The sequence below is a fragment of the Schistocerca serialis genome, chromosome 5, assembly GCF_023864345.2.
Source record: "Schistocerca serialis cubense isolate TAMUIC-IGC-003099 chromosome 5, iqSchSeri2.2, whole genome shotgun sequence".
NCBI classification, from domain to species: domain Eukaryota; kingdom Metazoa; phylum Arthropoda; class Insecta; order Orthoptera; family Acrididae; genus Schistocerca; species Schistocerca serialis.
In genome coordinates this window covers 658,703,146-658,775,234 of record NC_064642.1, presented here as the reverse complement: position 1 = coordinate 658,775,234, position 72,089 = coordinate 658,703,146, and positions in this window count along the sequence as shown.

The window sequence follows — 72,089 nt, the reverse complement described above, 5'->3', positions numbered from 1 at the left end:
GAGTAAACATTTGAATGAAGTGCTTCAATCATAAACTATGCAAGAACACATTTGCCAATATCTAGGAGAAACAATTATGAAAAATGTAGCTCAACATAAAAACGTTTTACATTTAGAAAACATGTTATGATAAACTGACAGGTGAAAAATGAAGCGGGCGAAGATTTACACATGGTTCCAACTGAGTTCAGGAGAATGCAGAGCTAAGAGACCAGGAGGTCAGCTTTAGGGAGAAAATCCAGTTTCAGGCAATTTCCTCTACATTCCGCTTATGCTCAGCATGTGGCTGAACTGAAGTATTTCATTATTTTCTTGAATATGCTTGTCAGAATGATTATGATCTGCAACTTTCAAGATTTAAAACTTTCTATTTTCTGTGTCTCATTGTCTTTTTAATATTTTTACATTACGTGGAATTCAATGAGAAGTTACTAATTGCATGCCACCAGTCAACATTTAATGGTAATAAGTACCTCTTGATGTACCTGCATATGTCTTCTAACATTTTACTAGTAGCTTTTTCAGTAAGATGAATGGTCAACGTATTTTCCTGAACGTGCATCATCTACGAAAAGGAAAAACGGCTTGCATGTTCCGACTATGAAAGATGAAGATCATTAGACGAGTAATTCGTCCAGTCACGCTTGTAAACAGCTGCCAGAGACACATAACAGTTGTCGTCACAGAGTTTGAGTTATCAACTTGCAAAAATATAACAACACGTTTAGGTTTCTTTTCAGGAGACTTAGGAAAGTAGCGCCGCGTTCGGCGACTGCTACTTCCGGATTATGGCTCGGAGAAACCCTGACATCCAGGCCACCATGTGGAATAATGCTTTTCGTGCAGCCACAGGACGTCGTGTTACGACTCAAACTGTGCGCAATAGGCTGCATGATGTGTAACTTCACTCCTGACGTCCATGGCTAGGTGCATCATTGCAACCAAGATCCATGTAGCGCGGTACAGATGGGCCCAACAACATTCAGAATGGGCCGCTCAGTGTTGGTATCACGTTCTCTTTACCGCTGAGTGTCGCATTTGCCTTCAACCAGACAATCGTCGAAGACGTGTTTGGAGGCAACGCGGTCTGCCTGAACGCTCAAGACACATCGTCGAGCGAGTGCAGCAAGGTGGAGGTTTCCCTGCTGTTTTGGGATGACATTATGTGGGGCCGACGTACGCCGCTAGTGGCTAAGTAAGACGCCGTAACAGCTGCACGATACGTGGATATGCCATCCTCCGATTGATACTGCAACTATATTGGCTGCATATTGGCGAGGCATTCCTCTTCATGGACTACTAATTGTGCCCCCATCGTGCACATCTTGTGAATGACTTGTTTCAGGATAACGACATCGCTCGACTAGAATGGCCAGCGTGTTCTCCAGACATGAACCCTATCGAATACACCTGGGATAGATTGAAAGGGGCTGTTTATGGACGACGTGACCCACCAACCACTCTGAGGGATCTACGCCGAATTGCCGTTGAGAAATTGGACAATCTGAACCAACAGTGTCTTTATAAACTTGTGGATAGCATGCCGCGACGAATACGGGCATGCATCAATGCGAGAGGACGTGGTACTGCGTATTGGGGTACCGGTGTTTACAGCAGTCCGGACTACCACCTCTGAAGGTCTCGTTGTACGATGGTACAGCATGCAATGTTTGATTTTCATGAGCAATATAAAGGGAGAAATGATGTCTATGTTGATCTCTATTCCATTTTTCTGTACAGGTTCCAGAACCGTCGTAACCGAGGTGATGCAAAACTATTTTTGATGTATGTATATAAGAACTGACACCTAAGCCAAGTTTCATGGTTGCAGGCTGATTTTTCCGAGATAATAAATAAATCTTCATGGGTACACCTCACTAAAACAACATAAAACAAAGATAAAGACGTACTGGAAGAAGGGAAAACGATCGAGGAGAAATGAATTTGATATTGTGCTTAGTATGGAAGGCAGACTGTAGAAGGATCATAGCACCTTTGAAACGCGCAGACGTATGGAGGGCACATAATGTGCATGGCGCAGACAAAACTATCCTCGCCAGCCTCAGTAACAAAGAAAGGGAGCCATATTAAAATGATTTCTTAATTCCAACAACATATTCGTGGCTTGCAACTCTCAATGCCTTGTTTCGTTTCAGTTAATCGTTCCTGGCTCTTTCTAGGGAGGGGACAGATTCTCGTTCAGTTTTTAACTGAAGTTCATTTTTTTTTTTTTTTTTTTTTAGTCTGATTCCCTCTCCTACAGCAAGACGACATCTCGATAGCCATCCAGAATTGTGGATGCCTCCGCAATACTCAGTGACATATTATCCCGCATTTGTGTGTCTTCAATGCAACATAATTATTTAAATTTAGTCGCTTTTCCCGTCTGTAATTATTCTGTAACTTTCCCTCTCCCTTTTCCTTGAAAGTAAACAATTATGTGATGAAAAACCTGTCAGTTGAAAAAAAAATGGTTCAAATTGCTCTGAGCACTATGGGACTTAACATCTGTGGTCATCAGTCCCCTAGAACTTAGAACTACTTAAACCTAACTAGCCTAAGGACATCACACACATCCATGCCCGAGGCAGGATTCGAACCTGCGACCGTAGCAGTCTCGCGGTTCCGGACTGAGCGCCTAGAACCGCTAGACCACCGCGGCCGGCCTGTCAGTTGAAGAAGCCTCCACAGTCTCGGGACAGTAGATTGGCTGGTGGGTGATACTACGTGTCTCTCAGGGAACCGGTGACAGGCGATGATTTCCCCTGGTATTTACATCACTTATCGCCTACAGACCAATCGCTATACCTTTGTAGCATTAGCGGATTTAGCAAAAGACTTCGACAATGTATGAAGAACAGCAATGACCCATTGAAATAATAACCAGCTTTCCTACACAGGAATTAATTTCGTTAATCATTAACGACCTTTGCGTAAAGCCTAACATTGTGTCAATAATGTTTTAAGCAACAAAATTTATTGTTTAAATCGTAACATGTCTTAAGGACTAATCAATGAAATTTGACGTCTTAGAGCTTGAGAGCAATATTTGAAATACACACTTCTATTCACATATTTTTTGATCCTCTTTAGCTAACTGGTTTCCGCTCTAATGAATTATCATAAGAACAAATATCTCATTACGAAAGTAAAGCGTCGTCATTTAGAGCTCGTCACGGTCACTAAAAGTTAACTTCCCAGTGTACAATATATCTTTCCTGTCAGTTGCTGGTCGGATGGGCAGTTGAGATCCTGCACGACGTTGAGTAACGCCCTCCGAAATACTTAGATTCCTTAATGGCATGACAGGATCCCAAGCAATGGGAGCAGCAGTATCGTGACACGATAAAGTGTCGTCTCGAAACGCCACGATTAGGATACTGTGGATGCTAGATGGTGGAATTACCTTCTTATACGAAACACCATATTGCCTTCCAACAAACAAATAACGTTGTCATTGATTCAGGAACGCTTATATACGTACTGTAGGTAGCGTAACTCCTACTTACTTTCTATCCTTGCGCTGAAATGCAGATTATTTGCTTATCTTACCACTGTGTTCAGGTCGAAATTCGTTGCATGCCGCCTTCATAAAAATGGCTCTGAGCACTATGGGACTTCTGTGGTCATCAGTCCCCTAGAACTTAGAACTACTTAAACCTAACTAACCTAAGGACATCACACACATCCATGCCCGAGGCAGGATTCGAACCTGCGACCGTAGCGGTCACGCGGTTCGAAACTGAAACGCCGCCTTCATAGTGTTACAATTTAATGAACAGCAGTGTATATGGTAAAACGTCACAGGAAGAAGAGACAAGTTCAAGAGACTCCTTTCATTCCATCCAGGAGCAGCGGAAGTTAAGGCGGAAAGTACCAGCGCAGACAAAGGCCAGATTATACAAAAAAAATTAAGGATGTTGATTCTAGTAGTAACTTAGATATAAAAAAATAAGCCCGAGACAGGAAAAAATTGAAAACAATCAAATTAATCAACAGTATAATGATATTTAAAATAAAAAAGTGTTTAAGGATTCTACTTTGACGTTTTAGTGCAAGTCGTTCTGTTGAAAAATCGAGCTATTGTTCTGTGTGGAAAATATGGGTTGAACGTACATTAGCCATGGTACAGTTTGCCGAACAAATGCATTTAATACATTAGTTATACTGCATAACACACACAAAACGAAAATAGAATAAATATTTATGTTACATTCATCACATCATATAATAATGTCACCGAAATGAAATTATTATCCCATTTCAGGTTCAAATTAACATCTGCATTCTAATGTTTGAAAACGAAAAGTGGACTACGCAACTTACTCTGTATTTCCAAAATCAAGTCGTGATCCATACATCAGGCACTTGCTTCTAGTTTCGTCAATGCAGTGGCGCTTCATACGTGTTATCTGAGAGAGAGAGAGAGAAAAAAAAGGAGTTCGGAACGAAGTGGAGTATATATTTGTATAAATACACTCTAATTTGTTATTGATGTTGCTTTAAAATTCATGTGATTGTTAGCAATGTGAAGTAAGGCAGTAGAAGAAGGTGGCGTGACACGAAGAATAGTGTCGCAGTTGCACACATTCGCACCCTTCTCTCGGCTTCATGGTCTTTCCGCCGATTCCATTACAGCCGGACTGTTAGTGTTTTCATTTGTTTGTGACTGTTCAAAATGCTTAAGACAGTCTCTGACACCAGAAATTGTGGTGTGCTTTTTGTAGTACGGTTTCTGAACGTAAACAATGGTAAGCCAGCTGAAACTCTTTGGCAATTTGTATAGAGATATGGTAAAAACATAATGGCGGATGGAATGGTGAGAAAGTGGGTGACACAACCCGTTGATTCACTAACCAATGTCCATAAAGGTGCACGGAGTGTGCGGCCTCCTGTTGTCAGTAAGGGTCTGGTTGAGAACGTGAATGAGAAAACTCATCAACACAGACGGTTCATATTAATAATTATAAAGGCCAATGAAATAATTTTTGAACATATTTTTACTTTGATAGCTGACCTTTATAGATTTTCATGAGCTGAATCCAAATCTAGCCTTAATTTTTTTGTATCATCCATAGCTTTCGAGCAATATGCTTTTTATTACATATGCTATACCATAAATGGTGAAATTAGTGAATCGATTCGTTACAACATAAGCATGGTTTTTATTTACAGTAAGCTACTTAAAGCAATGATACGTGTTAATAGAGCTTTCACCTGTCAGCTGGAATTGGTTTGTATTTTCTGTCTCTTTTTTCTTTAATGCTTCTTGTGTAGCTTTTCTACGATGAGTCGTTTGCTGAATTTCTCGGTGAAGTGTCCACCACTATTCCCCCATCATGTTGGTGTTCCAGTGGCCTTGGTAGCTGTTTTTCACCATTTCCATGTCCTGGTGAAAACGCTCTCCTTGTACCTCACTAACAACTCCCATGTAGTCCGGGAAGTAATCAAGGTGAATGATCAACAAGTGAACCTTAAGACTCATTAAACATCCTAAAGTTTTAAGCGTCTTTAACATTGTAGCTATAATAGAAACGTATTCTGACTCCTAAAAACGTGGTAACGACTTGTTTGAATGATGCCAATGTTTCTTTCTCATTTTAGGTCATTGTGGATTCAAAGTTAACATGAATCATTAATTTTCTAATGTCATGTCCGACAAAGACCCCTTCTTTTAGTTTAGCTACCGGAAGGTGTGGAAAATTTAGGCAGGGATACTTAAACCATGGTCCATCTTTAGGCGAAGCCTTTACAAACTATTTCATTAGGCCTAGCTTTGTATGTAGAGGTGATAGGAGTACATTTTTTGGATCTACGAGGGTTTTCCTTAGAATATTCTTCTCACCAGGTTTTAAAGATTCCCTCACAGGCCAATTCTTTCTGCACCAGAGTTGATCCCTAGCCCTACTATCTCATTCACACAAGCAACACGCAAATTTGGTAAAGCCACCTTTCTGACTGAGGAGCATGCATGTTACTTTTAGATCACCACAAATCATCCAACCATGAGCAGAATAGCCTATTTTATTTAGCACTATTTCTAGGTTTTCATAGCTTTCTTTCATATGTACAGAATGTCCAACAGGTATAGATGTATACATATTACCTTTGTGTAATAAAACAGCCTTTAAATTAGTTTTGGATGAATCAATAAACAGCCTCCCGTCTTCCTTTTTGTATTCAATACCAAACTCATTCATCAGACTGGGAATGTCTGAGCAGTACACTAAATCAGCTTCTTGTTGAAGAAACTTGTAAAATTGCTGCTCTATCCTTCTATGCATGTATATGCTGGTTCCAACTGCCAATAAGTTCTTTTCTTTCAATCTAGAGCCAAGTAATTCAGCATTTTCTTTCGTTAAGCCCAGATCCCTAACCAAATCGTTAAGCTCGGTCTGAGTAATCAATTGCGGCTCTAGAATTTTTGTATTACAATGGAATTCATCATCATCTGGTTCAGATTGTATATCAGAAAATGCTTCTGTTGGAATATAATTTAAAACATCTGGTGGTTCAGGAACAGGCAAATCTACACCAGGCCCTACTGGTCGGATGGCAGACGGAAGGTTCTTGTTTTTCGAATTATGACCAGTAATATCAACACTGCAAAAGTAGCTATCATTTCAATGATTTCTTAGCTCCCTCCATATCATAGGAACAGAATACATAAAGGCTTTTTTTTCCCTTTTTGGACCATTTTCTCAGATCTTCAGCACACACGTAACATACCTTATGTGGCACCCAAGATTTATCTTTATCACCAAGATTAGATCCAAAGTACGATAGATAAACCTTGTTCAGTAAGTCTGTAATGTTTCTTTGGTGTTTTTTAATCACAAATTCACCACAATTGTAACAAAAACTGTCAGCAGAGTTTTTACAACCACGATTGGAGATTGTGCTAAGCACATGTACAGGAAGCAGGAAAGTGAGGTTAGGTTGACAGTAAACAAAACACCATCTGTAAACACAAAAATAGAAACTACCTTTTTTCCCAGAAAAATGTTGTTCAGCAGTGCTAACAACGTAATCTACATTCATTATACGTCCTTTTTAAATTATTTTAACTGTATAAAAGCTGTTAAATTCTTTAAAAATTCGCTTAATTTAATAAATTTATTGTAAAATGTAAAGAAATGGTGGGTGATACAGTTTTTTAAGTATCACATTTGGATTTACCACACTAAAAAACATAAGAATAAGGTATTTTCAGTAAAAAAGTTTTTCCGTCGTTGACCTGTGTAATGCTTCCATAAATTTTAGAAACTGTTTTATGTGAAACTGTCACAATTCGCTTAAATTTTCACATATTGTATTCCCGTTAGGTTCCGAAAATGCTTAAGGATCTCCACAAAACGAAACCACTTTTCAGTGTTTTAGCATGTCTTACCCGTACAGATGAAATGGGATATACAGTACTAAGAGAAGAATTTGACAGAGTTCTGAAAGATCTAAGTCGAAACAAGGCCGCAGGAGAAGACGACATTCCGTCAGAACTACAGACAGCCGTGGGAGAGCCAAACAGGGAAAATCTGTTCCATCTGGTGTGCAAGATGTATGCGACAGGCCACATACTGTCAGACTTCAAGAAAAATGTAATAACTGCAATTCCAAAGAAAGCAGTTGCTGGCATGTGTGAAAATTACCGAACTATAAGTTTAATAAGTCATGGTTGCAAAAGTGCAGTTTGGACGCCGGAGAAACGTAGGAATACGCGAGACTACACAGGCTCTACGACTTACCATAGAAGATAGGTGAAGGAAAGGCAAACCTGGGTTTATGACATTTGTCGACTTGGAGAAGGCTATTGACAGTGGTGACTGGAATATTCTCTTTGAAATTCTGAAGGCAGCAGGGGTAAAATACAGGGAGCGAAAGGCTATTTACAACTTGTACAGAAACCAGATGACAGATATAAGAGCCAAAGGGCTTGGAAGCAGTGGTTGAGAAGGGAGTGTACAGGGTTGTCACCAGTCACCGATTTTATTCAATCTGTACACTGAACCAATAGTAAAGGAAACAAAAGGAAAGTTGGGAATAGGAATCGACGTTCAGGGAAAAGAGGTAGGTAATTCTGTCAGAGACAGCAAAGGACTTCGAAGAGCAGTTCAAAGGAATGGATGTTGTCTTGAGAGGAGGATATGAGAGGATGATATGAGATCAACGAAAGCAAAACTAGAATAATGGAATGTAGCAGAATTAAATTAGGTGATGCTGATGGAAACTTAAAGAACTATATGAGTTTTGGGCCGAAAAATAGTTGATGATGTTCGAAGTGGAGAGAGTATAAAATGTAAACTGGCAATGGCAAGAGAAGCATTTCTGAAGAAGAGAAGTTTTTAACATCTAATGAAGATGTAAGTCTTTGGAAGTATTTCCTGAAAGTAGTTGTCCAGAGTAGAGCCATGCATGGGGATGAAACATGGACCGTAAACAATTTAGCCACGAAGAGAACAGAAGCTTTTGAAATGTGGTGCAACAGAAGATTGTTGAAGATTAGATGGGTAGATCACGTAACTAATAAGGAGGTACAGAACAGATTTGGGGAGACAAGAAATTTGTGACAACTTGACCAAAAGGGCACATTCGGAAATATCAAGGGATTACCAGTTTAGTATTGGCTGGAAGTGTGGAGGGTAAAAATCGTGAAGAGAGACCAAGAAATTAATACAGTAAGCAGCTTCAGAATGATGTAAGTAACAGTAGTTTATTCGAACATGAAGAGGCTCGCACAGGATAGATTAGCATGGAGAGTTGCATCAAACCAGTCTCCAGAGTGAAGACCACAACTATAACAACCCTATACTTTAATAAGGAGAGATATGAATTCGTAGCAGTAATTGAGACCAGTAATGAAACGTGTGTGTGTTATGTCAATCCAGAATCAAAACAACAATGAATGGACTGGAGGCACTCACGATCCCACTTGAAACGTCAGTTATAAGCAACGTTGTCAGTACAAAAATCTATGTGGACTGTATTCGGCGACTGACAAGCTACTTTTTTTTTTTCAAGCAGCACTACTATGGCCTGCCATCTTATTACTTTACACATGCCATAATGGTCCACATAGACCTCTTAGCCAGCACCCAATGGCACCACCACGCAGCTAAACTGTGCCACGCAAATGAGGCCACGGACACTGTTTAAAGAAAAATATAAGAATTTGGAAACAGGAAATTATAAATTTATGTTACAATGTAAGAAGAGAATAAAAGAAGACAGAAAAGATTAGATATCGATGTGCTTTCAACAACGCTCCCTGGGGAAGGTAACCTGCGTTGAACTTCAATTCCAGCGTTTACATGTAGTGCTACCCATTTTAGTATTATCCGCGTGAACATACACTCCTGGAAATTGAAATAAGAACACCGTGAATTCATTGTCCCAGGAAGGGGAAACTTTATTGACACATTCCTGGGGTCAGATACATCACATGATCACACTGACAGAACCACAGGCACATAGACACAGGCAACAGAGCATGCACAATGTCGGCACTAGTACAGTGTATATCCACCTTTCGCAGCAATGCAGGCTGCTATTCTCCCATGGAGACGATCGTAGAGATGCTGGATGTAGTCCTGTGGAACGGCTTGCCATGCCTTTTCCACCTGGCGCCTCAGTTGGACCAGCGTTCGTGCTGGACGTGCAGACCGCGTGAGACGACGCTTCATCCAGTCCCAAACATGCTCAATGGGGGACAGATCCGGAGATCTTGCTGGCCAGGGTAGTTGACTTACACCTTCTAGAGCACGTTGGGTGGCACGGGATACATGCGGACGTGCATTGTCCTGTAGGAACAGCAAGTTCCCTTGCCGGTCTAGGAATGGTAGAACGATGGGTTCGATGACGGTTTGGATGTACCGTGCACTATTCAGTGTCTCCTCGACGATCACCAGTGGTGTACGGCCAGTGTAGGAGATCGCTCCCCACACCATGATGCCGGGTGTTGGCCCTGTGTGCCTCGGTCGTATGCAGTCCTGATTGTGGCGCTCACCTGCACGGCGCAAAACACGCATACGACCATTATTGGCACCAAGGCAGAAGCGACTCTCATCGCTGAAGACGACACGTCTCCATTCGTCCCTCCATTCACGCCTGTCGCGACGCCATTGGAGGCGGGCTGCACGATGTTGGGGCGTGAGCGGAAGACGGCCTATCGGTGTGCGGGACCGTAGCCCAGCTTCATGGAGACGGTTGCGAATGGTCCTCGCCGATACCCCAGGAGCAACAGTGTCCCTAATTTGCTGGGAAGTGGCGGTGCGGTCCCCTACGGCACTGCGTAGGATCCTACGGTCTTGGCGTACATCCGTGCGTCGCTGTGGTCCGGTCCCAGGTCGACGGGCACGTGCACCTTCCGCCGACCACTGGCGACAACATCGATGTACTGTGGAGACCTCACGCCCCACGTGTTGAGCAATTCGGCGGTACGTCCACCCGGCCTCCCGCATGCCCACTATACGCCCTCGCTCAAAGTCCGTCAACTGCACATACGGTTCACGTCCACGCTGTCGCGGCATGCTACCAGTGTTAAAGACTGCGATGGAGCTCCGTATGCCACGGCAAACTGGCTGACACTGACGGCGGCGGTGCACAAATGCTGCGCAGCTAGCGCCATTCGACGGCCAACACCGCGGTTCCTGGTGTGTCCGCTGTGCCGTGCATGTGATCATTGCTTGTACAGCCCTCTCGCAGTGTCCGGAGCAAGTATGGTGGGTCTGACACACCGGTGTCAATGTGTTCTTTTTTCCATTTCCAGGAGTGTACTTATTCGGGAAAACTCGATTTGTTCAGTCTATGAGAATCTAATCTTGTGTGTGTACTTTACGTCAGTGTTGTCACTGTCACTTGCATCAGCGATAGTACTGGGGCTACTCGATCCCTCTATGTCGGCCTGTCTTCGTCTTCAGCGCCTTCTGTAGTGATCAGTCTGTCTGTACATGTAATGTTCTGCTTTTGAGATGTTGTTGGCGATTGTGTTCAACTGTGTTCAATGTATGTAGCTTACTTTGTGCACCGTATAGTGTTGTTTCCATTATATGTTCTATGTAATTATGTAAGTGGTTGTATCTAAGCATTTCAAAGGGAGTGTTCTGGGGAACCAATTTCCCCACATGTGCAACGATTGCTTCTGAAAGTGACATGCGCTGCAAGTGCGTGGGATAAGGGGCTTGTCCAGTCACAAAATGAACCATGCTTCGGCTGGGGTTGATATGGCGCCATCATAACCGCTCCCCGACTTTGGGGAAAATTGAATAGACTCGACGGATCTTACCACTCTCGTCCCACTCATTTTGCGAAGTGTCCATACGCCAATTTTTTTAGTTGGCGCTTGTCTTCTATGTGCTGCCAGTGATCTGCAACACTCTTTCAGGTCTGCCCAACTTCAGCCAGTATGTTGCAGTCCGATATCTGATGGTCATATCGATCGAGTATGTTGCAATCCTCACATACAGCGAACCGACTGATGTGGTACCGAACGCCGCAGACAGTCTAAGTAGCACACTCCTCTGGCCCCGCCTAACAGTGATCCTGTTCATGACGAGAGCGAGTCAATGTTCCCACGTACTAGCTGCAAAACTCAACGCCAACTCGAAAAGTCCACAGTGGTGCATTCTGTGTGTGAGTGGTACTCTGTATCGCGTCGTATTTAACGTCGCTAGTTTCTAAAGTATAATTTCGCCTTTGTTTTCGATTAGTCGTAAATGTTCGTTGAAGCTATGTAGTTTGCCAATGTGTACACCAAGATATCTAATTAGAACTTCATGTTTTATGTTAGTGTCGTATACGACTATTTTAATTGCCGGGTGTCTTTTTAATGATCCTTTAAGCATTAAGTACACTGTTTTTTGTGTAGCTAAGGATAATTTGATTTGGTTCAACCGTTGCTGTATTGTGTGTAGCGTACCAATTCCCTTGTTTCCCAGCATTACTCTTGTGTTGCGTGATATCACAACTGACAGATCGTTAGCGTACGTAACGATTCCGTCTCAACGTTCATCTCCCTCCATTAAATACAAGAGCGGTTCAGTTGTGACTGACCTGCTTATAGAGTCTCCTTTGGTAATTCCTTTTACAACCTCATGATTGCCCTCTTGCCACTCAGCCACTCTGTTCCTACAATAGTCGCGACGACTAGATTCTGGGATGGACAGCGTATTCTGCTTTTTGAGCTCCTTCCCAGAGACGAAACTCTCAGTCATATACGATACCGTGAAAATTTTCTCGCGCCATTCAAAACAAAGGGCTTGAAACGCTCAGTCAAGCTTCATGACAACCCCTAGCCTCATTCTGGTGGTGCCACTCAAACCCTCATTCAACAAGTTGTTTGGGAACAGTGCGACGCCGTAGAGCTCCCACCTCGCATTTAATGACTACCACTTGATCTTAAACTTGAAGCTTGATTTTGGCGTAATTCGCTTTGGCTGTGACGACGGCGCAGAAAACAATGTTCAGCGGTGGCTGTCTACAATGGCGGCATCCTTCTGTGAAGAGGGACTAAACAAGTTGGTTTCCTACCAGGACAAATTTCCGAAAAATGGTGGCCACTTCGTAGAAAAATAGTTAAAGAAATGCTCTTTCTTGTAAAAATGAATTGCAGATTCAAAAAAGTGTTTTTATGAGGTTTTATTTCGGCCTTTTTTTTCATAACTGTACTCACATGCTGTTGTTGCTTCATATTCGCGCGCCAGAGGTCACGTGGAAATTATTAGGCTGATGCAAAACTTCGAAGCGTCTTTGTTTTGCATGTTGGTATACCGTTTGCCATAGCATTATTTATCGATTGTCATTTTTTATTTGTAGTTCACTGTGGCTATTTGAATCTAAACACGGTCATTTTGTCATTTGAAGATAGTGACTGGACCTGTGGGCACTAAACGTGGAGTGCCAACTGTAGAAATCTGAACAGTTCCGACATGATCTTCATTAATAGAGGGGTTACAGCAGTGGAGGCAGACAGAAACATTTGTATTACGTGTGGAGATAATGCCACTGGACAGAGTACGGCAAGAAAATGGTTTTCTCATTTTGAGGAGATCGTTTTCATTATAAATGACTCTCCACGTTCAGGAAGCCCATCGCGGTATGGTAAGGTTCGTTTAAAGATATTAATGATCTACGTCAATGTACTCGAGAACTGACAAATGTGATGATTTGTGATCATTCTAGTATCATACTTGAGAAGTGGCAAATGTGATGAACTGAGATCATTATGCCATCGTGCGACATTTGTGTGCAATGGCGAAGGTTAAAAAATCGTATGCGTGGGTACCGAATGCTCTAAGCCAAAATCATAAAATTCAGCGGGCGCCATCAGTTGAGCTTGTGAACAACAACTATCTTATCCTGCATCATTACTGGTGACGAGAAATGGCGTCGTTACGGTTGAATCCACACAAAGCAGCAACTACCCGTACGACTTCCAAAAAAGATAACGTTATGCATCTTGTGGAGCAGCGACTGTGTGGTGTTCTATGAATTGCTTCTACTAGGTGTAACCGTCACTAATGACATGTACAGGGCGTTTCAGGAGGAATGTAAAATATTTTAGGAGATGGTAGTATAGACGAGTTGCAATAAAAATGCCAAATAACATGTGTGAAATTTTTATTGGGTACAGAGATAGAGCTGTTAGTATGTAACCCAAAGCTAAGGCAAATGAAGACGTTCATTCTTGATATTCAAAGATTCCATAGCCAACGTCAATGCACTTTTGACTTGTCTTGATAACGTGTATCCCTTCTGAAGTTGTCTTTGCGTTCTTTTATGAGGGCTGCGCTACTCGTAACCCGAACGATCAAATCGGCTCTAATGGTTACTTTTTCTTTGTAGACTCGCCTTTCAACCACCCCCATAAGCAAAAATCCAAAGGACTAAGGGTCGGGTACCTTGTTGGCCAGAAAACATGCCCATCTCTACCTATCCATCTTCCGGCGAATGTTAGGTCTAGATGATGGGTCTCCTGACGACTACAACGTGCATGAGGCCCGTCGTTCTGGATGAACATACGCCTTCTTGTTGCCAAAGTAATCTCTTCCAATAATGCACCTCATTTTCAAGAAAGTGTAGATAACGGGATCCTATAACACAAAAAGCCGAATCAACTGCTTGTCTTTCAGACAATACCACACATTTACACAGATGCGTTCTTGAAAATCTGTCTCCAATATGGCATGTGGGTTTTCTTCAATCCAAACTACGAGTGTTATTAATGTGGTCACGAGTGAAAGTGGATTTATTAGTGAAGAGTGAAAGTGGGATTACCTGGCTATTTTAAGGTATCCAGTGACCAAACTACAATAGTCTATCTTCATCTCCTGCTCGAATGTGTTGAATGAGCTGTAAATGATATGCATAGAACCCGTGCAGACATTATATTTCTCTTGTATATGGAACACCGGTACGTGCAGAAATTATACGTGTGCTTGTTGAAGGACTACATTCTACCGACTGAGTAATGTCTTCTTCTTCATCCGTAATCTCTTCCTTTACACGTTCAGACAATGACATTACGTATTGAGTTTTCTGTGCTTCGTTCCACACACTAGGGAAGATAGTTTGAAAGCTTTTTATAAATACTATTGGGTGTTCTGACTTCCATTCAGTAGTAAACGTTTGAAACTGCCTAATTTTGATCAAACTTTCTTCAGCCATTATTTTTGGACTATACTGGTTTGCTCCTGGGCAGAGGCTGTGAGCTCCGAACCGATGCTACAGCTCTTCGCATTATCGCCTAAAGATTCACCACTGTTGCGTCGCGCATAAGTTTGTGCGTTGCCAAAAACATTGGCTGTTCGCGACATAGTTTCATGTTCAAGATGTTTGCTGCTCCGTGCTAAACCCTTTTCTAAGTCAGATACCCGTTTGGTGATATTCGCTTGCCACTGCAGAATATCCTCATTGAGTATTTGTTTGATGGTTTGCACGTCGTACTGTACTTGACTACTTACTGCAGTACTGAACGATTCGGAATCTCAATCTACCATGGCTGCTTGCACCTTACAATCAATATTTTTGTCGATCTCGCTCTCCTTCGCTTCTAGCCCCGAGAAGAATCCTGTTTCAATTTTAGTCGTTTGTTCGTTCCACCTCTGCTCTACAAGATAGCTTTTCTAATCGGTGGCCAAAACACCCATCTCGTCTACAATGTTAGTGTTTGCTACTTGCAGGTTGTTGACCTGTACAGTCAACTCCTGCACGGCCTTAGGTATCGGCTCATAATTCTCTTTCATACAGGCAATCTCTCGTTTCATAATCTCCAACGATTGCACAACTTTCTGGTCACGCTCAGCTTGCTGGCGATCCCGCTCAGCTTGCTGTGCGAGAAAACTCTCAATTTGTTCGTCTTTTCAGCTTGTTGTTGCGCAAATTTTGACTGGTATTCCAGCACGCGCTGTAATATTGCCTGAAGTGAATACCCACAAGGCAGATTACCACTCTCTGGTTCTTGCTCTTCTGGGAGTGGTACAATTTCTTTATCTACATCTCCTGGAGCACTGGTAGGCGGTGGCACCACTTCCTGTGCCCCCGCCCCCACATTTTCACATGGTATATCCTCAAAGAGAGTACTTGTACTGCTTAATGCAACTGTTTCTAAAATTCCTGCACTAATTTAATGGCTGTCCATCAGTATCCATATTGCTCGGACGTTGACTACGGAATTTAAACATATTCATAAATTACCTACTCGAACACAGAATCTGTCAGTTTTGCCACTTGCACACAAAATATGGTAATTTATCTACAATACACTGCACACTAAAAATTACTATCTGCACTCAATTTTGCCCTCTCATAAATACTAACGTCAAACTACGCATACCACTAGCGATATGAGATCACTTCACTGGAGTTAAGCTTCGACGAACAGGACAACTATACTGTAGTCTTACCTTTAGATTATCTGATTTCGGGGTTCGGCTGCCTCCGGATTATGTAGCTGTTACAGTTGCTCAGTACTATCAGGATCTTTTCCTCTGACTCCCTTGCAGTGGTGGTTTTTTTATGAAAGAATTTTTGTTCATTCACTAATACACAGCATTAATCATGAGACACATACATACATTTATCACTATATTGCTCACGTAAAAACTAATATATTGATAAATGTATGAGATTAATATGTTGGTACGAAAAGAGCCCTGAAATACTTTTTAGCGATGCTGTGCTGTGACTTCCTTTGGATTATTAATTTTCAACAAAACAAAGTACAGTGTATTATGTTCTTATCATTCTGGATCTTTCTTTCTATTAAAGGAAAATGGTTTCGTTACTGTAACTAGCTATAAAGTTCAACATATCTTCCTTACTTTACAGTTATTGAAAAGGTTGCTGAAAATTATTTCGTTATAAATACTTATGTTACAGTACGCAATGTTTGTTCAACATCAAAACTCTGCAGTGGATTTTTGGTAACAGTAAAACACCAATACGTACCACGAGTAACACGAGAACAAGAGACTATTATCAAAGAAAAAGATGTTTTTACAATAATGTTTGCCGGACCAGAACTACGCAGAGCAAGATTTCTTTTATGTCATGAAGGTAAATAGTCTTTTTGCACTGTTAATTATAAATCATCTGCAGCACGCGTCCACCTATAAAACACATAATAAAATCTGCTGCTCTGACCTGCAATCCCGAAAGCTGAAAGAAATAATTTTGGTTCATTATTACCTGTCCAATTGTTTGCGGTACGATTGGTTTCATTTAATGCGGGTTGAATGCGCCGCTGCAGCGGTTCATTCGTTCGTAGCGCAACTCTGCACCACGAATAATATTTGAATAGCTGAAAATGACTTAAAAGGATGGGATAAAATACCAGGCAAGCTTATTACAAATCATAATGCAAGTTTTCACTAAGTAGCTTGTAACGTGTCAGGCTGAATCCTTATATTAGTGCCACTTAAAGTTCACGTCACAACCGGATGTAGTGAAACATTTCCTCAGCCAGTAGATAGTGCGCAGTGTTCCTGACCAACCTTTCTTTGCTTATTCAGTATTGTCTTCTCGGTAGCTGCGTCCGTCTCACTTAAATCACACTGTAATTAAGAAGCCAGGATCCTGGACAATGTTTTGCCAAATCAAAAGTCAAGACCGTATTCATTGTTGAACACTTATGAGAAGCACAGTGAGATTTATTTGTTATCACTCACACACACAATATTCATTTGACCAGGCCTCTTACACTTAATAATCGTCACATTAGGTAGGTCCAAAATTTCCAGTCTTTAACGATGGTCACAATACGCATTAAATGTTCAAAGCTGAATACAATTACACTTTTCTGGTACCGACCGGAAAAGATATGCTTTTGTTTCAAGTATTATCACATCACATTCCGGCACCGACTTGCCGCACTTTTGCTCCATGAGAAACTGACCGAGAACTAACTAAGAACTGCACCAGCTCGGACCTTATATAGACGAGTGCTTGAATATTTGACTATTTCTGTAAATGTATTATAATTCACAATTTCCCAGGGTTAAAATGATCCTTTGTAATTAGTTTTGAAGTTAAGTGTTGGGTTTTATTACTTAAACAACATGAGTGAGCTGTATCAATTTAAATACGCAGAACTAACTTATGCATCCGCAGTGGGAATTTTCGACTTATAACCGTGGCAGCCCACTTGAACAATAATTTTTACTTATTCAAATTTACTTAGTTCTTAATTAATACACTTACAAAGTTGAGACTGGAGTCATTTTACGTAGAAAAATATAGGTAGCAAAAGTATCAAAACACATCTCGGAATTATTCAGTAGTTTGGTTACAACTGGCACTGAAAGTCATACAGGCTACAGATTTCAAGTCTTAATATCTACTTAACTAATAGACTTTAGATTAATTTAAACACTTTGCTGGAATGAGTAAAATTTAGGATTTCTTTCGGATGCAGTCTTATAGCTGAATTCGATCTATTACATCACTCGAATTTTACTTAATATGTATTGCACAATATACGTCATTGCTCATGGCTTTTAATAGGATGTATTTCCAAAAAAACTAATTAGCTCATTACTTTCAGAATAGGCATTAGAATGTACTGAAATAATAGATTTTACTAGGGGAATTTTATTTAAACTATTTCTGAATTCTGTGCTATGAGGCTGAAGGCCACAGACTCTGTAGTCGAAATCTGGGTAGTGAAAATGAAAAAATAATAGAACTTCATTGCTTAACTAAGTTACTGAACGAGTGTAAAACCAAAACCGGATAGCAGTGGGCAACGCTGCATCATTACAAACTCCATTGAAAACATTTAGAAAGATTAAATTCTTATACACCTTTACAAATCAATACCTAATGCCGTGCTTCACCCAATCTTGACAAAAGAATGCTACACAAGCATATAATATAGCGTCACAGGCTCTTCCTACCCATGTAACTCCAATAAGACGACAGAGAAATTAATGTTTGGTCACTACTACTTATACTCGTTGTGACATATTCTCATCTTTGTTTGATATTTAATAGGTATCGTCTCTGGGGGTTTCAGTACTCACCGACACAGATATTATCTTTAAAAAAATCGGTACAAAATTCTATACAAGTATAACACATGACACATAGTGGTTTCCCTTTATTACATAAAGGTCACAGAATCATTGTCCACGCAATTAGAGTCATCCAGTTCAATTATTCTTTTCTCTTTTTTTTACCACATATAATATGTGTTTTGCCAACAGACGTTACAGAGTGACCAAACTCCAACTGTCTATCTCCATCTCCTGCTCGAAGGTGTGGAATGAGCTGTAAATGATATGGATAGAACCCGTGCAGACGTTATATTCTTCTTGTATATGGAACACCGGTGTTGTCGTTGTGGTCTTCAGTCCTGAGACGGTTTGATGCGGCTCTCCATGCTACTCTATCCTGTGCAAGCTGCTTCATCTCCCAGTACTTACTGCAACCTACATCCGTCTGAATCTGCCTAGTGTATTCAAGTCTTGGTCTCCCTCTACGATTTTTTCCCTCCAAACTGCCCTCTAATACTAAATTGGTGATCTCTTAATGCCTCAGAACATGTCCTAACAACTGATCCCTTCTTCAAGTTAAGTTGTGCCGCAAACTCCTCTTCTCCCCAATTCTGTTCAAAACTACCTCATTAGTTACGCAATCTATCCATCTAATCTTCAGCATTCTTCTGTAGCGCCACATTTCGAAAGCTTGTATTCTCTTCTTGTCCAAACTACTTACCGTCCATGTTTCACTTTAGTACATGGCTACACTCCATGCAAATACTTTCAGAATCGACTTCCTGACACTTACATCTATACTCGATGTTAACAAATTTCTCTTCTTCAGAACCGCTTTCTCTGTCATTGCCAGTGTACATTTTATATCATCTCTACTTCGACCAAAATAGCAAAACTCCTTTAGTACTTTAAGCGTCTCATTTACTAATCTAATTCCCTCGGCATCACCCGAGTTAACTCGACTACATTCCATTATCCTCGTTTTGCTTTTGTTGATGTTCATCTTATATCCTCCCTTCAAACACTGTCCATTCCGTTCAACTGTTCTACCAAGTCCTTTGCTGCCTCTGACAGAATTATAATGTCATGAGCGAATTTTCAAGTTTTTATTTCTTCCCCATGGATTTTAATACCTACTCCGAATTTTCCTTTTGTTTCTTTTACTGCTTGCTCAATGTACAGATTGAATAACCCTGTCTCACTCCCTTCCTAACCACTGCTTTCCTTTCATGTCCCTCGACTCTTATAACTGCCAGCTGGTTTCTGTACAAATCGTAAATAGCCTTTCGCTCCCTGTGTTTTACCCCTGCCACCTTCAGAATTTGCAAGAGTGTATTCCACTAAATATTGTGAAAAGCTTTCTCTAAGTCTACAAATGCTAGAATCGTAGGTTTGCCTTTCCTTAATCTATCTTCTAAGATAAGTCGTAGGGTCAGTATTGCCTCACGTGTTCCAACATTTCTACGGAATCCAAACTAATCTTTCCCGAGGTCAGCTTCTGCCAGTTTTTCTATTCATCTGTAAGGGACTCGCGTTAGTATTTTGCAGCTGTGACTTATTAAACTGATAGTTCTGTAATTTTCACATCTGTCAACACCTGCATTCTTTGGGATTGGAATTATTATATTCTTCTTGAGGTCTGAAGGTATTTCGCATGTCTCATACATCTTGCTCACCAGATGGTAGAGTTTTGTCATGATTGGCTCTCCCAAGGCCGTCAGTAGTTCTAATGAAATGTTGTCTACTCCCGGGGCCTTGTTTCGACTCAGGTCCTTCAGTGCTCTGTCAAAGTCTTCACGGAGTATCGTATCTCCCATTTCATCTTCATCTACATAATCTTCCATTTCCATAATCTTGTCCTCAAGTACATCGCCCTTGTATAGAGCCTCGATATACTCCTTCCACCTTTCTGCTTTCTCTCCTCTGCTTAGAACTTAGATATTCCTACGTTCTCTTTTCTCCAAAGGTCTCTTTATATTTCCTGTATTCAGTATCTGTCTTACCCCAAGTGAGATAAGCCTCTACACCCTTACATTTGTCCTCTAGCCATCCCTGCTTAGCCATTTTGCACTTGGAGTCGACCTAATTTTTGAGACGTTTGTATTCCTTTTTGCCTGCTTCATTTACTGCATTTTTGTATTTTCTCCTTTCATCAGTTAAATTCAATACATCTTCTGTTACCCAAGGACTTCTACTAGGCCTCGTCTTTTTACCTACTTAATGCTCTGCTACCTTCACTACTTCATCCTTCAAAGCTACCCATTCTTCTTCTACTGTATTTCTTTCCCCTCTTCCTGTCAATCGTTCCCTTATGCTCTCCCTGAATGTAGAACCTCTGGTTTACTCAGTTTATCCAGGTCCCATCTCCTTAAATTCCCACCTGTTTGCATTTTCTTCAGTTTTAATCTATAGTTCATAACCAATAGATTGTGGTCAGAGTCCACATCTGCTCCTGGAAATATCTTACATTTTAAAACCTGGGTCCTAAATCTCTGTTTTACCATTATATAATCTATCTGAAACCTGTCAGTATCTCCAGGCTCCCTCCATGTACACAACCTTCTTTTATGATTCTTGAACCAAGTGTTAGCTATGATTAAGTTATGCTCTATGCAAAATTCTAACAGGCGACTTCCTCTTTCATTTCTTACCCCCAATCCATATTCACCCACTACGTTTCTTTCTCTTCCTTTTCCTACTATCGAATTCAAGTCACTTATGACTATTAAATTTTCGTCACCCTTCACTATCTGAATAATTTCTTTTATTTCATCACAGATTTCTTCAATCTCTTCGTCATCTGCAGAGCTAGTTGGCACATAAACTTGTACTACCGTAGTAGGGGTTGGATTCGTGTCTATCTTGGCCACAATAAGGTGTTCACTATGCTGTTTGTAGTAGCTTACCCACATTGCTATTTTTTTATTCATTATTAAACCTACTCCTGCTTTACCCCTATTTGATTTTGTATTTATAAGCCTGTATTCGCCTGACCGAAAGTCTTGTTCCTCCTGCCACCGAACTTTGCTAATTCCCACTATATCTAACTTTAACCTATGTATTTCCCTTTTTAAGTATTCTAACCTATCTGTTAGATTAAGGGGTCCGGCATTCCACGCTTCGATCCATAGAACGAAAGTTTTCTTTCTCCTGATAACGACGTCCTCCTGAGTAGTCCCCGCCCGGAATCCGAATGGGCGACTATCTTACCTCCGGAATATTTTGCCCAGAAGAACACCATCATTTAACCATACAGTAAAGCTGCATGCCCTCGGGAATAATTACGGCTGTAGTTTCCCCCTGCTTTCAGCCGTTCGCATTACCAACACAGCAAGGCCGTTTTGGTTAGTGTTACAAGGCCAGATCAGTCAATCATCCAGACTGTTGCCCCTGCAACTACTGAAAAGGCTGCTGGCCCTCTTCAGGAACCACACGTTTGTCTGGCTTCTCAACAGATACCCCTCCGATGTGGTTGCACCTACGGTACGGCTATCTGTATCGCTGAGGCACGCAAGCCTGTCCAAATGCAAGGTCTATTGTTCATGGGGGGGGGGGGGGGGGAGGAAGGGGGACGCACCGGTACGTGCAGAAATTATACGTGTGCTTGTTGAAGGACTACGTTCTAACGACTGAATAATGTCTTCTACTTCGTCCACAATCTCTTCCTTTACACGTTCAGATGAAATATGACTGCTGGTCTCTGTACCAGTGTCACGCAGTGTATCGAACACACGAGTAAACGCTCGTCGGTCAGGAAACCGCATGCCGTATTATCTACAAGTAGCAGCAGCAACGTCTTCATTACAAAACCCTTACACAAATACCATATCGGCATGCGCAAATACGTGGGGAATGTTTACACGCTACAGTACAGTAGGCTTGGCCAACAAATCACAATGAGAACATCAATGTACACTGAAGCAGAGCTTCACAACGTGAACATGAACACTGTACTGTTGACATTCGACAAATACGGCCATTGCAGACTGTAGCAACCGATGTACTAAAAAACGAAACGAAAATGCATTGACCTCAGCTGTATCTCTGTACTGAGCAAGAATTGGACACATGTTATGTGGCATTTTTATTCAAATATTTACTATTCCTCCTGAAAAATTGTGTACTATCATCTGAAACGTCTTGCAGACACATACCAAGAACAATGACCAGGAAGACCGCATGAAGAAATACTACTCCACGACAACGCCTACTCACTTTTTCCTAGGCTGACAAGAAACGCTACACAGGAGTTGAGTTGGGAATTCATTCCGCACCCACTTAATTCACTTGATATTGCACCCTCAGATTTTTTACCTTTCCCTCTCTCTAACAGCCTTCACGGAACTCCCTTCCGGATGAAAATGCGCTCCGAACATGGTTCCACGAGCACTTCGCATCAGATTCACGTGGTTTCTACAGCGCAGAATCGAAAGTTACCCCAGCGTTGGCAGGCTGTTGTAAATAGTGATGGAGAACATATTACTGAAGACTAAAGGCTGTGTTGTTAAACTTATGAAAAAACGCTACTAACTTATGCACCAACATAATACCATAGTACCGCAAAGCTTTTTCAAGTAAGTTTCCCATAGAAACTCTGTTCTGATATAACGTATCTGCGCTAGTCGCGGTGTCTACGATTTATCTGTCTGGTATCTGCACCGGCAATACAGAGTTGCGAAGAAGTTGCGGCGCGCTGCACACAGTGGTTTTGTTTCGGCCCACTCCGCCATTGCGCGAAATCATTTTCCGATGGCAGAGACGCTCCGTGCCGCGCTGACCGTGCGGATAAACGCGATATTGGCGAAAGTTTGTTATTTACGGCGCGATGGCCGAGCGCGGCGCGCGGCAAGTTGCGCTCCGGGGCGGCTAAAGCTGCGCCAGTTTGCGGCTGGCGCCACTAGCGGCCGGGCTGCGGTGGGGTCGCAACGCTGGCGCCAGCCCCGGCCCACGCGGCGGATTAAGGGCTCAGACCGGCGCGGCGCGGCGTGCAGCGTTCTCAGCCGCGCTTAACGGGGCTGTTCAGCGTGGCTGCGAATGCCAACATCGTGGCGCCAGCTGCAGCGCCGTACAACCCCTGGCGACGTCGTACCAGCGTTCTTATACTGCTATAACACTACTGACCTTACCTGTTCTCTTTTAATGTAAGCCATGTTAATCTTTTTAGTATCTAGCTTGTGCAAAGAGGAAAAGCTATAGCAGGAACTGGAGTCTAAGATGGAACGCCAGGACGGAAATCAGGCCACAATGGAGTCAGCCGAGCGCCGAACTACGTGCAGCATTGACTAACACCTCTTCCGCGTCCCGAACTTCCGTGTGACGAATCCAGGCCTGTGCAACCTGCAGCCAGTTACGACATCTGGTCATTGTCAGTATTCCAGATAATTTGGCTTGATACATAAACGCCGTCCTGTCAGCAAGAGGCAGCAGCATTTAAACTCGCCCAAATCAGGCAGTCAGGAATCGAACAGGTGGCAGGTACAGTATGTGACAAGAGGTTCAAGTGGCTCTGAGCACTATGGGACTTAACATCTGAGGTCATCAGTCCCCTAGAACTTAGAACTGTTTAAACCTAACTAACCTTAGGACATCACACACATCCATGCTCGAGGCAGGATTCGAACCTGCGACCGTAGCGGCCGCGTGGTTTCAGACTGTAGCGCCTAGAACCGCTCGGCCACTCCGGCCGGCTGCATAAAGGGGTTTCTGAACACTATGGTAATTATTTTTGTTTAAAAATTGACGGCGAAAGTCTGGAAAAAATTAAAGAAGTGGGAATAAATGTTTTCGGTGAATATTCATAATTTTAATAGCAAACTTTATTAAAAAAACTGCCATTATTACTGTCTCTATTACAGAAAATGTATATAGGTGACAAAAATAAGAAGTGTTATCATCATCCTTAACCTTTTGTCTCTTGTGCTTCTAGTTCATCTTCATTTACTTTATCATCTCCTTCCTCACCGTTATTTGTGTTTTCTTCACTTTTCTCTGCCTAAGATTTCCCGTAATCGTCTGCAGTGGGTACCAGAGGGCAACACCTTCCGACGCCAAAGTTTTCACTTTCCACGGAGATATTTTCCACAGAGAAGAAATATAGGAATGGGTTGTTACTAGAAGTCTCCGGAACACATCCTCCATATTGTTCATGCGAAAAGACATTCGGGCAAAGCTTAGGCTGTTCCTGCCCTTCTACCGACAGCTGACGGATTGGTAAAATTATAGAAATTATATTTTTATTTTGTAACAGCTTATTAGAAATATCATACAAATAACAATTATATGATTATTTAGGCACATGTGTTTTGTTCGTATTTTAATAAAATTTTCAATTCCGTATTCTCAATGTAAGCAATGGCATTCTGGAAGTGTTGGTTAAAGAAATGGCTCGGAGAGCTGGAGTTGCGGCCAGTAGCTGGAGTTTAAGGCTGATTCGCGATGATAATAGTACATACATAAGGACTGAATTATACTGAAAGCACAATTTCATGGAATCTAAAAGTTATCTCTTTCTTTCTCTTGCATGTTACAGTTCTTTGATTACATTTCGGTAAGAAGTTTAGTAACAAAAACCTGTTGTTGATAATTAAATAACCAAAAAAGAGTTCGTTACTACCTATATACCTCTTGAAGTAGCCTTCATTAAAAACTTTCGGTCTAATATCGCTGAACCGAAATACTGAACGCGAACGACGCAGTACTTTTTCAGGCCGGCTAGATCGTCGCGTGACTCACGAATGAACATCGCGCTGGACCTTCAAAAGAAAGAGATGGCCGTTTTTAATACCAGCATTTGTCGGCCTATGAAACGAAAAATCTTAACTTTGAACTTTTTTTATACATGATAACTTTTTCCTAGATTCTAGCCCGCTGGGCACTGTGCCGACTACTCAGACGCGTCTACCACCGCCGAGATACGAGCGACTGGCTGCCGCCTAATAATTTGAGCTCCAGGGCTGTCCCGAACTTGGCCACCGTCCTGGGAGAACGACGCACGGGTCCAGCCATTTCTGCCGTCGCAAAGGCATCAACAGAAGGCGTCTACGCTCTGGCCACGGGAGCACGACGCTGTCGGATGTCCTCACAGCAACGGCTGTCGCCCACAACTCCCCAGATGGGGGAATCAGAGAATTCATCGCCGCAGCAGCGACACAGCATCGCGTCAGCTGCCGGCGCTGTCGCACTGGAAGATACTGTGACATTCACCTCGCCTGTTATCGTCACTTGCAGTTCCAAGCCGTTTATTGGAATATGATCATTCCCTTGTACACTGTCTATCGATGACAGTTATTTACATATCCTACCCAGGTTGGTCGTTGAGTACACCATCGCAGGCGCCCCTGTCTGTGATGCAGCGCCAAGGGTAACCGCAGCTATGGTCTCCGAGCTGATAGTCCATGCTGTTGCAAACGTCGTCGAACTGTTCGTGCAGATGGCTGTTGTCTTGCAAACGTCCCCATCTGTTGACTCAGGGATCGAGACGTGGCTGCACTATCAGTTACAGCCATGCCGAAGTGGCCGTGCGGTTGTAGGCGCTGCAGTCTGGAACCGCAAGACCGCAACGGTCGCAGGTTCGAATCCTGCCTCGGGCATGGATGTTTGTAATGTCCTTAGGTTAGTTAGGTTTAACTAATTCTAAGTTCTAGGGGACTAATGACCTCAGCAGTTGAGTCCCATAGTGCTCAGAGCCATTTGAACCATTTTTACAGCCATGCGGATAAGATGCCTGTCATATCGACTGCTAGTGATAGTCGGAAACGTGATCGTACGCATTTCTCCTCCTTACACGAGGCATCACAACAATGTTTCACCACGCAACGACGGTCAACTGCTGTTTGTGTATCAGAAATCGGTTGGAAACTTTCCTCATGTTAGCACGTTGTAGGTGTCGCCATCGGCGCTGATCTTGTGTGAATGCTCTGACAAGCTAACCATTTGCATATCACAGCATCTTCTTCCTGTCAGTTAAATTTCGCGTCTGTAGCACGTCATCTTCGTGGTGTAGCAATTTTAATGGCCAGTAGTGTATTTCTAGTTCGGGATTACATAAATTTTTGCACTCGGATGGCAGGTGGTGTTGTGTTTGGTGCACAAGAAGGTGATAGTCCTTTGAGGTGCTCATACGTGGTGGTCAGAACTTGACAACGAATATGCCTGCCCTCACGTTACCATGCAGTTCGCCAGCGGACTACTGTCACGTATGAATGCCCCAGAAATCTGGATATTGTACGATTCGACCAGCCCGCCAAATAGAGATCATCTATCAAGCTATTTTTAAACTCTGTCAGTTGTTTATAACGCTATCTCACTCGTAGATGTGGCGTCTCTCTCGTTTACGGTGATCACTCAACATTCGACGCTGTTCACACCCCTTATACACTCTACCAAAGCCGGTAACACTAAACAGGAACACAGCTAATGCAGTCTGGTAGCCATTTCAGCTGTCAAATAGAATCGCATTCTGATGATATACGGACACACTGGCGGTGTGTACATCTACGAAGGTGCACTGACACCTTGCCATTTCTTCTATGTACTTCACTTTTTTGTCAGGCAAAATATATCACTGTTGCTTCGTTTTAAGATTACTGCGACTTTCTCTAAATTATGAATGTTTTTATTCATCTCGCTAGTTGGATGGTGGCTAAGGCTACTTCTTATGTTACGTTCAGAGCTCTCTTCTCCCAACGCACATTCCCAGACGGGACGTCTGTTACCGCAGCCACTGCTGCCTGTCACTGCACTGGTGGTGGTAGCTCTTCCTGTTAGAGAATTTTAAGTGTCTCTCTCGTTTACGCTGAAGGTACCTTGAACTAGTATAAAAACTCATAATAAAGAAATTGAACAGGAACGTGTTGTTTCTGATGAAAAGGTCATGCTGGAATGCATTGTAGGAGCGGTATAACATACACAAAAGTTCGTCAAAATTGTTCTCCATTCCCTCCAGCAGTGGTGTCCTTATGGTACATTTTGGGGAACGTGCATTAAATATGGCTCCTCTTCGTCCTTCTTCATTTTATTGTTATGCTGAAGATCCGTTTCGGTTATGGTCATACGGCGTAGAAGCTCTTGAGCACTTCCATGAGCATAAGAACAGTATGCACCTAAACATCCAGTTGGTGGTCGAGATATATTTAAATGTTTTCGTACAACGAAAGTCGGATGGACGTATCGGCCGGCCATTCTGTGTACCGTAAGCCGTCGCACACTGTTTTATATCTTGACGCCAAGAATTTTCTTCGTCCAGTCCATAAGAGAGCAGTTTTAAATATGCAGGTGCACAGAGAAAACTATTTCTGATGAGAACCACTTGGATTCCCAAATTACTCATCTGATGAATGAGTTCCGAAAGAACGCTATGATTCACGTGATATGAAGTCAGCATTTTGCAAGGAAAGCAAATGTGAAAATGTTGAACATTCACACGATGAGCCACCGATTGTTCTCTTTCCTATCTGCAGTGCTACATCCAGTAAAACAGGCAGAGTCCTGAGTAGATGAGGTGTAAGACCCATTTTCAGACCTCCTAAGGAGATAAACTAGAAGCTGAGTCCTGCGAAGAAGAGCCTCTGCGTCAGGATGCCTGGGATTTACAAAATTCCTCACTAGTGCGGAACCAATTATATGGGTCAGTCGATCCGTATTATTTCTGACCGCTGGCCACAACAACAGTGGCATAATAAAAATCGAGAGCTGAAGAGATCTGCAGTTGGTGAGCGCAGCCTCAGAACCTAATGCAAAATAGTGGATGACGAAACAGAAGTTTGGTCCCAGGCTCCTACATATGGCGAGGTGACAAACGTAATACGATAACTTTTAATATCGTGTTGGATCCCCTTCTGCGCGGCGTACAGCAGCAACTGGACGTGGCATGAAGTCAATAAGTCGTTGGAAGTCGCCGGCAGAAATACTGAGCCACATTGTTCAAATGCCTCTGAGCACTTTGGGACTCAACTTCTGAGGTCATCAGTCCCCTAGATCATAGAACTACTTAAACCTAACTAACCTAAGGACATCACACACGTCCAAGCCCGAGGCAGGATTCGAACCTGCGACCGTAGCAATCGCGCGGTTCCAGACTGTAGCGCATAGAACCGCTCGGCCAACTCGGCCGTAGCCATGCTGCCTCTATAGCCGTACATAAATGCGAAAGTGTTGCCGGTGCAGGATTTTGTGCACGAGCTGAAATGTCGATTATGTCCAATAAATGTTTGATGTGATTCATGTCGGGCGTTCTGGGAGGCAAAATCATTCACTTCAACTGTACAGAAAGTTCTTCGCACCAGTCGCAAACAATTGTGGCAGGATGACGTAGCACATGGTCATGAACAAAAATTCCGTCGTTACTTGGGAACATTGAGGTCTATGAATGGCTGAAAATGGTGTCCAAGAAGCCGAACGTAACTATTTCCATTCAATGATCGGTTCACATGGACCAGAGGGCCGCGTCGACTCCATGCAAACTCACCCCTCACAATAAGGAGCCACCATCAGATTGCCTTTTTGATAACTTGGATCCATGGCTTTGTAGAGTCTGCGCCTACCATCAGGTCTTACAAACTGAAGTGGGTCATATACACTCCTGGAAATGGAAAAAAGAACACATTGACACCGGTGTGTCAGACCCACCATACTTGCTCCGGACACTGCGAGAGGGCTGTACAAGCAATGATCACACGCACGGCACAGCGGACACACCAGGAACCGCGGTGTTGGCCGTCGAATGGCGCTAGCTGCGCAGCATTTGTGCACCGCCGCCGTCAGTGTCAGCCAGTTTGCCGTGGCATACGGAGCTCCATCGCAGTCTTTAACACTGGTAGCATGCCGCGACAGCGTGGACGTGAAGCGTATGTGCAGTTGACGGACTTTGAGCGAGGGCGTATAGTGGGCATGCGGGAGGCCGGGTGGACGTACCGCCGAATTGCTCAACACGTGGGGCGTGAGGTCTCCACAGTACATCGATGTTGTCGCCAGTGGTCGGCGGAAGGTGCACGTGCCCGTCGACCTGGGACCGGACCAAAGCGACGCACGGATGCACGCCAAGACCGTAGGATCCTACGCAGTGCTGTAGGGGACCGCACCGCCACTTCCCAGCAAATTAGGGACACTGTTGCTCCTGGGGTATCGGCGAGGACCATTCGCAACCGTCTCCATGAAGCTGGGCTACGGTCCCGCACACCGTTAGGCCGTCTTCCGCTCACGCCCCAACATCGTGCAGCCCGCCTCCAGTGGTGTCGCGACAGGCGTGAATGGAGGGACGAATGGAGACGTGTCGTCTTCAGCGATGAGAGTCGCTTCTGCCTTGGTGCCAATGATGGTCGTATGCGTATTTGGCGCCGTGCAGGTGAGCGCCACAATCAGGACTGCATACGACCGAGGCACACAGGGCCAACACCCGGCATCATGGTGTGGGGAGCGATCTCCTACACTGGCCATACACCACTGGTGATCGTCGAGGGGACACTGAATAGTGCACGGTACATCCAAACCGTCATCGAACCCATCGTTCTACCATTCCTAGACCGGCAAGGGAACTTGCTGTTCCAACAGGACAATGCACGTCCGCATGTATCCCGTGCCACCCAACGTTCTCTAGAAGGTGTAAGTCAACTACCCTGGCCAGCAAGATCTCCGGATCTGTCCCCCATTGAGCATGTTTGGAACTGGATGAAGCGTCGTCTCACGCGGTCTGCACGTCCAGCACGAACGCTGGTCCAACTGAGGTGCCAGGTGGAAATGGCATGGCAAGCCGTTCCACAGGAGTACATCCAGCATCTCTACGATCGTCTCCATGGGAGAATAGCAGCCTGCATTGCTGCGAAAGGTGGATATACACTGTACTAGTGCCGACATTGTGCATGCTCTGTTGCCTGTGTCTATGTGCCTGTGGTTCTGTCAGTGTGATCATGTGATGTATCTGACCCCAGGAATGTGTCAATAAAGTTTCCCCTTCCTGGGACAATGAATTCACGGTGTTCTTATTTCAATTTCCAGGAGTGTAGTTAGGTCACGGTTTTACAGTCATCTAGGGTCCCACCGATATGGTCATGACCCAAGGAGAGGCACTGCAGGCTACGTCGTGCTGTTAACAAAGGTACTCGCGACTGTGATCTGTTACCACAGGCCATTAACGCCAAATTTCGCCGCGTTGTCCTAACGGATACAGTCGTAGTAAGTGCCATACTGGTTTCTGCGCTTATTCCATGCAATGTGGCTTGCCTGTTAGCAATGACAGCGCTGCACGAACGCCGCTACTCCCGGTAGTTAAGTGAAGGCCGTCAGCCACTGCGTTGTCCATGGTAAGAGGTGATGCCTGAAATTTGGTGTGTCGGCGTACTCTTGACACTGTGCATCTCTGAATACTGAAATCCGTAACGATCCCCGAAATGAAATGTCCCATGAGTCTAGCTCCAATTATCATCCCGCGCTCAAAAACTATTAATTCCCGTCGTGCAAACATAATCACGACCAATTTCTTTTCGCATGAATCAACTGAGTACAAATAACAGTTCCCCCAGTGCACTGCCCTCTTATGCCTTATGCATGCAACCCTACCGTTACTGTAATTTAAAAAGTCTGTAGACATAGGGGTGTGGGAGAAGAGCTTCGACCGTCACAGGGGATGTAACCTTAGCGGTGCATGGAAGAGACCACTCGATGCAGAAAAGCCGGCCGCGGTGGTCTAGCGGTTCTAGGCGCTCAGTCCGGAGCTGCGCGACTGCTACGGTCGCAGGTTCGAATCCTGCCTCGGGCATGGATGTGTGTGATGTCCTTAGGTTAGCTAGGTTTAAGTAGTTCTAAGTTCTAGGGGACTGATGACCATAGATGTTAAGTCCCATAGTGCTCAGAGCCATTTTGATGCAGAAAAGAATCAGAGATTGCCGTCGCAATGTTTATGCTATTATGGGAGTGGTGGCGCCAACAGTGCAGACGTCGACACCTTCTGCGACAGCTTGACGTAGTTACTGACCGATTAGAAATCGTCTATGGGGTATAGAAGACCGCCACAGCACTCACTTGCTGTGACGTAGACGATGGAGGTAATCGTCGACAGGTCGAGGTTTTACTCTGAATTATTTCGTGAAGATGTCCACGACTGCTTTATACATTGATAAGATACTTGGAAGATGTAGTCCGTCGACAAAAAATAATGAAAGCATGACACTTATACGTCCATACTTATATAACGCCACCCAAGTGAATATAATTTACATCAGGTCATATTAACCCGGTACGTAAAGCGTGTACGAAGATGGGTCGGCTGAATTCTCAAAGGCTTCACAGACAGTGTAGAGAGAGTAACAAAAATTTTGAAAAAAACTTAATTTCCAGGTTCTCGAAGAAAGACATCATACATCTCGTAGTTAAACGTTTGGAGCGCGTGCCAAGGAAAGGTGCGTGTTGTGTGCTTCAGTGACCGACCGGTTCTGGAGACGGGCGACGGAAGTTGAAGTTGTGTGTCAGCTTCACACTGTAATTCTGGATTGTTTTACGGATATGTCTGGTGAGCCTCCGATTTGGTTTGTCGGAGTGAGCCGCACATAAGCAGTAACCATAGCTATAATTGCCATTAGCGGTACAATTACTGTGTCTGTTAAGTTCGGTAGTTTTCTCGTTGTTTGTTCGAGATTCAAGTCTGCTTCCATACCAGGCAACTGGTTATTGATCCCGCTTCTGTCTCTAGGCAGAATTGTGTGTGTAGTCCGATAAAACTACTGAATTTGTTTCTTTATTTAATGCTCCAGTATGAGTGTTAGTTGCGGTAAGGCGGCGGACATGTGGTGGCGCGCATTTATATATTAAATGGATTCATTTCATGTTCCACGTCCAGCATGTAGTACTACTGGAGCGTACAGTTGCAGCTGCTGTCTCATCGGGTGTTTATGCTACCTAGTTTAACTGTATTTTTTTCCTTTTTTGTGAGGTTGAGGCATTTTAATCTTTATTATTAAGTCTCTCGGTCTCAGTGACGATTTTATTTCACGTTTATTATTGCTTTATTATATGTGGCTGTAATATTATTCAAAAGGTTATGTTCTATAATCTGTTAGTCAGTGGTTCGTTGGCCAATCGAAAATGTTAGGGCTGGTTTAGTGCTCTGTTTCGCAGCTCCACGTGGTGGTTACTTGTTTACCCCGAGTTTGGAACAATTTGTGTTTGGCAGTCGAACTTCCTGTTCCGTGACTGTGCCAGAAACGATGCTTAGGTTTTGGCGGACTTACAAGTTCCCTTGATTTGACTCCATCAACTCAATGAAAAATAATTTACTTGTTCTTCTTGTTGCTGTAATTTTGACTGTCGTGCGGCGGCGTTCGGTCTATAGCACAAGCCTGGCCCAATTCCTGTACTACATTCTATATATTCCTCTGTTAATGGGGCTACAATTTATGTTTCTTTTGGTGGTACTTCGGTCATATGTGCCTGGTTGATAGAGCAGGCATAGCATCCGAAAGCGGAGCCTAGTTCGCGCCATACCTATCGGCTAGCTGTGTGCAGGTAGACCCGCATCACTTAATCCTTTCGAACCCTACGCCTTGTCAAGAAAGGATTGTATAGCACGATAGCTGTATATTTATCATTGCGCGCCTACTGCAGCTCTCCTTTTAATTCTTTTATTTCTAGATCATATAAATCTTTGTCAATTGATTAGTTACTAAATTATTTACTACAGTGTGTTTATGCAAGCGTGGATCGGCAAACTGAATGGTTATTAATCTTTCTCCTTGTATGCACTGTTATTTTTTAAACTGGACAGACGCTAGGAGATTTAAAACATGTTAATTTGCTGAAGGTTCTCATTGAGTATTATTCCATTCAGAACCCGAAGTTTAACATGCATTTTGCCTGATTATTTCTCTTGCGTGTCTTGCACATCTCCGCTATCCGGCATTATAGCAGTTTTCTTGTGCTTATTCGCGGAGTATACTTCTGATTTGGATTGTAAGTCTTAAAGTTTCTTTCGGGAAATACAGTAGTTTCTGCCACTTTTATTGCCCTACTACAGATTCTATTATAGTATTTAATCTGTTTCCCGTTAATCCGTCTGGTATAATTTTCTGATTGTAAATTATTTTTTCTTAGTAATCAATGCAACTGGAGGTGTTTTCGAACAGGTGTTTAATAAATCTGACTTAGTGTGTTCTGTGAAGATAAACAGAAAGTTCACAACACTAATGAAGTTCAACCACCCCTTAGTCCTGTCCTTCCTAGCATAGAAAGCCTCACGCGGGTACTGCGTACCAGGGAGAACAACGGTGTTCAAGTCAAGTGATAAAAGGCGCTTTACATTATAAATTAAGAAAAAGAGATATATTGCGAACTGCGTAGGTCGTTTGCAAGACCTGAAACTGCTAGACGAATTCTGCTCTTAGGGTGACAAAAAGAACACTGACAGAAGTAAAGAGGGTATAAAATGTTGACAAGTAAAGCTTTCGTGAACACCATACATAAATTTAAGAATCAAGAAGACCTTTTGGAAAACTAAGGCTTATGTGATGGTGAAACGTAGACAACAAAAAAATTTCAGAGACATAGAACGCCAGTCTTTAACTTTTGACACTATAGAAAAAAGCTGAAAATTAAATGGGTGGTTCAGGAAGTAATGAAGTATTGATTGCAGTGGGCGTGAAAAAATCTATTGGCATAACATGGTTAAAGAGGATATATTGACAGGAGAAAGGCAACAAGGAATATTTAGCTCATTCGTGAAGAGAAATGTTGTGGGTAAAAACTGTAAACAGGTATCCCGGCTTGAGTACCGCAACAATGATTAAATAGATATAGGTCCTGTAGTTTACAGATACGAAAAGCTTTGAAGAGAGACTATCATGGAGAACTGGATCAATCAGTGTTTGGTTAGTGTTCGCAATAACAAGTGACCAGTTGACTTGCACGTAGAATCACAAATGCAAGACACATTCATCATTGACTCTTGTGAAGAAGGTCCTTCTTTTTTTTTCTACCTGCCTTCGTAGATAATGAGAGGTTCTGCTCTCTGCTTGATACAGAGTCCAAGGAATGATGGCCATCTGCTCCGTACCAAAATATATTTGGATTTGTAAGATGGGGGTCAGAACAATTCTATTCATCCTTTTCCCACAGCAACCGTGTCTTCGACTGGCAATTTGTACACGAAGAACATGTTATCGATGCTGAATTCCATGAGGAATTTGTCAAGACATCGCTGCTGTACAATCATTGGGTTCCACAGATGTTGTTCGGCCAACTTGTGAAAGTCCATTCTTCTTTTAGGCGCCGGCCGAAGTGGCCGTGCGGTTAAAGGCGCTGCAGTCAGGAACCGCAAAACCGCTACGGTCGCAGGTTCGAATCCTGCCTCGGGCATGGATGTTTGTGATGTCCTTAGGTTAGTTAGGTTTAAGTAGTTCTAAGTTCTAGGGGACTAATGACCTCAGCAGTTGAGTCCCATAGTGCTCAGAGCCATTTGAACCATTTCTTTTAGGCGTCGGACAGTGGCTGACAATATAAGTAATCGAAATGAAGGTCGCAAACGTTTTTTTCAAAGTATTTCTTATTCAGACCCCCGGTTTCAACGCTACATTTGCGTCATCTTCAGGTCCTACTATTAAACAAATAAGTACTTCCAATCAGTGGCTCATATATCACAGGATCCACATACAATATCTAGGTGCCATTTACCGCTACTCATCACCAGTGTATATTCCCAACGTATAGCCACCACATGTGCCTGTGCTCACAGTGGTGATACACGTTCTGAATAGACACAGCCGATGAGTAGCAGTCCATGGGACCTAGTTGTGTATGTGGATCCCGTGATACATGAGCCACTGATTGGAAGTACTTATTTGTTTAATAGTAGGACCTGAAGATGATGCAAATGCAGCATTGAAACCAATGGTTTGAATAACAAGTGCTTTCAAAATACGACTGCCGTGTCCATTTCCATTACCAATGTTGTATAGTGCTGGAAAATTAAGCAAAAAAGAAAACAATATTGCACGTCTTTCAGTTTATAACAGATTGCTACTAACTGCGTAGAAGGGACACAATGAATAATACTGCTACATTATTAAGCGGTCGGATGAAGTCCTTTTCCCGAAAGAGGAAGTTACTCCATCTTGTACTTTCTGTTGTTTAAGTCTATATACACTCATGCTCATAAATTAAGGATAATTGCAGAATGTGGTGCCACACAAAGTGGCACTACACAAAACTGGCCCTAATAGCATAGGCACATAGGGAACACACACGACACAGGGCTGTAAGTTCACGTTACTGATGATGAGTTGAGAAAACCGTTCCGAAACACATGTGCTACAAAACGCCACTGTTTTTTGTGCATGTACCCAGACATCAATATGGGATATGATCACCATGTACACGTATACAGGCCGCACACCGGGTTGGCATACTCTGGATCAGGTGGTCGAGCAGCTGCTGGGGTATAGACTCCCATTCTTGCATCAATGCCTGTCGTAGCTCCTGAAGTGTCCTAGGGGTTTGAAGGCGTGCCGCGATACGTCGACCGAGGGCATCCCAGAAGTGCTCGATGGGGTTTAGGTCTAGCAGGCCACTCCATTCGCCTGATATCTTCTATTTCAAGGTACTCCTCCACGATGGCAGCTCGGTGGGGCCATGCGTTATAATCCATCAGGAGGAATGTGAGACCACTGCATCACTGAAAAGGCGGACATACTGGTACAAAATGACGTCCCGATACACCTGACCTGTTACAGTTCCTCTGCCAAAGACATGCAGGGGTGTACGTGCACCAATCATAATCCCACCCCACACCATCAAACCACGACCTCAATACAGGTCCCTTTCAAGGACATTAAGGGGTTGGTATCTGATTCCGGGTTCACGCCAGATAAAAACCCGGCGAGAATCACTGTTAAGACTGTACCTGGACTCGTCCGTGATCATAATCCGGGACTACTGTTCCAAAGACCATGTACTGTGTTCTTGACACCAGGCTTTACGTGTTCTCCTGAAACCGGGCGTCAGTGGAATGCAACTTGAAGGTCTCGCTGCGAATAAACCATGTCCGATCAGTCGTCTGTAGATTGTGTGTCTGGAGACAACTCTTCCAGTGGCTGCGGTAAGGCCCCGAACAAGGCTACCTGCAATACTCCGTGGCCGTCTGCGGGCACTGATAGTGAGATACAGCCTTCTAGTGGTGTTGTACACTGTGGACGTACCGTACTGTAGCGCCTGGACACATTTCCTATCTGCTGGAATCGTTGCCACGATCCTGAGATCTCATTTTGTGGCATACAGAGGGCCCGTGCTACAACCTGCTGTGTTTGACCATTCTACAGTCGCCCTAGTATTCTACCCCTCATAGTGTCATCAATATGTGTTCTTTGAGCCATTTTCAACACACAGTCACCATTACCACGTCTGGAAACGTCTGTCCAAGAATCTAAACCGAAACACATTTGTCTGTTATCACTAACCGTATGCCGCATACCTGAAGACTCTTATGATATTGGAATAGGGCAACGCAGTAACACAGAGATTGAATTTTAACATGTTGAGAAACACGAAGCAGCAGTCTGTTTTACTCGGTGAAAAAATTTCTGTAGCCAAGATCGGATAAATATTTCTTTTGGATAATATGTTACATTTTATTCATTAATATGGCAACACACAATGGACACGGTTTGTAGCAAAAAGTTCTGAATACCGGAAGTTCACAGCAAAGTTTGCTGAAATCGGTTGTCAAAAATAAAGAAGTGTTTATGTGGTCTTGGCTATAGAAAGCTTTTTTACTAGAAAAAGAGCATTCTGTACGACTGCTGGAAAGTGCGAAAGACGATTATGTTCTGGATGCAAGTGTACAGAACAGAACTTACGAACAATTTGTTCTCAGAAGTCTGGTGGAAGTACAACCTATTTGGAACGGATGGCTATCTGCTTGTCTCTCCCAAAACCAGCTAAACTATTCATACTGATCTCCTAGGCCTTTCACCGCTTGGTAAAAGTGCCTTGTGTTAAATAGGCGCTAAGACCTGGTGGGATGGTAATTTTTTTTCTGTCCACAGACAAGATAAAAAGTATTTTGGTGTTCCTAAAAACTGAAAGGCTAAGAGACAAGGAAATCTTTTCTAAATTTTTGTATGCGAAACGACCGTGCATTGGTGTGAAACGAAAACGACGTGATGTCGTAGCCTCATGAGTCCAAAATTCTCAGAGCAGCACAGGAAAAAATGTAGCCAATCGGAATATGAATTTTACACAGTGTTTGGTCGGAGAAAAACATTAATATAACAGTTACGCGATTGGTTAGACTAGTGCGAAGTTTTTCTCATTGGTGTGCGGCTTCTTGACATGAAGTCTGAGCAGAGCAGGCACTACGAACACGGTTCTAATTTCATTTCACAACATCGACCTGATGATTTCTCTTGCATGATACACTTGGAGAAGGAAGACTGGCAACTTAGACTTCTTGGTGCTCGTAAGGCTGCGTGGAATAGCAGACCAGTTCTTTTGCATCTACCTGCACCATTCACAGTCTGCTCGTCTAATGGAATCAGCTGGTTAGGACGGAACGAAGTTATGGGTTTTCCAGTCTTTCAATAACTTCACGTAGGCTCATCCATGGGCAAGCGGACAGGTATACTTCCATGTTTAATGCCATTTCTCCTTCCTGTATGATAGCTCAATCACTGCTATGCATCTGCAGCTAAGTTGTGTTAAATCAGTATATTGGGAGGTTGATTACGACCAATCCTGTTTCCTTGTCGGATAACCTATCAGCGTTTATGATAGTTTAATTTCATGTTTGAATTAGGTATTGTCGTCTGCTCAACTAAATTCTACGTAATGTCTTCCTTCATTTCTGCATATGGAACATTTCGTAAAAAAAAAAAAAAAAAAAAAAAAAGAACTGGGTTCACTTGGGACTAGTTTTTGATTTTATAGATAGTCAATTCATTTTTTCAGCATTTGATTAAAATTGGAGTATGGAAGTGTCAATAACTAATATTCAGTAGTAGGTCCATATCGTTTTTTAAAAAAGTTATGTAAAATCTGTTGCGTAACATTTTTGTTGCGCATCTGCCTTTCAGCAACCCAACTAATGCAGATCTTTACACCATGCCGGAAGGAAGGTGCAGCTCGATTGAGCCGGCCGGCCGAACCGTTCTAGGCGCTACAGTCTGGAACCGCACGACCGCGACGGTCGCAGGTTCGAATCCTGCCTCGGGCATGGATGTGTTAGTTAAGTTTAAGTAGTTCTAAGTTCTAGGCGACTAATGACCCCAGAAGTTAAGTCCCATAGTGCTTAAATTCATTTGAACCATTTTTGAGCTCGATTGAGGCTTTGCAAGTTCTACAAAAGTTATTTACAGGAAAAATGCATTATCGACTGTGGACCCACACATTAAGTCTCTTATAAAATAATAGAGTCGGTCATGAGAAACGGACCAGGATATCACTAGTTAACCGGCCCACGCCCACGCGCGACGTAATAAGAAGCGCTAACACACATGAAATCACATGGATCATCAAGCATATCACAGATAGAAAAGCTCCTGGTCGCAAAGGCGTTCAAAACCGTGTCCTGCAGGAGTCCGCAGAGAAAGCTATTGAGAGCCTAACACACATCACAAATTCCATCGTACAACATTAACATTTCCCTGACTATTTGAAGGTGGCCAATGTGCTAATGTTCAGGAAGCCAATGAAGGACCACTCCCTCCCACAAAATTATCTACCAATCAGTCTCCAGTGCTAGCTCAGCAAAGTTGTTGAGAAGGCAATTCTCAAACGTCTCACTAGGCGCTGCATCACCAGTAACACCATGATGTCGGAGCAGTTCGAATTCAATAATCAGTACTCCAAAAATGGTTCAAATGGTTCTAAGCACTATGGGACTTACCATCTGTCATCAGTCCCCTAGAGTTAGAACCACTTGAAGCTAACTAACCTAAGGACATCACACACATCCATGCCCGAGGCAGGATTCGAACCTGCGACCGTAGCATCAGCGCGGTTCCGCATAGAACCGCTCTTCCACAGCGGCCGGCCTCGGCACTCCAAAGCGCAACTACTACTCCGCGTAGTGGAACATACCACAGCGGGCTACAATACCAACAAAGCTGCAGGGACCGTTGTTCCTGGACATCGAAAAGACTTCTGTCGTCTACGGCACAACGTCTCATTCGCAAACGCAGCGATGTTGGTTTTCCCGACGGTCCCATACGTCTCATAGATTCATGTCTCACTAACAGATGCTTCTACACTGACATTCAGGGGAAACAATCAACACAACATGGTATACAAGTGAGAGTACACCTAGACAGTATCCTAGAGACCCTCTTGTTTTACCTCCACAATAATGAATTCCCAGACACACAATACACGACGACGGCCACCTACACTTATGACACAGCCATCCTAGCGCAAGACTGGAAATCGTCAAACGTAAATTCACGATTGTAGACAGCACTCAGAACTGCCGAGCCTTAGTTGAAACGATGGCATGTTAAGTAAAGGTCGGCTGTTCTGTTCTCATGCAAACCGAAATACCTGCACAAAGATCAAAATTGCATGAATAACACTACATACAAGCCCAATACGTTTCTGTATGAAAGTCAGATACCTCGATGTCTGGCTAGATCAGAAACATAGATGGGGGGAGTGGGGGACCACATTGAATGAGTGACTATCCGAGCTAAAGCGAGGCTCAAGAAGCTTCACCCTATGCTCAAAAGGCAAAGTGCACTGAATCGGAGGGTGTCCAGGTCCATGCACACAATACAAATTAGACCACTGATGAGGCATGCAGCTCCAGTCTGGGGAAACGCGACTCCGACACCTCTACTCCCCCTGCACATCATACAGAAGAGAGTGCTACGTATCATAAGCAACGCTTCCCTACAGACACGCACCGTGGACTTTTACGCAGAAAACCGCCTTGAGACTCTCACGGAGGTATTCGAAAAACTCGCCACGGGAGTGTACAGGAAAACAGGACACGTGGCAGGCCTAGTGGCCGAGCGGTTCTAGGCGCGACAGTATGGAACCGCGCTACCGCTACGGTCGCAGGTTCTAATCCTGCCTCGGGCATGGATGTGTGTGATGTCCTTAGGTTAGTTAGGTTTAAGTAGTTCTAAGTTCTAGGGGACTGATGACCTCGGAAGTTAGGTCCCGTAGTGCTCAGAGCCATTTGAACCAGGACATGCGAATGATACTTTCATCCTTAACTTGGGAAACTACGATCACAGCCATAGGTGGAAACAAAACCGTCAATAAACGCTGCTAGTTGGGGACAATCAACCGCCTACAGGTAGCGCCAACACACAGACAGCCATGGCAAATAGTGGTGTGCCCCTGCTGCATAGCAATGGTAACGCGCATTGCCAACTATAAACTAGATGACAAACCAACAACGCAGGGAAACCGTATTGCACACTAAACCCAAACAAATCCCACCAAAACCCTTACACATTGCGTTCGATTTATGACCAATCAGCCACTCATATAAAGACCTTGGCTTGCAACATCCCTCCATGATAGAACTGATACTCTTGATGACAACGTAAGGTATGACAACGGTGCCGAGCATTGGAATATACAGGAAACTAACAACGTCACCCTTGCATGATCTGTCGAAAATAACCACTATGCACTTGTCTCCATGAGTATTGGTGAGTTACCCTACCCAGACGTATGGATAATATCACGGCCCCATATCTCGTTAAGTCCTCTATTAGTAACTAACAGATACGGAGGTGACAGTAGATCTTTTGAGATGGTCACCACCTCGGTGTGGGGGTGAAGAGACTCCACCCTTCCTTTAAAAAAAATTAGAAATCTCAAAACAAGCTTTCACTGGCAGCTTCCATAGGCTTTGTAAACTATACCAAGAGGGCATCGGGCGCAGTTGACAATTATTTCGTGGCTAATAAAAGTATTTTTAAATATTGGGTGTCCACAATAAAAGTTCTAGTTTCGATACAAAAACCACTGCTCTATAGGACGTGCAATTTGAGCAGCATAATTAACGCACGGGGTAAATGTCAATGAAGAATCAAAGAATTTTACTAAAATGTGACCAATAGAAGGCGTTGTAAGCCTCTTAACGTTAATCGATTTGGCTGAAAATGATAGTCGAATCGCAATACAATGGTTATCGTTTGAGTTACACAGTACACCATCCATAAAGTTCAATGTGCAAGGCTGCAAAAGTTAGACACCCAAAACTTGTGGCACTATTTGTTAGATAAGCCCATCTACCACGGCATCGGATGGAAGAAATCGGACAAGGAAAATGACATCGGTTTTCAAGTTTCCTGTACCAAAACTACATAAAGGTATAATGACGTCGATTTTTAACTGCCCTGGAGCCAAAAATCGCATAAAAAGCAAAATGACGTTGTTTATTAATTGTCGTGAGACTGGCGGAAGATGTTTCTAATTTGCTGTCGGCCGTTTTCTGCCACAAGCTGAAATCGAGAAACAGCATGTTGCACAAAATATCGGAGTGTCTCAGGGGCCACGTTGAGAAAGCGCTGCGCAACGCGCGCCTTCAATTCAGCTACAGTAGTAACTGGGAAAGTAGTAATTTGAGCACTGAAGGCAAAATCTTTCAGATAACCCAATTAGAAGTCAGTCGCATTAAGATTGGGGTTCTGGTCGGCCAGGCTGTAGGGAAATGACGGCTGACAATTCTAGCATTTCCGAAATGCCCGTTCACTGGCTGTGCAATGTGCGGATGAGCACCATCTTGCATAAAACTTATCTTAACCACACATCCACGCTGTTAAATGGTTGGAATGACTGTCCGCAAAAGACATTCTTAGCGTTTATCAGCGACTGTACAGGACTCATTTCCTCGCCAAAAATACGGCCCTACGATAAACGATGCCATCAAGCCGCACTACACAATTTTGCAGAATGCAGTAGTAGTAGTTGATGTGCGAGCGGATTTTCCTTTAACCATATTCTGTTGTTTTGCTTATTGGCATGATCTTGGAGATGGAAATGGGCTTCGTCTGTGCACAGAATGTTCCATGGCCATTCATTGTCCACTTCCATGAGAGCAAGAAATTCCAGAGGGAACATCCGTCTTCCTGGCAGGTCAGCACGAATTAACTGCTGAATATGGCAGATTTCATATCGGTAGCAATTCAGGATGTTTCGTAGGATTTCATGCACCTTGCTCATTGGCATGTCCGACTCCGGGCAATCCCCCATGACGTTTCCCGCTGCATCAATAATAAATTGTTCAAACTTGACGTCATTCTGAGCAGCGGTTCTCCTCCCACAAAATTTTGAAATTTTAACAATGTACACCCTGTATAGTTAGTTTTATTAAGTTTCGGACAGCATTCTTCGAGCTTTTCAACAATTCGTTGCTGACGTCATCATCCTGTTACCCGTGTCTGTAAATACTTGCCGGTTTTAAGAAGCCGTGTGTCGAAGAGTTGAACCTAATGAGCATGGTAGTTTTCTTACTGTCACGCAAGCATTATTAGCGGGCGGTAATAATCTTCCCGCATCTATCGACTTCTCCGTTGTGACGGCTCAATTCTGAAAAACCGCGGTGACTAACGAGGTGCACCGAAGAGGGATAAAGAACAAAAGCCACGCCAACGGCGGAATATTGTCCGCAGTTACGGTTATCTCGATAATCGCACGGAAACTGCTGACTCATATACCAATCATGGATCATGCTAACTTTCTTCATTGCCATGAGCCTGTCGTAACATCCACAAAATAAAGAACATTACTTTAAACTGTATAAATTTCTTTGTGGACTACGGAATAAGTTACTAAAAAAAATTCAATGTTTGCTATATGAGAACCAAGTATCTCTTGTGTACACTGGGGAGAGGGAGGGGGGGGGGGGGAGGCAGAAGGAATTTTGGTGTTTCCGCGACCTTCATTACGCTACATATTTCCCCAGTTGAGAGCCAAAAAAATATTGTGCGCCTCAGGGGTGTCAACTAACAAAGTTGTGTAGATGAGGTTTTCACGCCAGTTATCTGTAACCGTGCCCTCTGGACATTTCCAGCAGATCTGTGTGATCCGAGGGTAACTCATAGAATGTCACAAGTAACGGTGATCTCTAGGATAATACAAATCTCTCTGTCTACCTCCTCTCCTCTCCTCGCGTTTTGCATCCCTTTCTCTAACCTCCACGACACACCACACTGTCGTGCCAACCACCCGTCTGCGACATCTTGTCGTGATCACATCTACATGAATGAGGGAACGTATCAGGCCAATCTTACTAAACACAGAGGAGCAAACTTTCGCTAGAATGCAGTAACATAATATTTTGTATTTCTAGTGATGGAATGAGATTGCTGCGAGAGGCTTCCACTATTTTACTATCCGGAAGTTTATAAAGAATGCTATAACACTTGAATCAGTGAAAATCAGTTGTCTGATAGACTTCTGTCTCCTGTCAGACTTCATAACAATTGAATGAGTATCAGATTGCGACGTAGTTAACTACATTACAAATTTTAGGAATGGTGTTGTGTCCTGAAGAGGTATCACAGATATGGGTATGTGTGAAAGTGGTAAGGAGTAGGGGATGGCAAATATTTTTGAAATTGTTGACAGCTAATGTCAAAATTATTTTGAAGAGAATGAACATATAGCCGCAACCGATGGCGGCTTTTGTAGAGTGGTAGAGTGTTGACACGGGACTATTATGTCCGTAGCAACACATGATGTTCCTTTTCGGTGTTAAAATCTAGTTTGATTTTAGAATCACGTGAAGGAATGAGCACTAGAAACTGCTGTAAGCAGTTTCCTGCATTTTCTGCTGTTTTTGTTATGAGGTATTAAATGGTGTTTTCTTGCAGAGTTTGTAAATATTACAAGTTCGTCTGTGTTAAGTGCTCTATAATATGTTAAATATACTTGGAGGATTTCGTTAATTCTTCAGTTACAGTTCTTATGGTGAGTAAAATTTAGTATATTTTTAAAACTAGTTACTTAATGTGCGAACGATAAAGCTCTATTTCGTCATCGCACTCCATCTTGTACCTTCAAACGAAACAAGATATTCCACCATGTGAACACTTGAAATTTCGCAATGAACTGAATTCTTGCTTCTTAACAATTTCCACTTTCTTGAAAACGGAGATTTGTTTTAGTGGCCAATAGCTTATACGATTGCTATGTGTTTTTAACTGGTAACTGTCTTTTGAAAATACTGCTGTTTCATTTGATTCCGTTTACTGATCACTGATGTGTAGTACATTAATAATGCATCATATGGACTAATAACTACAGCATTGAAGACAATATTTGTTCCCAGAACCATGGCCATGCTGAAACTGAAACAGTTGTTTAGATTTGGAAAAACCTCACCTTCCCGGAGTTATTATTGTAGTTGGAGAAAAAATGGTGTTATTGAAGTGAGTATCATCATTTCAGTATGGAATAAGGAAATATATTAAACATCTATTACATAGCTGGCTAGAGATGAAAGTCTGAAAATTGTTCCAAGGTGCAACACTCTTCTCTTCCTTCAACGAGTCAGTTTCCAGAATCTGTTGAACAAGAGAGCATGCACATTACGTTACTAGATTAACCATTTTATCTCACTGCATGACAGAATCGGTGATACATAGAGGTGTGGGCGGCTGGTCTGATGTAAGCACACTGAGTTGATCACTCATGGTGTCCTTCAAGATAAATCAAGTGCCAGTAATTTAACACACAAATTTTCCACGTAAATCGAAGACAAATGAGGAAATTGAGATAAAGCAGCAGACTAAAGAGGACCTTTATAATTATACTAGCTCAGAAACATGATACTGCGTTGGTAATTACTTATTCCAATCTTCTGTCAGACCATCTCCTCCTCCCTGTTCTCTCTGTCCCTCTCCTTGTGCCTCCTCTCTCTGTTTATCTCCTCCTTCAACCTCTCTCTACACAACCTCTCACCCTTTATCCACCTCTCCTCCTATCCATTCCCACCTTTTCCCTTCCATCACCTCCACCACTTCCTCCACCCCGAATTCTTTGTCAATCTCCTCCTGACCCTCTCTCCAAATCCTCCTCCTCCTCTGTAAATCTTCCCCTTCTATCTTTGCCACCGGCTCCTAACCCCTCTGCCCAACTCCTCCTTCACCCTCTAAATTTGTTTCCTCCTCCCCCTCTCTTGGTCAGTCTCCTCCTCCCTACCCCTATCGGTCCATCTCCTCTTGCCCCCATCCTGTGTCCATCGCCTCCTCTCCCTTTCTCTGTCCATCTCCCCCTTCTCCATCTCTCTGCCCATTTCTTCCTCCCCCTGTTCTGTCCACCTTATCTTCTTTCTTTTCTCTGTCTGTCTCCACCTCTCCCCTCCCTCTGTCCATTTCCACCTCCCCTACTATTGCCTATCTCCTCCCCCTCCTATCCCTGCCTATCTCCTCTTTCCCCATCACTGTCTGTTCATCTCCTTGTCCTGCCTTCTCCCTCCACGTTATTACACTCACCCCAATGGGAGTTAGTGGTTCCTAGCCCTACAGTATTATTTTCCAGATTTCTACTAACATCTGTGCCAAACTGGATTGAAATCGTTCCAGGGGTTTAGAATGACGTTTCTACACGTGGATCTGCGCATACATCTTCTGAGTGGTTTGTTGCGACCCGCCACAAATTCCTTTCCTGTGCCAGACTCTTCATCTCAGAGTACCACTTGCAACGTATGTCGGCAATTATTTGCTGGGTGCATTCCAATCTCTGTCTTTCTCTACAGTATTTGCCCTCTACTGCCCTCTCTAGTACCATGGAAGTGTTTTCCTGATCTCTTAACAAATGTCCTATCATACTGTCTATTCTCCTTCTCAGTTTTTCCCAAATATTCCATTCCTCTCCCATTCTGTGCAGAACCTCCTCATTCCCTATCTTATCAATGCACCTGATTTTCAACTTTCGTCTGTAGCACCGCATCGAAAACGCTTAGATTTTCTTCTGTTCCGATTTTCTCAGGGTCCATTTTTTGCTACCGTACAATGCTGTGCTCCAAACCTACATTCTCAGAAATTTCTTCCTCAAATTAAGGCCTTTATTATATACTAGTGGACTTCTCTTGGCCAGGAATGCCCTTTTTGCCAATGCTAGTCTGCTTTTGATGTCCTCCTTGCTCCGTCCGTCATTAGTTATTTTGCTGCCTAGGTAGCAGAATTCCTTCATCTACTTCGTGACTATCAATCTTGATGTTAAGCTCCTCGATGATCTCATTTCTGCTACTTCTCATTACTTTGGTCTTTCTTCGATTTACTCTCAATCCATATTTTGTATTCACTATACTGTTTATTCTATACAGCAGATCATTCTTGTTCACTTTCACTCAGGATGGTAATGTCATCAGCGAATCTTATCGCTGATATATTTTCACATTTAATTTTAATTTCACTCCTGACCTGTCATTTATTTCCATCACTGCTTCTTCGATATACGGATTGAACACTGGGGGCGAAAGACTACAGCCCTGTTTTAAACCCTTTTCAATTCTTGGTCGTCCACTCTTATTAATACCTCTTGGTTCTTGTACATATTGTATATTACCTGTCTCTCTATATAGCTTACCCCTATTTTTCTGAGAATTTCGAACATCTTGCACCTGTTTCCATTGTCGAACGCTTTTTCCAGGACGACAAATGTTATGAACGTGTTTGATTTCTTCTTTAGACTTGCTTCCATTATCAACCGCAACGTCAGAATTGCCTCTCTGATGCCTTTACCTTTTTAAAAGCCAAACTGATCGCCATCTAACAGATCCTCAATTTTCATTTCCATTCTTCTGTATATTATTCTTGGCTGTATGAGCTGTTAAGGTGACTAAGGGATACTTCTTGCTCTTACCAAGACTTGCAGTCCGCGGAATTGTGTGGAAGATTTTTATCCGAAAGTCAGATGGTATGTCGCCAGACTGATACATTATACACACCAAAGTGAACAGTAGTTTTATTACCACATCGCAGAACGATTTTAGAAATTCTGATGGAATGTTATGTAACCCTTGTGCATTACTCGATCTTAAGACTTCAAAGCTCTTTTAAAATATGATCCTAATACTAGAACCGCTATCTCTTCTATATCGACTCCTATTTCTTAACCTGTCACACGTCTTCATACGCATAGAAGCATACAGTGTACTCTTTCCACCAGTCTGCCCTCTCCTCTACATTTAACAGCGGAATTCCCATTTCACTCTGTATGTTACTCCCATTTCTTTTAATTTCACCGTAGGTTGTTTTGAATGTCCTATATGCTGAGTCAGTCTTTCCAACAATCATTTCTTTTTCGATTTCTTCTCATTTTTAATGCAGCCATTTTGAGATAGGTCCCCTGCACTTCTTATTTATTCCAATCGTCAACGACTTGTATTTCTGTATCCCTGAATTTCCTTGAAATTTTTTTTACTTCCTTCTTTCATCGATCAACTGAAGTTTTTCTTGTATTACCTATGGTTCATTCGCCGTTACCTTCATGTATCGTATCTCGTCATTCCTTAGTACCTCCGTATCTCATTTATTTGTATGTTGATTCTTCCTCACTAATCTCTTACACTTCAACACACTCTTCATCACTACCAAATTGTGATACAGGTCTTTATTCGCTCCGCAATAAGCCTTACAATCCAGTATCTTATGTCGGAAACTCTGCCTGACCATGATGTAATCTAACTGAAATCTCCCCGTTTCACTCGGCCTTTTCCAAATGTACCTTCTACTGTTGTGACTCTTGAACGAGTACTCGCTATTACTAGCTGAAATTTATTACTTAATTACTCTTTCTCCTCCCTCATTGCTTGTCCCAAGCCCATTATCTCCTGGAACCTTCTCTTCTACTTCTTCCCCGACTATTGCATTCCAGCCCCACATGAGTATTAGATTTTCATCTCGTTTTACGTTCTGTATTATCTTTTCAATATCTTCATATACTTTATCTCTTCATCTTCAACTTGAGACATCGGCATGTATACTTGTACTATCGTAGTCGGTGTTGATTTGCTGCAGATTGTGATCAGAAGAATCCTGTCACTAACCTGTTCACAGTAGTTCACTCTCTGTCCTACCTTCATATTCATAACGAATCCTACTCCCATTATACCATTTTGTGCTACTGTTGATATTACTCTACTCATTCGACCAGAACTCCTTGTACTGTTCCCATTTCACTTCACTGACCCCTACTATATCTAGACTGAGCCTTGATATTTCCCTTTTTAGATTTTCTAGCTTCCCTACCAGGTCCAAGCTTCTGATATTCCTCGCCTCGACTCGTAAAACATTATCCTCTCGTTGATTATTCAATCCTTCTCTCAGGTCACCTCCCACTTGGAAGACCCTTCCCAGAGATCCGAATGGGGGACTATTAAGGAATCTTTTGCCATTGGAGAGATCATCATGACACTTTTTCAATTCTAGGCCGCATGTCATGTAGATAATCGTTATTCGTCGTTAATGGAGTGGTTTTCATTGTCTTCTCAATTCTCATGCCGTTGATCATTGCCTGTTCTTCCGACTTTAGGGGCAATTTCCCACCCCAAAGACAAGAGAGCGCCCTGAACCTCTGTCCGCTTCTCCGGCGTCTTTGACAAGGCCGTTGGCAGAATGAGGGTGACTTCTGGTGCCCCAAGTCTCCTTATATGTAACACATTCTCAGTTTTCTTGCCGTGTCAGTTCGGGATAAAATCTCGAGCTTTCGACGATAATCTACCTTGTCATCGTCAGAAGCAACTGACTGTCTTTTTTTTCCTTTATTGTAATTTATACACCTTATACAAGGTAGGCAGGCAGCGGAAATACTACGCCGCTCTTTGGCCACAGATAATACAAGTAGAAACAGGAAAACATATAAAAACAAAACAAACTGATGGAGACAGAAAACCGTAGACACACTGAGCAAAAGACACGGAGCCGCAGGCGTAGTAAAATAAAAAACGTTATCACTGGTACACGAACGTAGGTGACTGAAAAGACACACGTGAACGATGGAGCGTGGGCGGTGAAACACTAAGGCACTAACACGATGGCACACACACAAAAAAAAACCGATGGCGATGATCTCCAGCGCGCCAAAGTTCACTGAACGTGTACAAGTCCGGGGACCTGCCAAAGGAGAAGAGTTTGGGGAGGAGGGAGAGGGGTGGGTGTAGATGCAAGTGGCAGAGGTCACAGGATGGGGAGCAAAGAAGATAGGAGGTAGGGGAAGCCTGGGGGGAGGGGAGGGAGGAAGTGAGGAGGGAGAGAATGGAGAGAGGTTGCCCTGGGGAAAAGACACAGGGGGTGGGAGGATCAAAGGGTAGATGGAGGGGATGAGGGCATCATCAGGGAGGAGGAGTTGGCGGAAGCCACCTTGAGCGAGGGTATGGAGAGTGGATAGTGGAGAGTGGAGAGCATGTGGGATGTGAGAATACAGGCATGGCAGCAGTTGGTGGTGGGAGAGGATGGGGAGAGAAGCAGGTGAGAGGGATCAAATTTACGGGAGGTGTGGAGGATCTATATCCATTCGAGGAAAAGGAGGAGGTGTGGGAATGGAATGAGGTCATACAGGATCCACGTGGGGGATGGGAGGCAGATGCGATAGGCGAGGCGGAGCGCGTGGTGTTCCAGGATTTGAAGGGATTTGTAAAAGGTAGGAGGGGTGGAGATCCATGCAGGATAGGCGTAGCAGAGGATAGGGTGGATGAGGGATTTATAGGTGTGGAGGATAGTGGAGGGGTCTAGACCCCATGTGTGGCCAAAAAGGAGCTTGAGGAGATGGAGTCGCGAGCTTGACTTGGCTTGGACAGTCTGGAGATAGGGGGGTCCACTAGAGGCGACAGTCAAGGGTGACCACAGGGTACTTGAGGGTGGGGGTGAGGGTAATAGGACGGCCATAAATGATGATATAGAAGTTGAGGAGATGGAAGGAAGCGGTGGTTTTGCCTACAATGATCGCCTGGGTCTTGGAAGGATTGACTTTGAGCAACCACTGGTTACACCAAGTGGAGAACCAGTCAAGATGGGATTGGAGAAGGTGTTGAGAGCATTGCAGGGTGGTGGCAAGGGCAAGGAAGGCGGTTTCATCGGCGTACTGAAGAAGGTGGACGGGGTCTGAAGGTTGCGGCGTGTCCAAGGAGAGAAGAGGGGAGAGGATGGAACCGTGGGGCACACCGGCAGAGGGGTAGAAGGTGTAGGAATCCGTGTTTTGGATGGTGACATAGGAAGGACGTTGGGAAAGAAAGGATCCAATCCAATGGACGTAGTTGATAGGAATGGCGAAGGTTTGGTGCTTGAAATGGAGACCAGAATGCCATACACAGTGCTAAGCACGTTCAAGGTCGAGGGAGAGGAAGATGGTGGAGCGACAGGGGTTGAGCTGTTCAGAGAGGAGATGAGTGAGGTGAAGGAGAAGGTCACCAGCAGAGAAGGACGGTCGAAAGCCACACTGGGTAGTGGGAAGGAGACAGTGTTGGCAGAGATGCCGGTGGATGCGTCGGGCAAGTATGGATTCCAGGACCTTGCTGAAGACCGAGGTAAGGTTGATGGGATGGTAGGAGGAGACAGCAGATGGAGGTTTATCGGGCTTGAGGATCATCAGGATCCAGGAGGTTTTCCACAGATCACAGTAGTAGCGGGTGGACAAGACCACATTATATAGCCTAGTCAGGGTGGAGAGGAAGGAAGTGGGAGCTTCACAGAGCTGGCGATAGGTAGTTCCATTTCATGTGGAGTGTCTTGATGATATCCTGAGTAATGATGGGGGCATTGAGTTTTTTGTATGTAATGTTATCCAAGTACTGGAAGCGAGGAGCGAGTGGAGGGACACAGGTGTCAGTTCGATAGTGGACACCTGGGAAGAGGGAGTAATCGAACTGGGGATCGTCAGGGAGGTTAAAGATATCTCAGAGGTAGGAGGCAAAGTGATTGGCCTTACTAAGGTTTTCAGGGAAGCAGTGGTCATCATGAAGGTAGTAGGGGGTGGGACGGTGCAGGTGGATGGCGATGGTAGGGACGTGGGCCTCCACAGCCTCAGACAAGGTCTGTTGGAGAATGGAGGCAACATGAGTAACATTATCAGGGTGGTGGTAGGCGATGGGTGGCTATCGACCTGGGTAGAGAGGGTATCCCGGTAGGCATTCCATTCGACATGGGAATAATCATGGACATATTTTGGGGGAGGGTCGATGTGAGGAAAGGGACCGGAGCGACGACCGTCTGGAACGGTGAGAAGGACAGGGAGATGGTCACTGCCAGTAGGGTCAAGGACGTCCACCGCTATGCGGCCAAAGAGGTTAAGGGATGAGAGGACGACATCTAGAGTGGTATTGGATTCGGGGTGGGTGTGATGGGGAATGGGGACAAGGTCACCTTGGAGGGTGGAGAGTAACCGATGCCACCGCCGTAACTGGGCGGCGGAACGACTATGGATGTCGAGTTAGGCGGCAATCAGGTAGGAGGGGAAGGTACGGTCGATGTGCGAAAGGAAGCCAAAAGGAATAGGAGCAGTAGGGCGGACGTAGATGGTGGTGCAGGTAATGGTAAGGCCGCGGAAGAAGAGACTGAGGATCAAGTCTGCTGTGGGGTCGGGAAGGAGGGGTTGGAGCCGAACAGGGATCTGGCGGTGGTGGCCAATGGCTACTCCACCACACGCTGTCAGGAGAGGATTATCAGAGCGGTGGAGGAGGTAGGGTGATGTGTGTACGGTAAGCTGGGGCTGCAGAAAGGTTTCGTTGAGGAGGAAGGCATCCACGGAGTGGGTCATTAGGGTGTGCAGGAGGAGGTTCTTGTTTGCGGGAAGGGAGGGGATGTTATTGAATAAGAACTGTCTTCACTACTGCTGGGGTGGTCTTATTGAGTCCGAGAAAGGCTTGTGATTTGTCGACTTGTGATTGGTCGGTGATTAAGTGTTGCTTTCACAGACGGTGTCAATGTTTGCGCTGGTGGCCCCCACCGCTTCCGTGGGAACGTAAACACTGCAAGGAATGTCTCTGCTTCTCTGCATTGAGCGCTCGTTTCCCTGTACCGCACAGATAGTATCCGTTATCACGGTTGAAGTTCTTCTCGCTCATTCTTATTCCAACAGCCTCCTTAATAAAAGAATCTCAGTACGTGGAGGCCCAGGACTAAATTTCTGTTTCATTATTTTTTGTTTCTTAGTGAGGCTTTGCTCCGCACTTGCCGATTTCTATAGTTCTCTATTTTCAATATGCCGTTGAAATTCTGTGCAGCGGTCGGAAGCTGTAAGAATGGCCTGTCCTATATAATTGCTTCCACATTCACAGGGTATATTATAAATTCCAGGGACTCTGAGGCCAAGACTGTCCTTAACAAGGCGTATCATCTCCTTAATTTTTTAGGAGGACGAAATATCGGTCTTATAGCCCGTCTAACCAGGACTCTTCCTACTTTACTGGACACAGAGCCACAAAAAGGAAGAACCACAATCGGTGGTCATCCTGTGAGAGTGCAGCATTTTCACGTTTCCTTTTCTTGGAGAACGCTGCCTTACATCGTGTGCACCATAGCCATTCTTTCCGAATGCTGTTTGATTTTTAGCTGCAAAATATCCACAGAGTTACTAGTAAAGAAGTAACAACTTAAAACGTCATGTATGATGAGGCAGATTTTCATGTATCACAATATTTGACGTCATATATACTGAATGATCACTCTTACAATTATATATTTTTGTAGGTACTTTCAGAGAGCTGCTATGGACACTGCGTGCGAAAAATGTTGTGGATAGAGTTAGTAGCAACGAAGTAAAAAATTTGTAAGACGTGCATGATGCGGTAGTTAGCTACGCATTCAGCGTTTAGGACGTCGTATTTATAGAAGTAAGTGCTGTACTGTGATGTTATTTTTCTGGTCCTTTGAGTGATATGTATGAATAACGTCGGCAAAATGTATCACGAATAATAAAATAAATGCCATGTGGCTAGGGCCTCTAGTCGGGTACACTGTTCGTCTGGTGCATGTCTTTCGAGTTTACGCCACTTGGGCGACTTGTGTGTCGATGGGGATGAAATGAAGATGATAAGGACAACACAACACCGAGTCTCTGAGGGGAAAAAATCTCAGAACCAGCCGGGAATCGAACCGGGCCCGTTATGTATGACATTCCGCCCCGCTGACCTCTCAGGTACCAGGGGCGGACATCAAAAATAAAATTAGTGATAAAGAAATACTAAATTAAAGTATCACGGTTTATGTTGCATGTAGTAAGAGATAACCTATTTTCCGTCCTTTCTTTTTTTGCGGCCGGCAGTGAGAAAAAGTTTTGCATAGGTTTGAAATTATATGTAAGGTCTGCTACGAATCTATAAGTGCTCTCATTCTCAAATACTGAAGAACTGAAGTATAGATATTCTGGTGTCGTGGGCTAAGCTGCTTTTTCACTTGTACCCCTATCCATTTGATAGGTGGCTGGTTCTTACCCCATCTTTCCAGACAGTAATTGACATGTGTATCTAGTTTGGTTGACATCGATCCAGTGGTTGAGGAGGAGTTATGGAACACACACATATCCATAGATACAACATCTCTTTTTATAATTTGTGTGTTTTCTCCACCCTGTGTGAACTTCAGACGGAAGTCACTCTACCTGGGTTCTAGAAAGGATATTTTACCTGGCAGTATGAAAATTAGTGGCACTGGAGATTAGAAAGCTTTATCAACATCCTTGAGATAACTGTCAATACATACACACTGTAACACAAAAGTCATTCCACCCCAACCTCCGCGAACAGAAAAGGGGAAAGTCTAGGAAAACCCCACTAATAAAATAGGTCTCACATTGCAGTCAGATTGAAAGATGTTCTCCTCTGAAGATTGGTTTGAACATCACTATGCTTTACTTGACAAGACACATTTTCAGAGGCTATACCGTTGCGTTTCTCCTATTTACTCAGGCCTATATAGCGATGACGACAATTGAACGTGTACGGCTAATAACAGCGTGGCTCTTGTCATGTAAGGCGTAGATCGTTGGATTTGAGCTGTGGACGTTATAGGTCAATCCTGGATAACAGCAGAAATTTTTTCTATTTTCAGTCACTCCAGAAAGGCCCAAGATTCAGTCATTCTTCCATTAAAAATCTGGGACCTTCCGCGGTCTCGCGGTCTCGCCAACCGGCCCCTCCTAGTGCCGCGGTGAAGAATGGCTGCACTCTACATGCTGTCACGCAAGCACCCCACTTGATGTTCTTTTTACCTAATCACGTCCAGTTTGGCACTTTTCACAATGACGCAGAGAGAAAAAGTTTTGTATGCCCAACAGCATGTAATAATTATCGAATCCCCAACCTATATGTCTAAGACTGACCCACTTATCCGTCGGGCGTTAAATAGTTCCTAGCATGACAAACTGATCCACCTGCACTTCAATGATCCCAGTGCAGTTTTCCGCTGGAAAGTTTTGTTAAAGATCCTACAGAGCTACAGGATTATATCCTCCAGTACAAGAATAACTTCATTGGGTCCTGTGGACTTGTTACTACCATCGAACTGCGTCCAGGACCAGGCAGATGGCCGCGCACTCATGGAACACCTTGCCGCTGATATATCCTGTATAGTCCTCAAATATTCTAAGGAAGCAAATTTTCCCTTGGAGGAACGACAAATGCATTTATGAATACTTGCCGACTCTGAAGACCGATATTCGGACCATCGGAAACCAAGCAGCGTTTCGACTCTGACCAACTAAAGTTCAACAATTAACTGAAAGGAACTAAAAGAGTTTTGTAACGTTTCTTTTCTAACTAGCAGATAAAAGTGAGAATTAGGTAAATTAATAAAAAAACATGCTGTGCGTGAGTATGAGTTTGCCTCGGGAAAGACACATTACAAATGCGATGGCACGATGTAGTTGGTAATTTTATACACATCCATATATAATTATTTCCTTTAAAATGTCCAGCCATTACTCCTTTTAAGCATTTAAGCCATCGCTATTACATTTTTTCGATGTTTCACTGAGCGTCGTTGACCTATTGTGACTTCCACGGAAAATGTGGTTATAAATATTCGATCAGACTTCGTAAGAAACAAATACGTAGGTTGACTTGTGGAGAATAAAACATTTATACGGCACCACGCGATAAGCAATCATTCGATTTTCCTCCTTACAATGTGGGTACCATCTCCTGATATATAGACGTGAAAAATATAAGATCATTGAATATACCCGATATTGTAATAATAACAGTTTTGCTGCAATAACTGGAGGCACCGATTTTTATGAATTAAAATATTATTATTCCATAAAAAAATCTATAACACAGTGCTTTCGACAACATATCTCTTACTGCGTCGAATGCCAAGCCACACGCGAAACATGAGAAAAGGAAGTCTCTGCTTCTTTCCAAAATCATTTGTTTCATCAGAAAAGAGAAAGTAATTTACTTACAAAGGTTTTCTTCCTCCACTTTACACAGCCTTTGAATTTTTTTTAACATTTGTTAGTTACTGCATGACTTTGTATGTTACTCGTTATAGAAGAATTTCTGCAGTTTGAAAGTTTCTTCGTAAGAATAAGTAACAAAATGTCTTTTTCTAAGGCACGCTTTAGGTTACAGCGAACGTCCCAGGACTAAATTGTAGCTAATGCACAAGCGGTAGTAGAGTAGGGGTTGCAGGAGGGGGAAATGGATTCGATTTGGTGGCTGGTAAATGGAGAAGATTAGCAAGTTAAATTAATTCACACGTAGCTAATTTGATTAAATAATTTGTCTCTAGCAAAGACAATGCGGATTTCTTTCCCTAGTTCCGAAGAGGTCTGTGTCCTACAATTTTATTGATAGTGAGCGTGCGTTACAAGGAATAAGCTAACTGCCGCGCTATTTCTGTTATTGAATACAGTAAGATAGATAAACTCTTCCTTGCAAAACACGCACCAAAAGTTTATTGTATAGACGTCAGTACGTCTGCAGTCTATAAGAACTATCTTTAATATTTTTTCGTTAGCACCTAGCTAAGTCTTGTAATCTTGTCGGGCACAATACGGTTGCATGTCACTGCCATGATGACGCTTCTCAGTTCACATCTACCGCTCTTTTACAGTTTGATCAATCTGAAGATTGTTGTAGAAAATAAAGGAAAATAGTTATTGTATTTAACTGTGTACTGAAAATTACAGTTTAGGTAGGCATTAAATGTTTTATTCATCGCAGACTTTAATGTCTAGACCGTAGCTGTCACTAAAGAATTAAAGCACAGTGAGTAGTTTCGGCTGTTTTCTACAACCACCTTCAGGTCCTTCAAATAGTAAAAATCTGTGGACAAGCACTGAAAAATATAATCGTTAGCTATAATCATGCAATGACATGCAGTCGTATTACTGGCTGGCAGGACTATGGCAGTATGTGTTTGGAAACTTCATGGAAAGCGAGTCAGGTTATAAACCATAACCTACAGAGATGTCGCTAATAAAGAGGGAAATGACTAGTTGCATTAGTAAACATTGCATCACGTGGACATGATTTGCAATTGCATAGCAACCGTTACAGGGTAATTGAAAATCTTCGGTATGTGATGCTAACGTTACAGTTCCCGACCCCAGTCGGCAAAAATGGAATCCTTACAGGATCATTTTGTTGTCCGTCTGTCTGTCTGTGTCTGTCCATTCCACTATTCAAAACCATTTTTCTCAAGTACAGATAGACACTTCAAGTTGATATTTAAGACACATACTAACGTATTCCGACCACATACTAACTCTTTGTGCCCTTTGTGTCATAAGACACTTTAGCTTCTAAGGTAATGCATCCAAAAATACGGCCATTTATGTCACATACTTTGATACTGGCAACGTCACTGATCAAAAGCTGTAGGGTATTTTCCCATGGTCTAGGATCATGACATCTGACAAGACGAAAGGTCTCACAATACAAGTAAAGGAATAAAATCAGAAAATTAGTAATTTGTAATTATACAACACGAAAAATGTTTTCTTTTGTCATTCATTATCCTGGCAATGGCCTTGCCGCAATGGATACACCGGTTCCCGTGAGATCACCGAAGTTAAGTGCTGTCGGGCGTGTTCGGCACTTGGATGGGTGACCATCCAGGCCGGCATGCGCTGTTCCCATTTTTTCGGGGTGCGCTCAGCCTCGTGATGCCAATTGAGGAGCTACTCGACCGAATAGTAGCAGCTTCGGTCAAGAATACCATCATAACGACAGGGAGAGCGGTGTGCTTACCCCACGCCTCTCCTATCCGCATCCTCCACTGAAGATGAAACGGCGGTCGGATGGTCCCGGTAGGCCACTCGTGGCCTAAAGACGGAGTGCATTCATTATCCTACTTCGAACAAAAATTCTCGAAAGTCTTTGAATCCCTGAGACCGATATTTTCCTGTATCATGTCGATAACAGGCAAAAACACTCGAAATCGTCAACCGGAGTGGCCGAGCGGTTCTAGGCGCTACAGTCTGGAACCGTGCAACCGCTACGGTCGCAGGTTCGAATCCTGTCTCGGACATGGATGTGTGCGATGTCCTTCGTTTAGTTAGGTTTAAGTAGTTCTAAGTTCTAGGGGACTGATGACCTCAGATGTTAAGTCCGATAGTGCTCAGAGCCATTTGAACCACTCGAAACCCTTGATTCCCGTAATGAATGAAGTGTTACTGATGCATCTGGCCATTTCCTTCTTCATTACAGTCATCTTGCGAGATTTTCGTTTACTGTCTGGCTTGCTCACGAGCAAGTTCTGAACCTCATACGGTCGTAGTCTTGTCGGCCACAATACGGTTGCATGTCACTGCAATGATGATGTTTTTAAATTCATTTCCACCGCTGATTTACAGTTTGAACAATCTGAAGATGGCTGTAGAAAAATACGGAAACTACTTATTGGGCTTTAATTGTGTACTGAAAATTATAGGCTAGGCATTAAAAGTTTGTACAATAATTTTTTAATAAGGTAAAATGAATTGAAACGTAAATTTACTAGATATATTTGAAGGATCTCAAATGAATTACGGCGAACAAAATAGGCATAATTTATTACTGAAGAAGATTTTTCTTAGATATACGTCCATGCCGACTGTTCATCAAGTTGCGAATCCATCCTACGTACAACTGTAGAGAAATCTCCACAGAGGCAGCAGCTACGTCTTGGGCCCGTCGTACGTCTGCGGGAAGTCGGCTATCTGGGGGCGCGATCTGCCGGCCCGCCCTGTTGCTGGTGTTTTACATCCCCCGGGGGCGGCGCCGGTGTTCTTAATGGTCACCAGCCAACGACACCCCAGCTCCGTTACGGACGGCCGGATTATACAGTTATACCGCCGGCACTCGTTTGCATAAAATATGCTAATTATATTTTCACATCCCGGCTCGGCTGCGATATTTCAACGGCAAGGAATAATATTTTTTATCTCTTACGGGTTCAGTGCGAGATAAACGACTGGATGAAAACTTCTGCCACCAGTTTACATATGACTCCTTATTTGCAATGATAAAACATTTAAATCCTTAGGCTGACTACAGCCGAGTGATAGCGAAGTCTCGATTCGTGAACAGATAGCGGATGAGCGGCATCTGGGGCGAGGGCTTTGCAACTCCCGCAGCAGCTAACTGTAAGAACTCAAGGAAATGCTAACAACCAGGCCATGGTTCATTCCGTAGTTCCCTCAACAATATCAGCCGTAAGATGCGGAGTTATTACCAATTGTGTGTATTTTTTCTGTCAGACGTTAGGAGATATCTTGAAAATTTACTCTGCACATATCGGATAATAAAGTAACATACCATACGTCTTGCCTACGAAATATCTTGAAATGTGGTTTCGCAGGACAGAGCGGATCAGGCTATGGTTGTGGAAAGGGGCCAAAATCAGTTACTGTCATTTGCACTAAACAATCACACATGCCCTTAAAAGCATTCAAGTTATCAAAATTACCTTGAGGAATACACACGGCTGAAGACCTTAGTAAATTTTACATAAAAACTCTGCTGAAGGCCACACACTGGAGATAGAAGAACTAGGGATTAAAGCCTGGATTACAGGAATTTCAGATATAGAAGAAAATTTTAAAAGGTTTTAAACAAGTGATTTTTCAAATTTTAATTTAAGACAGCTGAAGGCCTTATTTTAAAATAATTCACGTAAAGTTCGGCTGAAGGCCACATACTGAACATAGAACAACTCAAGGCTTAAGGCCTGGATAATAATATGGATTTCCAATGGGAAAAGTCCCCCCTCTTTTTTTAAAAAAAAATTGTTTAAGCAAGAATCTTCCAAGTTTTTATTTGAGACGGCTCAAGGCCTTATCTTAACATTAAAACAAACTAAATTAATAGACGTCTGAAGGCCCCTCACAGTACTTGAGACTAAAAGAAAATTACAAACTAAAACAACAGAACAGTGGTGCTCAGAAAGGCTCCAAGGGTCGGCCTGAGGAGGTAACTCTAACATAAGATCAGGTGAGACAGGCAGCCAAGCGTAATACTAAGTAACTGGATGGCAACCCGACCCAGGGACGACTAAAGGACCGACCAACAACCTATTCAGTTCCCTTCTGCCCGACCAACAACACGACAAAGGAAAAATCAGTGAGGACGAAGATGCCAGCAGGACTACGTTTTAAAATTGGCGTCTAAATACAGTCAAGACACAATAACCACTCAGAAACATGAACAACACAAATGGCTGTCGAACTACACACTGTGCCGGTCAGCATCAACGTGGCGAGGAGAAACACACTGCCGAAAACTACGCTAATGACCAGGCAGATAACTGGAACGTTAACGGCCTCAAGGTAGAAGATACCGCTGGTGCACTTCACTAGTAAGTATTAACCAATTCAATAGTTAAGCACCATATAGGAAGACGGCTGCAGAATTTCGCCGACTACAACACACCATACGTTGCTGCTTGCGGGAACATCACAGCAATTGAGGTATCATAACAGGTTAAATCGAGGAAGAAAGGGTTGCCACCAGGGTGACTGTAAGTGTCGTTTCTTGCAGAGTGGTTCCAGTTAATTATTCAGTATGAACAATGCAGAATGTGCCTTACGATTGTGACTCCAGATGTGCTAGAAACACAAAAGACACTTAAAAAATATTTGAACTGCCACGCAGCATTGTAGCCGGCCCCCGCTGGCTAAAGCTTTGCAGAAGTACTGTACACACAACAAGTTAATCCTTACTTTATGAGGGAGAAGCATTATTATGACAGTAATTAAGTAGGCCTGATAAAGTATTCAGGATAGTCAAGAGCTGGACAGTCGATAGTCCACTGTAAAAAGTGTTTTCACGCAGTTCTGCAAAATGGTGTCATGTACATTAGTGGTGATCGAAATATGGGGAAGTCCTTTACATACACACACATACAATCTTGTTGGCACGTTATCGGCTTACGTTTGGATCAAAGTTGACGTTTCACAAATGTTCAATCAGCTCATCATCAGATGCACTAAAAGTAATCAGACGACGATTTAATTTGTCCTTAATTTTGCGGGCTCGCCAGGGTTCCGGCAGTCACCGCTCTTGTTAATCGGTACTGGAGCTCGTGCAAAGTTTGTCACAGGCAAACTCCCGCACAAATGAGTTTCATACAACGTGAGATCAGGTGAGTTTGGAGCACTGAGGCTTGGAGGCCACAAAGCCGTGACTGATCAGCACAGTTCTGAAACGGAGAAGGCAAACCGCCTTTTATTGCTCTGTTGTCTCCAACTCGACAGGACGCACAATGGATAATGCACGAGTGACGTAACTGTCCAAGTGACCCGTTTGAAGAAGCACATGAACCGGCAACCTACAGCTCGTGCCGAGATAAACTTGTAGTTTCAGCGCATAAGTGAATACGACCTACGTTCCTGTCTCCACTCGTGTAGAAAATAGTGACTCGTAAGACAGGATTACGTTTTTGAGCAACTAGTCAATATGGAAACAAATCTGATGTTTTGGTATAGAGTACCTTATATGGAAACCGCCTTTTGTTATTAGTGTTACATCGCTTTCTTTTTAGAGTGCCGTTCCTTACTCGGTAAAAATGGAGCACTTAAAGGAACACACTGCTGTCCATTTCTCTGTTTGTCTAACTGTTTAATATAGTTTTTCTTAGGAACTAGTACACAGATAAAGTCGAAATCTATGTTACTACACTGTGGTAACAAAAATCATTGGATAGGTCCTAAAATAGTGTCAGACCTTCTTTCTCCCAGAGTGGTGCTGCAGCTCATGGACTCAACAAGTTGTTGGAAGTCCCCTGCAGAAATACTGGGCCATGCTGCCTCAACAGCCGTCCTCAATAGCGAAAGTGTTGCCAGTGGAGGATTTTGTGCACTAACTAACCTCTTGATTATGCCCCACGTATTTTCTATGGGATTCACGCTGGGCGATCTGGGTTGCCAGACTATTCTCTTAAATTATGTTCTCCAAACCACTCACGAATAATTGTGGCCTGGTGACATGGCGCATTGACATCCATAAAAATCCCATCGTTGTTTGGGAACATAAAATCCATGGAAGTCAGCAAATGGTCTCCAAGAAGCCGAACATAATCATTTCCAGTCAATGAACGGTTCAGTTGGACCAGAGGACCCAGTCCATTCCAAGTACACGGATCCCATAGATTACAGTGCCACAAGAAGTATGCACAGTGTCTTTTTGAGAACTGGGGTCCACGGCGAACCCTACCGTCAGCTCTTACCAACAGAAATCGGGACTCATCTGACCAGACCACGGTTTTCCAGTCGTCAGTCATCTAGGGTCGAAATCATAAGGTCACGAACTCAGGAGAGGCGCTGCAGGCAATATCGTGGTGTTAGCAAAGGCAGTCGCGTCGGTGGTCTGGTGCCAGAGCCCACTGTCCTAACGGATGCGTTTGTCTTACTTCCCACACTGATTTCTGCGATCATTCCACCCAGTATTACTTGTCTGCTAGCACTACCAACTCTACGCAAACGACCCTGCTTTCGGTCGTACCCTATAGGTACGGCCGTAGGCCACTGCGTTCTCCGTGGCGAGAGGTAATGCCTCAAAGTTGGGTGTACTCAGCATACTGTTGACACCATGGTTCTCGGAATATTGAATTCCCTAACGATTTCCGAAATGGAATGTCCCTTACGTCTATCGTCAATTACTATTCATCGCTGAACGTCTGCTAATCCCCGTAGGGGCCTTAATCACGTCGGAAACCCTTTCATATGAATCACCTGAGTACAAATGACAGCGTCACCAATGCACTGCCCTTTTAAACCTTGTGTACGTGATACTACTGTCGTCTGAATATGCACATACCGCTACCCCGTGTCTTGTTACCACAGTGTAAGGATTACGGTCACTTGGCGGTGTAGAAAACTGAATCTTTTATGTCAAAGAAATCAAAAGATGTGGCCATTCATGTCACAAATTTCGATACACCCAGACTCACTCATGAAAACCTAGAGGGTACTTAACGTTGACCTAGAATAACAAAGTTTGCTAAGTACAAAAGTTTCGCGGTACAAGCAAATGGAGAATAAGGATTTGCAATTATATCACACGAGAATATATTTCTTTTCTCATTTGCTATCCTATTTCAAACATAAAATTAAAACATTCTCTTAAGTCATGGAATTTTCGATAACTTGTTGCTTCAGGTCCTCCTGCACCACAGATGATGCTTTGCAACCGCTCTTATAAACTGCGTGTCAACGTATTCCCCAGCAGCATATTCACGAGCTCTTTGATTCCACGCCACGTCGTCTAGCAGCTTCTATTGCAGCAAGTGGTCCAGCTACTCCGTACTGAATTTCCACAATGACAGTGCACGTAAATCTCTGTAATGATAACCATTTGCGTAGTATCACGTGCCTCATGGTTGGTATGAATTTCGTTGTGATCACATCTGTCGGTCTTGTTTTTTCACTTTATCTGAACAGCAGAGGATCTACAAAAATATTTTTTAAAATTAGTTTGTTGTGAAACAATTTCTCTATATGTAAGAAATAAAGTAGATCAGAGAAACATTTGCCTCACCTTAAGAGCTGTACATGATTTCAAGTATCATTCAAAGGCGCATCAAATCTTTGCAAGGACAATTTGGACAAAAACCATTGTTTAATTTATAGGGGATGTTGTTTTCGTTGCGCTCAAACATTTGACCAAAAATACTTCCGTCCGATCGTGTACAATGTTCAAATCACAATGCAATAAATCATTAGTACACCCATTATCAAGTTCCACCGAACGTGATTTACCTTCCCAAACGCTACTGTCTAATTACTTACATAGGTCGCGACTGAACTATAGTTGGGTAGTTTTGGTAGAGTCCTTAATGATGTAGTAAATGGTAGGATTACCTGTAGTACGGGCAGCATTCATAGAGAAAGAAACATAAGTGAAGGTGTGAGAAACTGGAAGCCGACGACTTCTCCTTGATTTTTGTTTGTCTCGCACTTAATTAAAACCGCCTAACGTCCAGTGTTACTTCATTGTGCATTTCTTACCCTTAAAAAATATAAACTGCAACTCTTAAGTGATAAAAATTAATCGACCGCGTTAATTCTTCGCTTTTACGTAACAAAATCAATTACTTTTGAAGCAAGTACGAGCTACATGCAGAAACATAAAAATATCTATGTAACTATTGTTGCCATTTTATGCTCAACAGAATGTTGTTGTTCGTGATCAGGGTAGGCGTCTCCTTATCTAAGTGCGAAAGTCGATCGTGAATAATAGAAATATGTTTTATATAAGCTCGACGAATTATTGAAGCGATGTTTGAAATGTTTTTGTTTTGCTGCTTGTTTTTAATTTCACAATTTTTTTTAGAAAATAGTGTTTTCTAGCGATGTATGACAAATCGGCATGGTTTTCTTTTTTTTTTTTTTACTACAACAACCCTATTTTTCTAGTAAAAATATAAGAATTGCGAGTAGAACCTGAATCAAACATTCACAATTTCTATTTTTCTATAAACAGTGTTTATTTTTAGTTAACAGACAGGAGAATAAATATGCACAGCAAAAAAGTTCCGTAGGTTACGAAGTTTTTATACAGCACTAGAAAAAAAGTTAGTACTCTCTTTCAGATATTTCAAATTCGCTCAAGATTTATTGTTGCAACACTGCGTATGGAGTACGTGAAATGATTACATTTACAGATCAATAGCACAAATTGTTGTTAGGTACCAAGGATCCACATATGCGGAAACTCACATATTAGTATGCGGCGTAGGGTGGCAACGCAGGCATCTGGCATCCAGTCGATCTTACAGATGGCAAATACAGTCCTGGGATACGTTATGCCACACCTGCTCGACCGGTTCACGTAGTTCTGTAAGAAATGTTGATGGACGAGTCGCACAAGTCACTTTTCGTCCCATCACATGCCTCACACGCTTGACTGCAGACAAATCAGGAGATCGTGCTGACCAGGAAAGTTGCTGGACGTCTTACAAATCAACTGGCTCTGAGCACCATGGGACTTAACTTCTGAGGTCATCAGATCCCCTAGAACTTAGAACTACTTAAACCTAACTAACCTAAGGACATCACACACATCCATGCCCGAGGCAGGATTCGAACCTGCGACCGTAGTGGTCGCGCGTTCCAGACTGTAGCGCCTAGAGGCGCACGGCCACCGCGGCCGGCCACGTCTTACAGCGTACATTGTGTTTTACAGGCAGTTTGTGGGCGAGCACTGCCCTTTTGTAACAACACGTCACCTACCTGTTGCAAAAACAGCAGAGGAACAACTCTAACAAAATACTGTATGTACCAGACGCTCGTTAGCGACCACTTCAAAAAACCCATAAGTGTGTGTGGTTCGATGAACCTTTGCCAGGTACTTAAACTTGATTTGCAGAGTATCCATGTGGATGTAGATGAATGAGAGTTGTGCTTAGCCCACCCCATTCCATAAGGTCTGGAGTGTGGGTAGTGTGTCTTTGACTAATGCACTCTACGAGATAGCACTTACCAGGCTCACGTCGTGCGCTGAAAGGACCATCGCTTGCGTGCAGGCAGAATCTGCTCTCATTGCTGAAGATCACCATTCCAAGTGATCCAGGCGCGTCCTTGCTGTGACGTGAGTGGAAGACGGGCTAGGAGTCCTCCTGCTAATAACTTGTTCGCAACAGTACGTCTTCACAAGCCCATCGTATCTGCGCTGCTTTAGCTGTACGATCTGCCATTGCTGCCGTTACAATATGGAGACCCTAGCGGCCGCCTGTGTTGCGTGGGCATCCACAACCTCGTCTACGGGTGTGAAAATGTTCACGTGATCACTGATACCTGAATCATTGCCCAACTGACGCAACACGCCCAACTTGTAATGTGAAGGACAAACCAGCCACTCGCAAGGTCACAGTTTGAAAGCTTTCAAACTCTCTCATTTGCCTGCTTGCTTTACACGTTTGCTCCACACTGAGCCTTTCGGCTGTGAGCGTTCCCCACTCAAACGGCAGACACAGACGGCCATTTGGTAGCTACACCACAACGCTCTCAGTTGGCGGACGACTTTGGCTATATTATCAATAAGTCTATATTATCAATAAGTTTGAAATCTCGTAGGCTGCATAATCCATCATCGGATCAAAATCGGACTCATCGTTCCTGGAAAGCTATCTTTATTTCCGGCAGTTATATGCTCACTCACTTTCTAGACGGTTATCAGCATCCGATTTTTGGGGAAATCTTGTAAGACACTGATCGCTAACGCAAACAATGCCATGGGAATGAGATAGCGCCCCGTAGGTATGCAGCACGTCTAACGTACAGATAATCCGGTCACGGCTTAACCGACCAAGGTTACTAGGAAACCTGCCATAGTCTACGATTACTTGTCAAAGTCTAAGGCAGCATATCGTACTTTTACAACTCTAGTACCGACACTCGCTGCCTGCCTCTTGTTCGTGCTGGCGACACTAAGTACCACGGCGACAGTGCCCCAAATCAAGTTACAAGCCACAGCGCACAACTTAAATGTTCAAATACCGCTTAAGGTGATCTGATAGTACGCGCACAACGCGGAATTTTCCCATCTTAATAGGACTTCGACGAGATGCCACTCCTCTGAAGGAGAGCGAGCATTTTTGTGGGCTGGAACGACACGCTCCAGTTGTCAGCGGTGTGCATCAAGCCCTGGAAGACTCGACGTAGATGGGGGCCACCTGCTGGAGGAAGGCGCAGAGAGGTAAGTGCGCGGGGAGCAGGGAAGGCGACAGGCGTTTCGCATTAGCAAGTTGGGCCGCCGCGGCGCATCACTGGCTCGACAGGGCCGCCGCGCTACGGCAAACTTGCTCATTACCCGACAGTCACCGACCACAGCACTTACTGAATAAGTGCAGACCGCGGCGATGCGCCGAAACGTCGGGTGAGAGCGAGTTTTCTTCACGCTTGAACAACTACAAGCTGAAGACGTGTGGCTAGCATATCACTGGACTTCAAATATTTACCAGATTTACGTTTCAGTATTGTATGAATTTCAAGAGCTCAGATGGAAACACAGTTCAAAGCAAAGAAGGGAAAGCAGAAAGGTGGAGGGAGTATACAGAGGATCTATACAAGGGCAATGTATTTGAGGACAATATTATGGAAGAGGATGTAGATGAAGATGAAATGGGAGATACGATACTGCGTGAAGAGTTTGACAGAGCACTGAAAGACCTGAGTCGAAACAAGGCCCCGGGAGTGGACAACATTCCATTAGAACTACTGACGGCGTTGGGAGAGCCAGTCCTGACAAAACTCTACATCCCGGTTCAGCAAGATGTATGAGACAGGCGAAATACCCTGAGACATCAAGATAAATATAATAATTCCAATCCCAAAGAAAGCAGGTGCTGACAGATGTGAAAATTACCGAACTATCAGTTTAATGAGTCACAGCTGCAAAATACTAACGCATATTCTCTAGAGACGAATGGAAAAACCGGTAGAAGCTGACCTCAGGGAAGATCAATTTGGATTCCGTAGAAATATTGGAACACGTGAGGCAATACTGACCCTAACTTATCTTAGAAGCTAGATTAAGGAAAGGCAAACATACGTTTCTAGCATTTGTAGACTTTGAGAAAGCTTTTGACGATGTTGACTGGAACACTCTCTTTCAAATTCTGAAGGTGGCAGGGGTAAAATACAGGGAGCGAAATGCTATTTACAATTTGTACAGAAACCAGATGGCAGTTATAAGAGTCGAGGGGCATGAAAGAGAAGCAGTGGTTGGGAAGGGAGTGAGACAGGGTTTTAGCCTATCCCCGATGTTATTCCATGTGTATATTGAGGAAGCAGTGAAGGAAACAAAAGAAAAATTCGAAGTAGGTATTAAAATCCATGGAGAAGAAATAAAAACTTTGAGGTTCGCCGATAACATTGTAATTCTGTCAGAGACAGCAAAGGACTTGGAAGAGCAGTTGAATGGATTGGACAGTGTCATGAAAGGAGGGTATAAGATGAACATCAACAAAAGCAAAACGAGGATAATGGAATGTAGTAGAATCAAGTCGGGTGCTGCTGAGGGAATTAGATTAGGAAATGAGACACTTAAAGTAGTAAAGGAGTTTTGCTATTTGGGGAGCAAAATAACTGATGATGGTCGAAGTAGAGAGGATATCAAATGTAGACTGGCAATGGCAAGGAAAGCGTTTCTGAGGAACAGAAATTTGTTAACATCGGGTATAGATTTAAGTGTCAGGAAGTCGTTTCTGAAAGTATTTGTAATTTTTCTTTTGTTTCCTTTTTCTGCTTGCTTTTGTATCTATGTATCGGGCGTGTAATGTGTCATTCAAGTATGATCTCCAGTCACAATAGAGCTCAGAAAATCCTCACCTTAAAATTCAAATCGCTCAAGAAACTCGCCTGCGCTCTAGACCAGATTTTTCTTGTGCTGCTCTGTCAGCTGTTTTGGGACCGATCTTGCTCAGAGTTTCCGGTATTCCTGCGTTTCTCTGAGTGTCTCGTATGAGAGAGTTCTAAACAATTGTGAAAATGCCGCAGAAATGTCGTCCACTGTCAATCGGCGGTCTTCACGATCAGTTTCCTCGATATTTTTGCACCAACTCACCTGTCATGACTGTTTGTTTCGCATCCAGTAAACTCCCTACAACTATTAAACACACCCGCGTGTTAATAACGCCTTCCCACGAACCGCTTTGATTCGCGAATACAATTCTGTAGGTGACATTCCTTCCACGAGCACGTGGCTCACACTTGACGGGATTTCTTACCGACATCATTCACGCGGCTGGACACTTCAACGTGGGTTTACGTACTACCGTCTTCCTGCCATGCTCGCTCTGATCAGGGAATCCCCTTCTACCTCAGTGTAGCCAATTCTCAAAAGCAACCCGTTACAGTCACAGTGCAGTTACTTTCTGAACAAGATTTGTAGTTTACTTGTCACAACCCAAGAACTCCAACGATTTTGTGAAAGAAAATTAACTTAAACTTGTAATAAGTTATTTGACTTTGCACAAAACACAGGAATTTGATGAAAACAAGAAATTTACAACTGTGGATAAACATTAGGCATTTTAATTAGAATAATCTACATAAATTAAATTAAGATGAATTTTAAAACCAAAATTAATATAAGAGAATTGAACTAATTCGTGGAGCCTTAAGCAACAAAACTGGCCTTAATTAATTCAAGTTTGACAGGCCCGCACTATCATACAAGGGCGCGAATCCCAGTCAGTTATAACAATATCCACAACGACCGTTGCCTACTTTTGCTGAAACAAGGGACCGAACAAGCTGTGCTTCGTACAGATACACAAATGTCGTAAACCAAAGTACAGAAAGGTGTCAACAAATACTTTTCCTCCCATGATGGCCGGCGGTGAACAAGGTGAGACCAGCAGGAATCCGAAGCCAGTTTACAGGTGCTTAGGGCCTATCGTACCATTCAGCACATTGCATATTGCAACCAGTGGTCTCCAGCCAGCACGTCCGCATACTCCTGTGGATCCGCATTGCCCCATAATGCTGCATTCGGTCAGCGCTGCCTGTTCCCATTCGCTCCCGTACGAGGGCGGAAATACAGCTCCTCAAACTGGGACGCGGAGAGCGGTTTCAGGCAGACATGTCGCACTCTCTCGGGAGATGCTTGCGAGCCCGTTGTTAGGAAACTAGCATAGACACCTGCTGGCAAGGGAAACTCCCAATAGTACCTCCTTCACATTTAGTGGTAAGATGGCCCAGTGGATAGCCCGTCAAAAACTGAACACAGATCAAACATGAAAACAGGAAGTACGGTTACTGAATAGGGGAAATAAAAGCAAAACAGGTACAGAGAACGGTCCAAGAAGTGCAATAAACAGCACTTTCCAACAGCAATGGCGTCTTTGGTATGTGCTCATAGTTTTGGACTGCCCAGTGGACGAGCCATGTTCAGAACTCCCTCCTGTCATTTATTTTTATTTAGTTTTTTGACAACATTATGAACTTTCCGTCCGATCATTGAAGTGTTTGTTCTCCTTCTGGAGTCTTGGCAGATGTCATACTATACACTGGTTATAGAATGTAAGTCATGTTGTAAGTATGTTACCGTCGCAAATAAACGTGATGAATAGTGCGAGCAGGTGAGATACCACATAGACGTCTTACAGGAATGAAACAACAAATAAACGGTTGTTACAACAAAGAAATTTAAGAGTCAAGACTTTCAAAACGAAACGAAACTTCGAAAACATTGAAAACTATGTTTTGACAGAGTACAGAGAAACTGTGTGACTGTAAAACTGTTGCGTTCATTTGTAGCAGATTATGTGACAAACTACTATGTTTTCATCATTTCCTTGGGAGTGATTGCACCACGCCATAGACACAAATTTGAATAAAGCGGAAAGCGAAAAAAAATTCTAAGAAAATGGCATGAGGGAGGTTTGAACACGGCTCGCCACAAAATCTGAGGGTGGTGCAGTGGGGAGTTTACCTTGTGAGAAGGGCAAGCGATAAGAGCCAGCATGCCTTAGTCTCGCTCCCCACCCCCAACGACCCCCCCGCCCCTCCCGGTCAATAAAAAAGCGAGATGTGTTTCATAACCCATATAAACTATTAAAATGGATTTGTGTACGTAAGTATGTGTTTATAAGTATGTCCTACATCTTCTCCTAAACCACTGGAAGATTTCAATCAAACCTGGTAGACATATCAGTACACGTATGACTTACTGCCTGGATAGAAGGAAAGAATCGTTGTGGAGTAAGAACCACCCATCTATCAAAGGGGAGGGGTTTGGTGTTAAAAGCTGTGTAGCCCACGGCGCATGAATACATATACATAAGTCATACAGTATTTGAGAACGAGAACACTCAGAGACATTCAACAGACCCCAAACATGACTTCAAACCTTTACAAAACTCTTTCTCGCTGACGATCCCCACAAAATGGTGAAAGGAAAAACGTTTAACGCTTACTACTTTTTCAATGTTCCTCTAGTAAAATTGCCATGTGAACCATTTACCACTTCTTTACTACTGACTGTCACCATGAACGAGTTTGCAGACAGTTTTCACATATACCACTGAAAGTACCAGAAACATTACGATATTGTACTTAATTCAGGAGATATGACGTCATCAGTACTGAGATACGTGGAAAACTACAGCATAATCAAAGATGTTCCAATCTTTTAATTCCTTGCTACTAACTATTCGCAACACGTTTGGTATGAGATATCCACATACGTTACTTAATATACCTAGAGAAATGTCTCATTATACGACACATACACACAGGAGATATGACATCATAAACACTGAGATGCACGAGAAACTGCCGTATTGTGCACGACGTTCTCATTTATTACTTCTTTAGTATTGAAGCTAATCACCACACATTTCGAAAACACTAGCCACTTGATGTGGCTCTGAGCACTATGGGACTTAACATCTGAGGTTATCAGTCCCCTAGAACGTAGAACTACTTAAACCTAACCAACCTAAGGACATCACACACATCCATGCCCGAGGCAGGATTCGAACCTGCGACCGTAGCGGTCGCACGGTTCCAGACTGTAGCGCCAAGAACCGCTCGGCCACACCGGCCGGAGCCACACAATGTACCAGCAGTATTATAATATTGTACGGGACGTAGTTCAGGAGATAAATTATAAACATTGATCTGTGTGAAAATGAAACTGAAATACAGGTAAAATACATCGACAAATATGTGCGAAACGTTAAATTTGTGTGAAATATTTTTATCTATAACTTTGGCCGCATATGCTAAAGTTATGGATAAATAGCTCATCCTAAGCCGCATATGCCAAAGTTATGGATAAATAGCTCATCCTAAGCCCATGGAGCGATTTCAATCAAATTTGATACACAATTCAGTTACAACCTGGAAAGGAATGCTGTATGGGTAAGAACTATCACCCTCCTGTTTTGAGGAGCACGATAACATGGGGATAGAAGGGGATTGGGGAGGAGGACATGGGCAGATAGCGACGGGAAAGGAGGAAATAAGCGCAGATAGAAGGATAAGAAGGTAGAGATAGAGGAGGTGAAACAGCAAGAGAAAGGAGGAGAAGATGAACAGAGAAAAGAAAGAGGAGGATATGGACAAAGATAGGTGGAGGAAGAGAATGGTAGAGGAGATTAACAGACAGAGGGGGAGGAAGAAATATGGAGAGAAATGTAAGGGGGAGAAGAAGACAGAGGTGAGGAGGGCACCTGCAGAGAGAGAGGGAGGAGGAGATGGGCTGATAGAAGACTGGAATAAATACGTATCCAGACAATGTTA